Consider the following 72089-nt stretch of genomic DNA (forward strand, 5'->3'; position numbering starts at 1 on the left):
AGGGGAAGGGTGTGTAGGAAAAAGGCTGGACGTTAGGCTGGGGCCAGGAATGTGCTCACTGAATATACTTTAAACTTTGTGCAGTTACTCAGTGAATAACCACCCAGTTTTATCTACTAAATGTTACCAATATGCTATGCTTACAACAGCTAGCAGTAGGATCAGTATGTTCCAGTTACTGGTGCTACTTAAATAACCGGCCAGACTATAACCATTTTATCATGCTCGTGTTTCCCCGTCAGAAAGCAGGGGAATTGTATGATTAGGTATATTATTCAGTCTTATCTGTCATGAGGATAGTAGGGTATGGATTAAGTTGTCATTGTTTTTTTAAATTGTCACATTAAGAGGAATTTGGACAGGGTACAAGAGGGGGTACTATTTTTCTAGTCTGCAACATTTGGGAAAAGTAAGGTCTAGGGATGGATGGCTGGAACAGCTGGCTGCTGTAATCTTTTAGAGTTGTCTTCATGCACATGGCTGATGACTGGGCTGAGGCCATCCTTGACGTGAAGCACCTACACCTGGCCTGTCCACGTGGCTTAGACTTCTCACAACATGGCAGCTGGTTAAGAGGGGGCATTACAAAGACCCAGGAAGAAGCTGCATTCAGAAGCTGCAAGCAGCACTGCTTCTGCTACAGTCTCTCTGGGTTCTGAATAGCTCGCTAAAAAGCCATATCAGATAGGAGGCCTTCAAGGAACGTGTGGACATGTTTTAAATACTGAAAGGAAGAGGTGGCCTTTAGGATTGCCACGTCTTCCACAGAACTACAGATCCGTACATCTTTTGTAACAGGGATTATTAGTACAAATCTTGAATGAACAAGGACACAAAGGTGCTAGTGAATGTTAGTCTTGTAACAAAGTGCAAATAGTCCTGGAAGTCGTGTCATTAACTCAGACCCTCTGTCTGTATTGTCAGTGCCCTGCAGCCAGAGACTACCAGGGCCACACCTGTACCTGAATATGTTGAGTTTAGTACTTGTCGAGAGGCAGAATATCCACCATGGGGAACTGTTGCCAAGTCACTTCCGTTGTGTACGACTCTGTGCAACCCCATAGACAGCAGACCACCAGGCTCCCCGTCCCTGGGATTCTCCAGGCAAGAACACTGGAGTTGGTTGCCATTATGTCAATAAGAGTGTTCAAAAGAACCTATATAGGATTGGTGCTTTGATTGGATAATTTGGGAGAGGGCCTAAGAAACTGGAGATTTGCTCTAGCCTGGATGCCGTCAGAAAGCAGGGGAATTGTATGATTAGGTATATTATTCACTCTTATCTGTCATGAGGATAGTAGGGTATGGATTAAGTTGTCATTGTTTTTTTAAATTGTCATATTGGTGTAAAGAGTAAAAAACTGTGGGGCTGAAGGACTGAAAATTGGCTTAAACTGAAAAAGCAGCAGCCCTGCCTGTTAATCAAGCTGGGAAGTGAGACACAGATAAAGCCAGCTGCAGCTTAATAGACAACGTTTTTCCCAAGGTCATAACCCCCAGTGTGTGTGTGAGACCAGGGCTTTGTTATCACTGATGCTTTCAGACCTGCTTTGCAGTTCTCATCCATCTTTTTGGGGATACCCAGTTGCTAAACTGTCCTCACCTCAGGATAGCAGCCAGTCCCTTAGCTAAACCCTGTTGCTAATCCTGCTACAGAAAGAGCATCCAACCAGGAACTGGTCTCTCTCCCCTTAGAGCTTCCTCAGAATTCCTCAGCAGGAACCCAGACCTTAAAACGAAGATGCCCTCCTCCCCTTGTGGAGAGTCTCATTTGAAGTATACTTTCTTGCTTACACATCGAATATTCTGTCAGACTACAGGCTTGAGCCCAGTGGTCTTTAGCTGACTAGACCTTAGCAGATAGAAATCATTTAAGGGCATATACACTACTGCTGTATCGTGTCAGCCTAGCAAAATGCCGGCCCGGGATGGACTGGACACTGCTCTGCATCCAGGCTGTGGGAGGCCATTTTCTGTTAGGTTTGTACTACTGTAAATCCAGTCACCTTCATTTAGGCTGCCAGTAATCTGTGTTTCTTCATTCTCTTGCTCAATTCAAACCCTGTCTACTCTGTCTGCCTATTTATTCCCTGATGATTTGCTTCACAGAAAGAAAAAAGGTCACGAGAGATGTTCACAAATGCATCTAAATACACGTCATCCCTCCTCTTCCTCTATAGGAAGTATCCCTCCTATTATTAAAGAACAGTTTTTCAACATGTGCTTGAACTCCATGCCCTCTCACTCTCACAAACTCTGTTGTTACTTGGTCTGTATTTTTTTTAAAAAATATTTCTCCATTGGACCTTTGCATGAGTTTAAATATGCCATTCCTCTCATCAAAAGAAATCTGGTCCTCACATTTCTCCCCAATAACAGTCCTGTCTCTGCTTCCTCATTAGACTTCCCAAGTATTCTTTTTTTTTTTTCCATTTTCTTACCTATTTGCTCTTCAAACCCACTGTATATTCTGCCACTAGTATATACAACAGCCCTTATTACAGTCAATGATGACATCCATGCCATTTAATTGAATAAACACTTAATTGTTTAGCTTATTCTCTAGGCAATATCTGACACTGTCAACACCAAAATTGAAAACATCCCAAGTGGCGTTAGTGGTAAAGAACCTGCCTGCCAATGCAGGAGGCCCAGGAGATGCGAGTTCAATCCCTGGGTTGGGAAGATCCCCTGGAGGAGGGCACGGGTAACTCACTCCAGTATTCTTCCCTGGAGAATTCCATGGACAGACAGCGTGATGGGCTCTGGTCTGTGTGGGCTGCAAAGACAACTGAGCAACTAATACACACACGCAGGCATCTAGAATACAACGGCTTGCTTCCTCCATAGCTTTGTGCTGTTTCTCAGGGTTTGGTACCGGTGTTCCTCAAAGCTCAGTCCTAAGCATTCTTTTCTCATGTCAGCCCAAAGCTTCAATTAGCAGCTATCACTTTCAAATAAATATGGAGGTCAATATCACTGCTGACCTCCATATTTATTTCTAATATCCTGATTCTAGACCTTTACCAATTTGCTTCCACTGGGAGGTCTCACAAAATTTATGTCATACTATACCCTGAACTTATTCTAAACACCCACCTCTCATTGAGGGCACTGACACCTCTCTACTTTCCCCAGCCAGAAACCCCTGGAATTGTTTTAACTCTTACTGTTAAGTCATCTCCAAGATTTAAGAGTTGATCTAAATACTGGAACCGTGTTCTCCATTCTCACTGTCTAGTCTTGAGTCTGAACGTCGTCTCTGCTGTTGCTCTTTCAAAAGCATTTTGAAAGAGCCACACATTGTTCTCATATCCTTCAATTCACTCTCCATTCAGCACTTGCAGGAATTTTTCTAAAGTACTGGATTGGCAAAAAAAAAAAAAAATCCAATGCAAAAAGCACCACAAAACCCCTCTGTAGTAGACAAAATTTATATATAGGAGGTTCTTACACAGTGGAAGGGGAAAAGATGAGGGTTTGATAGGACCTAAGTTGGCAGTGTGTAATAAAACAGGTTATAGATCATGGTTATCTGAGGTTATTACACCTGACAAAAGACTGAAGTCAATTTGCATATCAGACTTTTTAAAATGGAGATGAATTTAAGGCATTGTATTTTTCTCAGTCCCTTAGTGCTGCCACCTTTGTTTAAAGCCCTTGTAATAGTTTACCACTGCTTTTAAGATAAAGTCCATAATTCATAAACCTGTACTGCGTATCTCTGTAATCCAGTTTCAAGCTTCTCTCCACCAAGAAGAGCCTTTTTATCCTCTTTAAGCATACTTAGAACAAACTGGCTTTCTTTCAACACTTTTAAGGGAGGGGCCAGATTTTTCCTTTGGGCCTCAGGGCCTTAACATATGCCATAATCTCATCTTGAAACACTTTCCCTCTCTAGGGTATTTAGCTAACACCTACTTACTCTTTAGATTTCAGTGGAAATATTTCCTCAGCCTGGATTAAAGTGAAAGTTGCTCAGTGGTTTCCGACCCTGCGACCTCACAGACTATACATTCCACGGAATTCTCCAGACCAGAATACCTGAGTGGATAGCCATTCCCTTCTCCAGGGGATCTTCCCAACCCAGGAAGATTCTCGCATTGCAGGCAGATTCTTTACCAGCTGAGCCACCAGGGAACCGCGGTTTAGGTCGCCACTATAAACTCTCACCAGGGCTCCCTGGTGCCTCAGACGGTAAAGAATCCACCGGCAATACAAGAGACTCTGGGTCGATCCCTGGGTGGGGAAGATCCTCTGGTGAAGGCAATGGCAACCCACTCCAGTATTCTTGCCTGGAGAATTTCACTGACAGGAGCCTGGAGCCCTACAGTCCATGGGGTCGCAAAGAGTCGGACACGACTGAGCGACTCGCACACATAAAACTCTCACAGACCTCTGTACTTTATTTTAGGAACACTTACCAAACTTGTGATTAAATTATTGTCTAGTTGTTTCTTTCCAGTTGATCTCTAGCCCCCATCCTCGACCCTGGATCTCATTCCCTGCTTTATCCACGGAGCACGCTTAGTACATAGTAGACTCTCCACAAATGTTTGTTTCAGTGGCAATAAGATATAGCAGACGCGTCCATTTGCTGTTGTAAACAAAAATTTTAAAGGTGCAAACAGTTGAACGACAGTTTCTAACATCAAACTAGGAAAGCAGAGGTCTCTATCTTCGGTCAAGTTTTTTTTTTAACCGCGTTATTGACGTATAATTGTTTAGGTTATTTAAATAGTATCACTCCACTAAATTCCAAATCTGTAGCTATCTCGGCTAGAGCATCAAAATGCTCGTCCGCACCAGGCCGGCTCCTTGGGGGGTACCGGAAGTAAAAACCTGAGAGTAGACGACTAACTTCCGGACTCAGAGCCCCTACTTCTCCTACTTCCGGTCCCGCCCTTCTTTGCGAGAGGAGGGCTCAGTTAGGGCAGGACTTCCGGTCTTCCTTTGTAAAACGGGCGGGTTTCCTAGGGTACGGGAAGGGTTGAGTTTCCACTCTTTGCGTTCGGTTCGTCTTCGCGATTGCAGCTGCCGCTGTCCCTGGCTACTCGGACTTGAGAGACCGCCAAACCTCCTCCCTGTAGCCTTAATTCCTCTCGGTTATGACTTTTCTTTCATCGAGAAACATCACTTGCTGGTAACTTGTCAAATTCAATAAATACTCCTCGAGAAGCGTCGTAGGCAGGAACACAAGCTGCTACTCCGAGTATTTTGGCAAACTAAAGCACAAGGGCCATTGACTGGCCTCGTTTCCACGGCTTTAAAGCTCAGAACTGCTTGCTGTGTGAGTCGAAGATGTTGATTGTTTGTATGAGGCCTTTCCTGTAGATATGCGTTTGATGAGGTTCCCGTTAATGTCGAGAACAAAATTTTTGATCAAAGTAGACATGACGCTGGAAATGTAGGTTGGAGGCAGATTATTATTATTATTAATGATGGCAAGAACTTAAGATATTCTCACTGTTTCTTGTGTCTGCTTGATTATTTAAATAATCTAAGTAACAATTATACCAGAATAAGCTGTTGGAAAAAAAATCTTGGCTTAAGATAGAGGCCTTTTTCCAGTTGGTATGAGAAAATATATTTTTCGACTGTGTGTCTGCACCTGTTTTTTCTGAAATAGCAAGTGGACCTCGTACGTATATAGGATACATATAGCCGCAATATAAATATATTTAATGCTATGAGTATTTATTGCCAGTTAACAAGTACGTAAAAAAGTGATGTAAAGTGGTTGGTATGGTCTGGGTTGTAGAAAATTACCAATAAGGGAAATACTGGAAATGGATTGGAGAGGCGGAAAACTGGGAAAAGGTCCCAGACGGTTTACAGGAGTGGAGGGAAAAGCTGACCAGAAATAGAAAAGGAAGAGCCAGATTTATGGGAGAGACATACAGAATCAACAGGACTTGTCACAAGGGTGTGAAGGGAAACACTAAGAAGTCAAATTGAGATGCCATTGACTCAAATTGCAAATTCAGGAGAAGCAAGAATTTTAAAATTCACTCATATATTCTTATATATTACTTATATATTTATGATTAAATAGTTATTGCACCCTTATTATTATTGGCCAAGTATTGTTTTAGATGCCAGGGATACAGTGAGTAAGAAAGATGAAGTCCCTGCTCTCGTTGAGTTTCTGTCCATGACCCTGGGATCGAACGCGGTTCTCCTTTATCAGATTCTTTATCATCTGAGCCACCAGGGAAGCCCCATGAAAAAAGACAAGAAGCAAGTACATAAATAGAACCCATTTTGATAGTAATAGATGTTATGAAGAAAAACGATGAAATGGATAAAAAGTCATGGTTGGGAACAACTTTTAACTGGTCAGGTTAGGCCTTTGAGGAAGTTAGATATTTGTGCTGAGATATTAATGGTGCCAAAGAGCCAGTCATGTGATGAGTTGGGGAAAGTGCTAGGCAAAAAGAACAGTGCAAAGGTTCTGAGATGCGTTGCTGCTGCTGCTGCTAAGTCGCTTCAGTCGTGTCCAACTCTGTGCGACCCCATAGACGACAGCCCACCAGGCTCCCCCGTCCCTGGGATTCTCCAGGCAAGAACACTGGAGTGGGTTGCCATTTCCTTCTCCAATGCATGAAAGTGAAAAGTGAAAGAGAAGTCGCTCAGTCGTGTCTGACTCTTAGTGATCCCATGGACTGCAGCCCACCAGGCTCCTCCGTCCATGGGATTTTTCCAGGCAAGAGTACTGGAGTAGGGTGCCATTGCCTTCTCCGATGTGTTACAGCTTCTTAAAAAAACATTTAAAAAGCCAATGTAGCTAAAGTGTCCTGAACAAGGAGAGAGTTAGGAGAAGACATTGAAGAAGTAGATAGGTGCAGATTGTATGGCTTTTATAGGCTGTGGTTAAGAATCCGGATTTTATTCTAAGTGCAAATACTGGGTTTAAGTCAGAAGGGGTTAAATCTCATTTTTATGTTACAAGGTCCTTCTAGCTACTGTTTGTAGGTTGGCATTGAGGGAGTTAAGAATAAAAGTGAATTTGAGGGTATTAACAGAAGTCTTCCTTGAGTGGAAGTGATGTTGAGTTTGATTTATCTGTGGAACCAGGACATGGAGAGAGCTCCTGGAGGCAGCTGGATGCTCAGGAGAGAGGTCAGGTAGATTTGGACGTTCTCTAGAGAAAGAGAATGATTAAAGTTGTGTGAATTTCCTCAGGAGAGATCATGTGGTTTAATATTTATATATTGACATACTCTGCCAAAGATTGTAGGCTATATCATATGTAGCTCATTACATACAGTGAAATGGGTAAGATTTTTTTAAAAGGCATAAAAACCTTTTAAGGGTGGGCATAAAAGCAACATAAGTGTATCTAGAAAGAAGAGATAAAATGAGGACTAACTAAGGTCAGGTGTTGATGAATCCCTTGATTTAAGAAATGGTGAAGAAGAGCAATGGTTAAGCTATTAAGAAGAACAGATATAGAGGCAAGGTAGGGGGGACCATGGCACCCCCACCCCTTTTACATAAAAGGCAGAAGAGAGTTTGGTGCAAAGAAAGACAGAAAACACTGTCACATATTGGCTAGTTTAGTAGGATGAAGACTGAAGTCATTGGGTGTAAGAAGATAGGGGTGACCATTGTGAAACAATTTCAGTAGTGAGGTGACAGAGAAAGCTGGATTGCAATGCACTGAAGATTGTTGGGAGAGAAAGTGGACGCTGGGACTTGCCTGGCAGTCCAGTGATTAAGACTGATGTTCCCAATGCAGGGGGCTTAGGTTGGATCTCTTGTCAGTGAACTGAGATCTTGCATGCCTCGAAGCTCGGCCAAAAAAAAGACCAAAGAAAGTTGACACTGAGTGAATACTACACCTGAGAAGTTTATTGGTAGGAAACAGAGGTAAGCTGGGGAAAGTGGTATCTATGAAAAGTTACTATTCTTTTTTTTTTTTTGGTCAGGTGAAACTTGATCACCTGGGTAACAGATGGAGATAATGTCCTAGTAGGGGATGCAGTTAGTTTTAGAAAGAATTATAAAATTTATTGATCTCCTGCAAAGCAGCATTCACACTACTGGCACTGTTACATATGTTGTCTCATTTAATCCTCACAGCAATCCTGTTACTACCCCCATTTTACAAATAAGGAAACAACCAACCTGAAGTTTATAGCTAGGAACTGGTAGAGTGTGTATGGAACCCAACCCCTTCATTCCCCTTCCATCATACCTATGTGGAAAGCGTAGGTGAAAATACAGAGACATTTTAGAGGTAAAGAAGAGGAAATTGAATTCAGTGAATAAGATGAATCTAATTCACTAGGTGATTAGTTAGCTTTCTGAGTTGTGACATGGAGCTACTTCCATAATGCCAGGTTAGTGGCAGGAATCCAGGTATTATTTTCAAGTGGGCCAAATAGTTACTTTTGGCCTGCCTTTTACATGTACTACAAATGATTTGCTACATTTTTCTTTTTTAAAAATATTTATTTATGTATTTGACTGCCGTAGATCTTATTTGTAGCATGTGGGATCTAGTTTCCTGACCAGAGATCAAACCCAGGACCCCTGCATTGAGAACATGGGGTCTTAGCCACTGGAGCACCAGGGAAGCCTCTGATTTGCTGTATTCTTTTTGCAAAGATGGAATTTGCTTGTTATTTGAAGTGAGATCCTGAGCATCCAATTTTCAGAAGTTAAACTTCAGAAGTAAAGCTACTAAAATAAGGGCAGTTATAACTTGGTGGGCTGTCTTCCCCCTCCCAATTATCTTCCCACACTACTGAGGTAAAGCCCTCGGGATTAATCAAGGCATTCAGGTCAGGTCAGGGTAAGATCATCACTTTTCATCCAAAAAAGTAAGCTCAGTGGCAGTGTGTTGTGCTTATGTTCATCCATTTATTTTTATAGAACTTTTGTACGTGAAGAGAACTGTTGGTGCTACCGTATTTGCTGTTTCCTTCAGCCTTTTGCCTTGGAAGGACATTTTACCCACAGTCACAGTAATGGCGGCTGAAGTGCAAATGGTACTTTATGAAGATGATTCCGTGCAAGTGCAATATATTGATGGTTCCAGATTGCAGCTTTCTCCCTGCGGCTCTGAATTTTTATTTGAAAAGGCACCTCCTGTTTCAGCACATCCTTTACAACAGCCAGAAAGAATTCGCCAAAGGACACACTTTGTTATTAGCGCTTATCGAGTAAGTAAAGATGACACAAAAACTACTCTTTTTCATACTAAAATATTGTTGAGGTGTCCAGAATATAGAAAGTGGCTAGTATTCTGGATTACTGTCATTCTAAATGGATTTTCAAATCATTTTTTTAAATTACTTGGTGTTTTTTTTTTGTAGGAGCAGTTACAAGGAGCCCTCGATTTTCGTAACTCTTTTGCTACCTGTCCTTTTTTATCTGAAAGCATCATACCTTCTGAAATGAAAACGGTAATATTTTTTAAACAAATATTCAAGGACAAGTGATTGCAAACTGGTAGTTTAATATTTAGGTTTTTCCTTCATGTCCCTGAGCATGGACATGTTGCTGTGCAATGCGTAGGCCTGTACATTTCAACAGACTGATATTTTCAACTGATATTTTGTCCCTTGAGATACAGAAGTTACATAGTGTATCTCTGTGCCTTTTTTCCTTTTTATCTTTTTTGTATCAGAGGATTATACTCAGAACTTTATAGATTGGCGATTTCCTGATTCTCGAAGGTATCAAAATTAAGAAATTATGTGGCCATTTTCAGTAGCTTATGTGTAATTAATATGTAGGAGAGATGTGTAATTACTTATAGGTATACACGTTTTATTCTATTTTCAACTTTTAGGAGTAATAATTACCATCATTTCTTGAGGGGTTACTATGAGCCAAGTTCTAGGAATGATATAGAAAAATTTTAATAGTTTCAGTATGGCATGGGTATCTGCTAATCAAAATGGATGTTCAAACAATCAGAACAGGTATATTGACTATATCAGCCCCTTTTTACAGATGAGAGAACTAAATCTCAGACTGTTTACCTAATTTGTCCATGCAGTTTTTCTAAATGGCAAAGTCAGGATCTGAACCCAGTCTATCTGACTCTGAAGACTGTGGCCCTTAACCACTTTCTGCTGTAGACATGATGCTTGCCTGCCTGCTGAGTAATTTTCTATTACATTGTCTCATGGCAAAGGAGTCAAAAATTGTAAGCCAGTAACTTTGTTTACAGGGCCATTTTTCCACTGTATCTTTTGAGTAACAGTTCACTGAAACTATATAGCTTGCTGCTGATGCTGCATTAGATAGTCTAATTCTAGAAAACAATTGTCTTAACTGATCATCCTTATAAAGCACCTTTGCCATCAATGAATACTGGCCTTACTTTTTTTGTATTTCTTTTAATTGAAGTATAGTTGATTTACAATATTGTGTTAGTCTTTGCTGTCTCTGCTGTACAGCAAAATAACTCAGTTTACATATATATACATTTTTTAAAAAATATTCTATTCCATTATGGTTTATCTCAGCAGATTGGCTGTGGTTCCCTGTGCTATGCAGTATCCATTGCTTATCCATTCTAATGTAATAGTTTGCATCTACCAACCTCAAATTCCCAGTCAGTCCATCCCTCCCCCACTCCCTCACCAAGTCTGATCTCTGTGTTTGTGAGTCTGTTTCTGTTTTGTAAAGAGGTTCATTTGTGCCATAGTTTAGATTCCACGTGTAAGTGCTGTCATATGGTATTTGTCTTTCTGTGTCTGGCTTACTTCACTTAGTGTGACTATCTCTAGCTGCATCCATGTTGCTGCAAATGACGTGACTACTACCCTTAATTTTAGCACACTAACATCTGTACACACAGACACCATTGTAAATTTACAAGGCTTTTGTAAGTTTTAAGGTTTTATGTAAATGGAAGATGAAATATGTGATTTGGCAAGCTTAACTGGTTAAAAGACCATTATATGACACTCACTGTTCTTGTCTTGTATGAAAAGATGCAGCAGGCTCTGTTACCTGTTACAAATCTGTTTGCTGTTGGTTCAGAACAGTTTACCTTTGAGCAATTTGATTTTTTTTTAATGTTACCTTTTAAGGCACCTGGAATTTATTTTAGTGTGTGATGTAGCTCTGTAGGACAAGTACCTTAATACATGTTATCCTATTTAGTCCATGTGATAATCCTTTGAGATAGCATTTCCCAATGCTATTGAATAATTTCAGTACCATTTGTTAAATACTTAATTCTCCCTTTACCCCCTTGTTCTGAAAACCTTATGTTACCATATGTAACATTTTATGATATGGTTGAGTCTGATTCTGTATTCTCTCAATTGTTCTGTTGATGGTTTTTATGCTAGTTCCATACCATTTATGGTATGGTTGCTTTTTCATACAGTTGTGCTGGTCTTCTCCCATTTATATTCTCTTTTCAGAATAGACTTTTGGGGAAGGGCTGCAAATCTGTTTATCTCTGATGCATTGTACACTTTAAATCAGAATATGTTTGCCATTAAAAATCATCAAGATGATTTTTCTTTTTCTTTTCTGTCCTGTTTGTCAGTGTGTGTGTGTGTTTTGTCTCTACTTTTCTGAGAGAGATAATAATATCAAATGTTCTCTGGAAAACCATATATAGACTGACATTTTTCATTCTTTCTAAATGGTAAAGGATAAAACTTTTAAGAGCTTTCTTCCATAATATGTTAAGTATCAAATGATGGAAAACGTGTACTGTTAACAAAAAATACCATTCCTTTTTTTCCTCTCGTCTCAGCGTATCTTGACTGATGTCTCAGAAGTGAGATGGCCCAGTCTTGACACTGGTGATGGCATGACATGTATGCAGAGTGGCACTGTGAGGGTATCATCTTTAGATGGTCACGCATACCTTTGCCTGCCCAAATCTCAGCATGAATTTACAGTACATTTTTTGTGTAAAGTAAGCCAGAAGCCAGACTCATCTATAGAAGTGTCCGAAATAAATAATAAAGGCAAAAAGGACAAACAAGTTGAAAAAGCTGGAAAAATCTGTACACATAGAAGTTTATCAGGACAGAGACTGAAGAATAAAGAAAATGAACTTTATCATCAGATCATGAAATCCGAAGAACCTTCAGGGAAGAGTTGTGTGAATGGAGCCAAAGGGAGGGAGGTGCTGTCTTCACCTCATACGAAAGACACATGTGTATACACATGGGTAAAGCAGTGCTGGTCTGTGGCCTCCTGTCCGGAGGAATGGAAATACCCTTTGTCTTTAGCACTTCATTTTCATAATAAAATCAGCAGTATGTCTGGAATTGATGCAGATATCACCCAGAAGAGAATGTTAACTTCTGATGTTTCTGAGGAACGAGTAAAAGAAGTTTCTGTTCTTCCCAGGGCCCTGTTACTGAGCTGTCCTGCCCCACACTTGCACAGGTAATGGAAGAATGATTTATTTGTCCTAACACTTTTGTCAAAACCAGACCTCACCTAAGGATCATTTATCTATCTGAATCATCGGATACCATGCATAAGGAAAGTTCAGTTGATCTTAAACTTTGCTTGTAACAGATAGGAAATAATGTCCCTAGCTAATGTGTTACTTATATTTCTTCCTTTATATACTACACTAGGTACTTTGTTAAGCACGGAGACTGTAGAGATGACTAAGACAGAGTCTGTGCTCTCTAGGAGCTTAGAGTCTAGTAGGGATCCCTGTCACCGAAAATTTTGATAAAGTGCAGTAAGTGATGGCACAGAATTCTGTGGGAACCAGCTCTAAGACATGTCAGCTGCTGCTCAGTGGACCCTGTTACTTCTGTTGCTAGAGCATGGACCTGACAAGTTTGTGATCATGATCCTTGTGTCCATGATCCTTATTCATATATAGCCTCAGAGAATACCCTTGTCTTTGGTTAACTCAGTATAAATATGTCTGGGTTTCCTGGGCGGCTTCCTAGGTTTCCTGCCTACCAGTGAAGGTGACATAAGAGATGTGGGTTCAATCCCTGGGTTGGGGAGATCCCCTGGAGGAGAGCATGGCAGCCTACTCCAGTATACTTGCCTGGAGAATCCTATGGACAGAGGAGCCTGGCAGGCTATGGTCCATAGGGTTACACAGAGTCAGACACACTGACATGACTTAGCACGTGTGCAGCATACATGAATATGTCCATTTCAAAAGGGATAAACATGGAGAGACTTCTGGATGGCTAGGTACAAACCTTTTACCATCACTAAGAGATGAATAACCTAATGGTTACAGATTTTTAACATGAACTCTGTATAGTAGTATAGTAATAATGATAATAGCACAAACCACTACTTTGTGTGATGTGCAGTCATACTTTAGCTGTTTCATCCTCATAGTCAACCCTTGAGGTAAGTACTGTTATCACCCCCCACACTGTAGAGGAACTTGAGACATGGAAATGTTAACCCGACCAAAGTCTCACAGCTGGTGCTTGTAGAATTGGGATATGATCTCAGGTCCTTTTCTGAGTACTTATTTGTTACTGAAAAACAAAATGCAGGACTTATTTTTAGGCTTGTCATGATTTTCTAGTTAGAATTGGGAATTCCAGTATTGTTAGTATACATGAAAAGAGATTAACGCTTCTAAATGAATAATTTCTCAATAACTTGATTATCCTTAAACACGACTTAACAGGCCTTCCATTATCTGGTCCATTCCTGGATCTGTAATCCTCACCCCTCCTGCCCTTGCTCTCTCTATACTAAATTGGACTTTAATGTGTGTGTGTTTGGCTCTGCTGGGTCTTAGTTGTGGCTTGCTGAATCTTTTTAGCTGCAGCATATGGGATCTAGTTCCCTTACCAGGGATTGAACCCAGGTCCCTGAATTGGCAGCATGATGTCCTAGCCACTGAACCACCAGGGAAATCCCTAAACTGAACTTCTCGCCATCCCTCAAATGCTTGCCCAAGCTTTCTTTTACCCCTTTCTTTTACCACCTGTTCTTTCCTATGCCTGGAACACTCCCTTTCTCACTCTAAGCTCACTAACTTATGCTCATTTCCAGGTCTTAGCATAAGCCTTATTTCTTAGATAGGACTAGACTGTATACAGTACATGGTGGTGGTTTAGTTGCTAGGTTGTGTCTGACTCTTGTGACCCCATGGACTGTAGCCCGCCAGGCTCCTCTCTCCATGGGATTTCCCAGACAGGAATACTGGAGTGGGTTTCCATTTCCTTCTCCAGGGGATCTTCCTGACCCAGGGACTGAACCCACATCTCCTGTGTAGCAGGCAGATTCTTTACCACTGAGCCACCAGAGAAGCCCGAAGTGCGTGTGTGTGCTCAGTTGTGTCTGACTCTTGTGACCATTTGGTGGATAGCCCACCAGGCTCCTTTGTCCGTGGGATTTCCCAGGCGAGAATGCTGGAGTGGGTTGCCATTTCCTCCTTCAGAGGATCTTCCCAACCCAGGGATCAAACCCACATCTCCTGGGTCTCTTGCATTGTAGGTAGATTCTTTACCGCTGAGCCATCAGGGAAGCCCATACAATCCACAGCATCCAGTAGTTCTCCTTTCTTTATGTTCAGTATCTTCTGTTTAATATCTGAGCTAGATAAAATTCTCCACTGAGGGCAGGGCCCATGTCTGCTTTCTTGAGTGTAATATCCACAGTGTGTGTAGCACAGTATCTAGCCCACCATAAGTATTTCAGTAAATATTTACTGTTTGAATCCTAAATTTTTAAGGTTAGTAAAACTTAACATATGTTTATGCTGAGATTCAACAATGAGATTATTAAAAATACTAAGAAAATATGTGGAAAAATAAGATTACAGTTGACTCTTGGACAACACAGATTTGAACTATGTGAGTCCACTTATATGCAGATTTTTTTCAATAAATATAGTACCTGCATTTTTATTTTTTACATATTTAAGTTACTAAATGTGGGGGAGAGTTTGTGTTTGACTAGAGATCACAGTTTGTGGAATCAGCAGAACTAGGGTTTGAGTCCTGATTTTAGCCAAAGTGTTTCAGCTTTTCCTGCCCGTGGGTGAGTCATTTATCAGCTCCTTTGTTTTTGAAACAGAGATAATAGTACTTGGTTTCCTACTGCACTGGTGTATTGCTGATCCTGTTCACAGCACAGGATCTTGCTGTTCACACTGTTTGCTGAACCCAGGGTAGGCAAGGCGTGAGCTAAGAGGCTGGAAGAAGACTTAAGGAGCTGTAGGAACGAACTGCAGACACGTTATTCTCTCCTGGCTGGCATAACACAGCGTCTCTCCTGGCTGATGCAGCAGCCGGAGTAGCAGCCATAACATAACCATAGTGTAGCCATAACACAGGCATAACATTACCTCATATAACATGACCATGATGCCACTCCAGTGTAACCCTGATTCAGCAGAAGCCAGGGCTTTCATGGTGGAGCTCACACAGGCATACGGCACAGAGTAACCTGTGACTGAGCAAGTACCTCCTGATGCGCAGCATTATAAATGATCTCAGCTGTTACATAATCATTATTTATTTACAAAACGGCACAAGAGCAAGAGGCCATGGGGCGAGAGAGCCTGACCACGCCATCTTGGCTAATTTGCTCTTTCCCTACAACTGGCGTCAGTGCCCCACCCCCATGTTATTCAAGGGTCAACTGTAGTTTTAAATTTTATTAATGTAATTTTGTATTTTTACTTTTTTTAAAATCTAATATAAGCAAGAAATAAGTCTTACTACAGCAGCACTGTTTTGTTGAATTCTAAAGGTAATTCTGTCAAGCAGCCAGAGTTAATAGTTTGGATTTTTGTCCTTCACAGGTGGAACTTTTCTGATTCACTTTCACAGAAACAGTTTGGTGAAGAGGAATATTCCTACCATGAACTAGTCAAAGTGGTTTGGTACAAGGGTGTTACCTATAGGTAAGGCTCTTCTGTTACATTTGGAACTATTTAGCGATATCACAGAGGGTATAGAACTGGCCTCGGAGATGGACTCCCCCAAGAGGATACAGTTTTGCCAGGACCACCATTGTCCTGTGTTGGCCCTGTGTTTTTCAGGTCTCATAGTGCACCTAGGGGCTTTGTGACTGACTCACATTAACCACAATCACAGGATTTTTGTGACAACACCAAAACCAGTGAGGGATTCGTTTTGCTTGAGAATGAAATGTTTTGCCAGTTATTTAGGATACCCCTTCTAAGAAAAGGGGACCTTGCCATCTTAGACATATCAGAGGGTTGCCTGTTGAGCATGGAATTAGGGAAGAAGTTCACTAGCCCAGGAGAGATTTTGGACATCATTCATGCAGCAAATATTCACTGACCATCTCCTCTGTATCTAAACTATTCTATAGAATTATCCCTATTCTACCACAAAGTATACCTCTAGTGACTGGAGTACGTAGTGTTGGCTAGATTCAGAGTTTCACTTCTGTAAATAATGCTAGAAGAAATTTGTGAAGTTTTTTTCTTTTGGGTTCTCCTTTTCCTGCATGAAAACCCACCCCCTTCTCTCTCTTTTTTAAAAAAAAATTTATTAAAATAATTTTATTGAAGTACAGTTGGTTTACAATGTTACGTTAGTTTCAGGTGTACTGTAAAGTGATTCAGTATACTTTAGTATGTATATATTTTTTCTTTTTCAGAGTCTTTGCCCTTATAGTTTATTGTAAAATATTCGGTGTAGTTCCCTGTGCTATACAATAGGTCCCTGTTGGTTATCTATTTTATTATAGTAGTTTGTATCTATTAGTCCTAAACTCCTAATTTATCCACCCCCTTGATTCTTTCCCCTTTGGTAACCATAAATTTGTTTTCTATGTCTGTGTCTATGTCTATTTCTGTTTCATAAATAAGTCCCTTTTTATCTTTTTTTCTTTTTCAGATTTCACATACAGGTGAAAAAAATATGGCATTTGTCTTTCTCTGTCTGACTTATGTCACTTAGTATGATAATCTCTAGGTCCATCCATGTTGCTGCAAATGGCAGTATTTCATTCTTTTTAATGACTGATTAACCCCATGGACTACAGCCTACCAGGCTCCTCCGTCCGTGGGATTTTCCAGGCAAGAGTACTGGAGTGGGTGGCCATTGCCTTCTCCAAGAACATTCCACTGTATATACATAGACAGGTAGATCGCATCTTTATCCATTCATCTGTAGATGGACTTTTAGGTTGCTTCCATGTTTTGGCTATTGTAATAGTGTTGCATGGAACATTGGGGTGTGTTTATCTTTTTTCCTGGGACATGTGCCCAGGAGTGGGATTGTTGTATCATATGGTAAGTCTACTTTTAGTTTTTGAAGGAACCACTGCACGGTTCTGCATAATGGCTGTACCAATTTACATTTCCACCAACATTGTATAAGGGTTCCTTTGCTCCACATCCTTGCCAACATTTGTTATTTGTGGTCATTTTTTAAATAATGACCATTCTGACTGCTGTGAGGTAATATCTCATTATAGTTTTGCATTTCTTTAATAATTAGCAATCTTGAGCATTTTCTCATGTGCCTCTTGGCCATCTGTATGTCTTCTTTGGAGAAATGTCTACTTAGATCTGCCCATTTTTGATTGTTTATTTTTTTGATATTGAGCTGCATGAACTGTTAGTATATTTTGGAAATTAATCTCTTGTCAGTAGCATCATTTTCAAATATTTTCTCCCAGTCCATAGGTTGTCTTTTCATTTTGGTTATGATTTCCTTTGCTCTGCAAACCTTTTATGTTTAATTAGGCTTAGAGAAATTTCATTTAGAGAAGTTAAGGAAACAATCCCATTTATCATCACATCAAAAAGAATAAACCTAGGAATAAACCTACCTAAGTCCCATCACTTCATGGGAAATAGATGGGGAAACAGTAGAAACAGTGTCAGACTTTATTTCGGGGGCTCCAAAATCACTGCAGATGGTGATTGCAGCCATGAAATTAAAAGACACTTACTCCTTGGAAGGAAAGTTATAACCAACCTAGATAGCATATTCAAAAGCAGAGACATTACTTTGCCAACAAAAGTCTGTCTAGTCAAGGCTATGGTTTTTTTATGGATGTGAGAGTTGGACTGTGAAGAAGGCTGAGTGCCGAAGAATTGATGCTTTTGAACTGTGGTGTTGGAGAAGACTCTTGAGAGTCCCTTGGACTGCAAGGAGATCCAACCAGTCCATTCTGAAGGAGATTAGTACTGGGTGTTCGTTGGAAGGCCTGATGCTGAGGCTGAAACTCCACTTCATGCTAAGAGTTGACTCATTGGAAAAGACCCTAATGCTGGGAGGAATTGGGGACAGAAGGAGAAGGGGACGACAGAGGATGAGATGGCTGGATGGCATTACCAACTTGATGGACATCAGTTTGGGTGAACTCTGGGAGTTGGTGATGGACAGGGAGGCCTGGCGTGCTGTGATTCATGGGGTCTCAAAGAGTCAGACACAACTGAGTGCTGAACTGAACTGAAGGAGACAGAAGACCTGTGCTCTGAAAACTATAAGACACTGAATGAAAGAATTTGAAGATGACACAAACATGTTCTTGGATTTAAAAAATCAACATTGTTAAAATGTCTATATTACCCAAGACAATCTACAGATTCAGTGTAATCCCTATCAAATTAACAATGGCATTTTTCACAACTAGAACAAATAATTTTAAAATTTGTATGGAAACACAAAAGACACCAAATAGCCAAAACAATCTTGAGAAAGAAAAACAGAACTGGAGGAATCAGGCTTCCTGGCTTCAGACTATACCACAAAGCTACAATAATCAAAGCAGTATGGTACTGACAAAAACAGACACATAGATCACTAGAACACATAGAAAGCCCAGAAATGAACTTAAGCATCTATGGTGAATTAATCTATGACAAAGAAGGCAAGACTATGCAATGGAAGAGACACTTCTTCAAGAAGTGGTGCTAGAAAACATGTAGAAGAATGAACTTAGAACATTCTCTAACACCGTATACAAAATAACTCAAAATGGATTGAGAGACCTAAATGTAAGACCATATACTATAAAACTCCTAGAGGAAAATATAGGCAGAACACTCTTGATGTAAATCACAGCAATATCTTTTTGGATCCACCTTCTAGCGTAATGGAAATAAAAATAAACAAATGGGACCTAAATCCACCCACTTCTGATAATATATTCTTTATACATGTTTCAATAAATTGACTTGGCTTGAGTTTTTATACATTACATACCCAATACCTTTATTGTACCTGGCTGCTCCAGGTACAGTCAGTCACCTTCTTTTAGGGTGGCTCCATTTACACATAGCTAATCTGATTAATCAGGTATTGATTCTACTAGTTTCATTATTACAGAATAATATTATTTTTAGGTTCTAGAGTTGTCATATTTAACTCCTATGCAGTAGGCATTGCTTTGGTGACTTTACTGTGCCAGCCACTGTGACTGTCAGTGGAATACCAGGATGATAAGGTGCCTGACTTCTATAAATTGCCTTCATGTATGTTTTAATCTCAATAAGAAAAAAATTTTTTAATGATTATTTCTTTTCCCTAGACTTACCCATAAACATATGAACTCAATAGAGATTTATCCTGGAGATGGATCTGTTTTCAAATCAGAAGGAGCTTATTTGGGGAACTATTTTACATATTATTCCATTCGAGAAGAATCAGAAGAGGTATGTTGTCAATAAGATCAAGAAGATTTTTTTTCTCTTTTTGGCCACAGTGTGTGCATGGGAAACTTCCCCAAACAGGGATTGAACCTATGCCCCCTGCAGTGGAAACAAGGGGTCTTAATCACTGGACCACCAGGGAGGTCCAAGAAGATTTTTGATAGATAGCTGTTTCCAAATAATGCTGAATATATATATGGGAGCTTTGATCTCTTATAGCATTTCTTGCTACTACTTCTTAGTCTAGAGAATTAATATAATTTTACTACCAGTCATTCTTTTGCCATAGACCTCATCAAATGGAAACACTGAAACGAGTGATATTTGAAAAAAACATAAATAATTGAAGGGCGATATTTTGGGTGCCTACCATGTGACTTAGCACACTGTGCTAATAGATGCTGAGGTTGGGAAGGTCCCTTGGAGGAGGGCGTGGAAACCCCCTCCAGTATTCTTGCCTGGAGAATCCCCACGGACAGAGGAGCCTGGCGGGCTGCAATCCAGGGGGTCACAAAAAGTCAGACATGGCTGAGCGACTAAGCACAGCACACACTGAAGTCAGCAAAAAGATAAAGCCCCTGCCTTCACGGAGCTCCATTCTAGCCGGGCAGACCAACATTAAGTATAAAACTATTGAGATTATAATGAAAACCAAGAAGCAGGGGAATAAATGCAGATTTTGAAGTGAAGGTAATTTCATTTTTGATATGTTGAAGCTGAAATGTCTTTGTGATATCCAGTAGAGACTTAGATACTCAAGTCTATAGTCCAGGATAAACGAGGAGACTGTTTTTTGACTACCTACTGTAGACTAAATTCTGTCCCAGATGCTTTGTAAATGCATTATTTCATTAATCCTTGGGACAGTCTGGATTGCAGGTAGTATTCCTGTCTCGTAGGTTGTGGGCACTGAGGCTTAACAAAAGTTTGTCTAACCTGCCCATCACTGTAGTTTAGTGAGTGGCACACCTGTGAAATGAATCCAGCTCTGACTTCAAAGCCCATCTTCTCTCACTGATAGTAAAGTATGAGCTACATTCTCTTGTGGTTTAGTTCAGGTCTCTACTGCTACTTCGCCCTCCAGCATTAGGTTCATATCTCTCATGCTTTTTTTGAGGAGTAAATGAGATGATCCTTTACAAACTACATAGCATAGCACCCAGCACATAGTATCTGTTTAATAAATGTTACTTGTTGCTGTTGTGATATTTATTTATTCAGAGAAATAACAAAAAACATTTTTTTTCTAATTCAAGAAATTGAGCCTGTAAATAATATTCTCTTACACAAGCTAGCAGTTCTTCCATTAATAAAATACAACAAAAGGGGAACGTCTCTGGTGGTCCAGTAGCTAAGACTCCTGTGCTCCCAGTGCAGTTTGATCCCTGGTCAGGGAACTAGATCACACTGCTGCAACTAAAGGCCCTGCCTGCAGTGACAAAGACCTGGTTCAACCGAATAAATAAAAAAAATTTTAATGACAAAATGATATAGTCATTCAATTAAAATAGTTCTGTAAGCTTATACAATAGCCTTTTGGGTATATCTAAAGAGAAAAGGGCACTTATATAGTAGGTTTCCTATTAATGTACAGGGAAATTAATTTGTTAATTTGAGTATAGCCAAGATTTAAATTGAGCAGTAAGTTATAGGCTATTAGACTATACTTTTTATATAAGATGACTTTTGATAGGAGGAATTTTAGACTTTAAAAAAATTGGGAAAGTAGAAAAGCATCATAAAATACCTTTAAAATTTACCTTTTATGGGCTTTTGATTAAGTTAAAATAATTGCTTGCCTTGTCACTATGTAGATAAATATTTCAAGAAAAAAATAGCTAAGTAATAATGGCCAAATTTCATTATTGAGGTTTTTTTTTTTTTTTAATTTTAAACTAATTTTCAGAAAGAAGAGAAAACTTACTCAGTAAATAACCTTCCTCCGGATAGGCCAGGAAGTCCATTTTCTGTGTGTTCTCTAATTACACAGGCAACCAGGTAAGTGCTTCCTGTTCAGCTGAATTTGGTGTTGTATGTCTGAGAAACATGATGCATTTTCTAGTGCTTAGGATAAGGTTAAGAATTGATAGGTATAGCGGAAATGTCTTTAGTAAAATCTGTCAGCTTTTCTGGTCTCATCATTTATAAAATAAAGTGTTCACGATGTCATTGTAAGAGTACTTCTGGCTTTGAAGTTAAATATGGAAAATATCCATATGTGGTGAGCAACCGCTAGTAGAAAACATGTGCCTTTTCTCTGGGTGCTTGAGGCATCGTTGTTGTCCCTTGGGATCAAGCTGACGGTGTGATGATACTTCTAAATCGTCATACTTCTTCATTGTCCTAGAAGCGATCTTGATTTCTGAGAGTGAACAGAAGACGAACTGTAGCTTGGTTCTCTGGCTCATGTGTTTTTTAATTAATTAATCAGTCTGTGGTGCCTAGAGGGATGAAAGTGGATTGTTCAACTAAATTGTTTTTATAGACTTATGTCTACGCAACTTCCAAAGTAGATCTGAAGGAGTGGAATTGGTCATTTGATTTTCCAGGGAAGTTGATTCACATCCCCGCCACCCTTGGTCTATACCATACCTTTCACGTGCTGTGCGTCTGTCACTTCTTAAAAAGAGCAAATTCTGAAAATTCTCTCCATTTGGATTCTTTTCATTGCCAAAAATTAGAGGAATAACCTTAACTGTGTAAGATTAGCACAAAGAGAAGCAACAATAAGTAGATCCCTTTTAGGAGCTTAAGGAAGAAAAGAGGTCCAAACATATTTTTGTGGAAATGAGTTACTTGCCTCAAGTTCTATAGCAGTGAGAATGGGTTGCTAGAATTGGAAAACGACAATATTTGCAAATGTCTAAGTATTTTTCTTGTTCACAGAATTCTTCAGCATTGTGCCAAGATGAGGCTCTCTTTAAGCCATAACTACCGTGTATGCTGCTGGAAAATGGTATCTTATTTTAAAAGCAAGATATTTTTAATCGTTTTGTTATTTGTGTACATACTTATAAGTTCAAATTACTTTCATCCAAGTCATGTGAGAAATTCTTTGTCACATTAGTACTGGTTTATTAAAAAATCCACTTAATAAACACTACAAAATGTCTGTTGTATTATGCTTTTACTTTATATAGTTTGTTTTTGTTTCTTCTTTCTTAGGAGAGGGGGAAGGGCAGGGGAGTTGATTGAATTTGAAGTAGGTAAAAACAGTTCTTTTAAAACATATTACACTACTCTATGTTCATAACTGTAAAAGTAAGTTTTTTTTTAAATGTTGACTTGGAGGAAGTGATTCTCAGACTTTGATTTCTGTATTTATACTACTTTGATTATAAATCTCTGTGTTGCTGTAGTTCCTATTCTTTGTCTATTTTCTATATAAAGTTTAGCAGAATGGTGACTTTCCAAAGATACTAGAACTTAATCTGCTTATAATGGACTCTTGGATAGCCACTTCCGGAAAAGTCAGAACATGTCTAAGGATTCTGCAATATTCAACTTCTGAATGAGAATCTGAAGTTGCCTCAGAGTTCATTTATCATTTCAGTCTTGTTAGTGCATAACTCTGTTTCCTGCTGTTTTTATTTTCTGGTTTTAGGTGCCTGGAATAAATGACGGCAGTGTGCTGCCTTTGCTTTTGAGAGAATCGTTCGTGCCCGGCGTGGGAAGGTTTCTTGCGTACTCAGATGACAAAGTACATGCTGTCTTTTTAGATGGCATTACTTTAACTCTGAATTGGAATTTTGGCTCTTTTATTGAAAAGAGACAGGTAATTATACTTCAGGCTGAAATCTCTCTTTTATCAGTTTTTTTTTTTAATCTGTTGAAATAGTACAAAGAAAACATGATGTTCTCTACACTATCTCAGTTTATTTTTTGAAGTATAAAATCTGTCAAGAGGCTTTACTAAGCTCATTGGATTTCCCATCAAAAATCAGAAAGGTATGACAAATCCTCATTTTTATAAAGATAACTTCATTATAGAGAAAAGGATTAGTATTTTTGTTCTTTTGATAATTACCTATATGAGTGGTGATTAAATAATATCCATATCCCTTGTAAAATATAACTTTTAAGTTAGTCAAAATAAAGTTTTAATGATTCATCTACTTATTTTAATTGAAAATTAAGTAAGAAGGAGGTTTTGTTTTGTTTTTCAATTCTAGAATAATAAAACTTACCTTTCCTGCTTGTTTCCTCAGGTAAATCGAGGTCTCACCTTAGGTTGGTGTAAGTTAACTTTTCCTGATGGACAAAATCAGTTAATTCAAATTCAACATCCCAGACCATATGAAAGGTATTGAAAAACAATTAAAAAAAATAACTTCATGTTAGTAAATAACTTCCTTTTAGATGGAGGAAGCATTTATATTATTTAACTTAGTTTTAGACCAAGAGGAAGCCTATAAACATTTAAATATTATATATATACTTTTAGTTTTTCCATGTGGCTTGAAGTCATTTCAGCAGGTTTCAGAATTTACAATTATATTGTCCTCTAGCATAACTAAATAGATCAGATCAGCTTTAATCATTTCCATTTGTATTCTAGTGATTTTTCAAAATAAATATGTTATAACTGGCTTGCTATGGAGGTTGGACTGTGGTCAGCCGTGTTAACGAATTAACTAATTAATCCCATAGCGTGTGCATGCTCAGTTGTGTCTGACCCTTTGCAACCCCATGGACTGTAACCCTCCAGACTCCTCTGTCCATGGAATTTTCCAGACAAGAATACTGACGTGTGTTGCTATATCCTACGCCTGAGGATCTTCCCGACCCAGGGATCGAACCCATGTCTCCTGCATCTCCTGCATTGGCAGGTGGATTCTTAACCGCTCTGCCACCTGGGAAGCCCATTAATCCACTAACCAATTTGAAATAAAGTTTACAGCCACAAATAGCTAAACTTACGTATATTTCTATAAAGAGAAATAAACTAGCTGATGATTATTCTTAAATGGAAAAGATTAGGGGTTCCATGGTGGGCCAGTGGCTAAGGCTCTGTGCTTCCAACGCAGGGGACCTGGGTTTGATACCTGGTCAGGGAACTAGAACCCACATGCTGCAAATGCAAACTAAGAGCAGATAAATAAATAAATTAATTTTTTTTAATGGAGAAGATTATTGAAATCAGCTTTTTCATGAGTGTGCTTTTTCTTTTTTGGCTTATGGAATTTGTTATAATAATCATTCTTCTTGTGATGTTCTTGACATGTCAGCAGTTTTACTTGAGGATCCTCACAAAGCAACTGCTGTTTTACCTCTTAATTTATTTTCCTGTTGGGGTTTATTGCATTTTAATTTAAATGCTCCAACATTTATTGGTAGTTTGAATAATTTGCCTAAAAAGATAAGCAAATTTGTATTTAGCAAGCATACTGTTTATTTCAGCCAGTCATTCCAGATCATTCATTTTATTGAACTTGATACTTACTTTGTATATCCAGTGAGTTATATATAATTATGAATGTGTGTGTGTTAATAGGTGTGTTCTGGTTTAAATTTTAGAAAGTAAATACTCACTTAGTCATATATGTAGAGATATTTTCGTGATAAAATTTAATGAAACTCATTTTACTTTAGAAACTAAAAGGAGAATTTAGGCATTTGAACTTTGAATTAAATCTAAGTGTTACCTTTGTTCTGATTCTTAAATCTCATTTTTATTAATCATGAATGTAAATCATTTCTGATGAATGAGAAAAACTGGCCTTTTTCTATTCTACGTTTTCATTTTTCAAACATCTCTCTTAATGTGTTCAATCTAGATATGTGACAACAGTAATATCATGGTGCAGAAGGCTGACCCAGATTAGTCAGCAAGAAATACCCATACATCCTTCATCTTCTGTTCCTGAAGAAAGCTGGTATTTATATTTATTTTAAACTTAATCTGTGTATAAGAGCCAACTAATCCTCTCCCCAAGAAAACTTTCTCTTAAATATATTTAACCAGTATGATTTTTTTTGATAGCTTAAATCTTGACAATAATTTATCTTTAATTGGATATCTCATTTATTACATTTCATCATAGTATGTTTCATCTAAAGATCAGAAAACTGCATTGAAAACTTCATATCAAAATGGGTGACTCTTAGTGTAAAAAATTCATCCTGGATACTTTATAGAAAACTTGAGTTTTTTTTTTTTTAATATTTTAGTAATATTAAAGGAAATAAAATGTTGACTAACAAGCTTTCAGAAAAACTTGATTTTTAAATAATTTCTATTGTATTAATTGTCTCCCTCAAATTAATTGACAAATCAACAAATAAAGCAAGATTTCAGTCCCTCCTGTGTACCTTTCTGTGTGCAGAGGACTGGAACTGGGCTTTGAAGGAGTTAAGACATTTAGAGAGGAAGCAAGTATAGAAATGAAAAAGGATATTTTGGCTTGTGGAGACAGTAAGACGTTTTTGTGGAGCAGACACTTGTTTCTTGGGTGTAGTGTGACTTTGATGGATAGGAATAGATCTTATAAGGGGAATTCAGACTTCAGAGAATTGTAAGTTCCTATATGGGGAAAAAATGACAAAGATCCTTGGGAAAGTCAGTGTCACTGTGGGTATATTACAAAAGGAGGATACCAGGAAAAATTTAGGAAGCTTTAAATTTAAGTAAGTTGTGGACTTGCCTGGCCATCCAGTAGTGGAAGACACCATGCTTCCCACTGCAGGGTGTATGGGTTCAGTCCCTGGTTGAAGAGGATCCCACATGCCATGTGGTGTGGCCAAAAAATAAACTTAAGTTGTAAGGTACTTAGCATAGTGTGGTGAAGAATATAAACATTAAGGTGATAACGTTTTCCTGAGTTACTTAGAGAAAGAGGTACAATCAAATCAGTTATTTGAATACCCAGATATCTTAAGGATTCAGCTTTGGTCCATCTCTTCAGCTATGTAGGAACAGAAAAGTTGCCTGAGTAGCTAGCAAAAAATATGGTTGGGAAGAAAGGGAAATTGTGCATGGCTATAAAATTGGTTACTTCATTATTGCTTAGCTGTCAAAATTTATAAAACGTTAGCCTTTTTGTATGAAAGCTTAGAAGAGGGTAGCTGTCAAGACAAACTGAGAATTGAGCTGTTGAGAGAAGTACAGATTGGTGAAAGCAGTTATGGGTGGAAGCAATGCGGAGCAGAGGGGAGACAAGAAATTGAGGAGTGGGGAAGGGAAATACAGTGCATGCAACAGCTCCATTCCCCTCGCAAAGCCTAAGACGTCTGCACTGTGATTCTTGTTTTCTTATAAAAGTGAACGGGTTGAAGGAAGAGAAGAGGTCACATAATAAACAACTACCTAAATTGTATTTCAGTATTTTTTTTCCAACTCAACTTCTATTATTAGCTTACTGGTTCGACTTTTTAATAAGGATACTTGTCAAAAAATAGGAAATATTTCATAAGAGATTGACTTATCGTATGAGCAACAGCATTAAAGGTAGTTTGTGTTGTTGCTTACACCCAGAAAATGCTTCTCATGTGTGAAAGGGTGGAGGGAGTGTGTGTTTTGCAATGATGAAGAGTCAGCAGGTTTTAGAGTAAGTCACATCCAAGTCTTTACTACAGATGCTTAAAATGATGATATATTTCTCTTATTCTCCATCCATAGGCTGGAGTACAAGGGAAGAGTGCAGGCTGACAAGGTCCATTGTATATAATAAAGTCAGTAAAGCAGACAAGTCTTTTACCCTTTTGTGAACTGTGAAAAGACTTTTCTAGTGACTTGAATAGAGAGATGTTTTAGACGTGAATGTCCTCATTAATTTTGCAGAGAGCTAGTACAGTTACACTATTTTCTAGTTGTGTGCCAGTGCTCACGTTTCATCTAGTGATGAGGGAAAAGGCAACATACACATAAAAGGTTCTCCTGGATTTGTACACATTCAGCCCTCTACCCAATACTGGTTGCCAGTGCCTGTTTCTATGGAACATGGTGAGAGTCAGTGTTCATGTTAACCCTTCAAGCCAAAGAGAAAAGAATGATTAGTATGCTTCGTTTAAGAAAACAATGAAATGATTAGTCTATTCCAGAAGAAATTTAATAGAAAATAGTTATGTTTGGACACCGAATTCAGTTGTATAAAAAGTTAGCTCTAGAGACCACCCATTCCCTAAAAGTTCCATATAAATGAGGTCTTACTGTATGTGTAAGATCCCTTCTCCTCCAAAGAAACTATCTAGGTGTGAAGATTAAAAAGTTAAATTGATCAAGAAAAGGCATTACAAAGAAGTTTATGATTAATTAACATAATGGTATAGGAATTCAAAGGAGAGAGCATTTCTTTCATAGCAGTGATGAGATTTTAGTAGTTTTTTAAAGTTTGAGTAAACCTTGTAGAGGAAAGTAGAAGGTATGCCAGATCAGTACTGAGTTATACCAGAAAGGCTCATTACCTTCCAACCTCTATACTGAATTCAGAAGTCCTTGGGATGGAGGATTTCTATTCACTTGCCTCACTCATGCTTGAGTGCATCCTCAGTTGTGTCTGACTCATTGCAACCCCATGGACTATAGCCCGCCAGGCTCCTCTGTCCATGGAATTTTCCAGGCAAGAATACTGGAGTGGGTTGCCATTTCCTCCTCCAGCGGATCTTCATGACCCAGGGATTGAATCCGCAGCTTCTGCATTGGCAACCAGATTCTTTACCACTGTACTATCGGGGAAGCCCACTAACTCGTGAAAGACTATCAGTTGAGTCAAGGTGATCTGTGGCTAAATAAAGTCAATATAAAGAGAATTCTTAATTTCTAGGTTCTTCTCTGTTAAAAATTCTAATCTTTATGAAAAAAATTAATTATGCTTATTTGAAATATTGTGGATATAAGAGAATCAGACAACTGGCATTAACCTTTTTTTTTTTTTTTTTGGCACAGGTCTGTGGCTTCTGAACTTGAAAAGATACAGAAGTTTAATTGTATCCTTTAAGCATAATGTAATGTCCTGCACAATTTCTCTCTTTCCCTTGTAGGCTTAAGCTAGCATATGGAGACTTTCACACTTATATAATTATGTCCTAACATTATAACTGAGAACTGTCTCTGACTTCTTTTTTTTGTAAAATCTGTATGATTTTTATTTACTATTATTTTTTTAAAAATTTCAGCTTCATTGAGGTATAATTGAAAAAACTGTAAGGTATTTAAATAGTACCTCACAGTGACCTGACCCACATACGCATTGTGAAAGGATTACCCTATCTTGTTAATTAACCCAAGCATCACTTCACATATATTCCACCTCTCTTTTTCTTGGGGACAAGAGGGATGAGAACATCTGATTTCCACCCTCTCAGCAAACTTCAGTCATACAGCACAATATTATCAACTACAGTCATCATGGTATACATTAGATCCTCAGACTTTATTCATCTTATAGCTGAAAGTTTATATGCTTTTACTAACTTCTCCCTCTTTCCCCACCACCCAGCCCCTGGCAACTACTACTCTGCATTCTGTTTCTCTGAGTTTGACTTTTTAAAAAAATTCTACATATGAGTGACACCATATAGTATTGATATTTGTCTTTCTCTACTTATTTCACTTAGCAAAATGCCTTCTAGGTCCATGTTGTTGCAAATAGCAGGATTTCCTTCTTTCTGATGGCTGAATAGTATTCTATTGTGTGTATATATGTGGAAATCATCTTTATCCATTCATCCAACAATGGACAATAGGTTATTTCCATATTTAACTACTATGAACATAGGAGTGCAGATCTCTCTTCAGTAGACTGTTTTCATTTCTTTTGGATATATATACCCAGAAGTGGGATTGCTGGATCATATGGTAGTTCTGTCTATAATTTTTTGAGGAAACTTCCATACTGTTTTCCATAGTGGCTGTACCAATTTATATTTCTCCCAGAGTACACAATGGTTCTCTTTTCTCCACATCCTTACCAACACTAGTTATATCTTTATATATATATATATATATATATATATATATATATATACACATACATACACACATATATATATATATAAACTTTATTTTTCTTTTTAAAAAATGTCTGTATTTGGCTGCATCTGGTCTTAGTTGCAGCATGTGGGATCTTCATTGTATCATGAGGATCTTTTGTTGTGGTATACTTTTCACTGTTGACTATATTAGCTATGGGCTAATCATATATGATCTTTATTATGTTGAAGTATATTGTCTCTATATCCAGTTTGTTGAGTGTTTTTCTACATCTATTGAGATTATATGACTTCAGTCCTTCATTTTTCATGTGGTGTATCATATTTTCATATGTTGAACCATCCCTGTATCCCTGGAATAAATCCTACTTGATCATGTATATGACCATTTTAATATATTATTGTATTCAATTTGCTAATATTTTGTTGAGGACTTTTGCATGTGTGTTCATCAGGGATATTGGCCTGTAATTTTCTTTTCTTGTAGTGTCTTTATCTGGTTCTGGTTATCAGGGTAATCCTGGCCTCGTAAAATCAGTTTTTAAAGTATTTTCTCCTCTTCTGTTTTTTAGAAATGATTGGTTTAAATATTTAGTAGAATTCACCAGTGAAACCATCTGTGTCGGGAGGTGTTTGATTACTGATTCAATTTCCTTACTAGCAGTTGGTCTGGATTCATCCTTGGTGGGTTGTATGTTTCTAGGAATCCATCCATTTAAGTTGTCCAATATGTTGGTCTATAATTGTTCATAGTATATTATGATCCTTTGTATTATATGGTATTGGTTGTAATTTCCCCTCTTTCACTAATTTGAGCTCTCTTTTTTTCTTGATAAGTCTAGCTAAAGTTTTGTTCATTTTATTTTTGCAAAAAAAAAAAAAAAAGCCAGCCTTTTTTCATTGATCTTTTCTATTGTGTATAAGCTCCTTCCAGGGAGACAGAAACAACCTAGAGCAGGCCAGAGAAGGAATATGGAGATATCACCTGCCAGCCTTCCTCTGCGGGGGATCATACTCTGCCCCTAGGTGTGTGCTAAATTAGAAACTTTTTAAAAATTTGTCTGCGCTGGGTCTTAGTTGCAGCGTGCAGGATCTTTGATCTTTTTTGCAGCATGTAGGATATTTAGTTGCAGCATGTGGGATCTAGTTCCCTGAGTAGAACTAGGGATGGAGCCCAGGCCCTCTGCATTGGGAGAGTGGCCAATGGACCACCAGGGAAGTCCTAGAAGCTTTTAAAGTAGCAGACAGGCCGCTTTTAGGGAAAGATTGGGAGATGAGTGTTTGTCTGCTCAGAGCTAGGAGTTTTAGGGGCCTGTCCCACACTTGGAAGTCTTAAAAAATGGAAGCATTAGATCTTGGGTCTAAACCCTTTACTCCTCAGAGTGAAGCTGGGAATTGTGAATTCCCCACTATTGTGCTGAGAGTGGGGTTTATAGTGAAAGCCTGTCTCATTCTTACCCATTTCTTTCATTGCGGATGTTTTCTTATTCATTCAGTGTATAGCAGTCACTTGGGTAGTTCCTACATTTCTGACAGTGAGAATTGCTCTGTATGTAACGTAGATTCAGTGTGTTTGTGGGAGGAGGTGAGTTCAGGAACTTCCTCTGTTACCAGCTTAGACTGGACTCCTACTTCTTTTTCTTGTTAAACCTTTTGTTCTGTACATTCCTACCCCACTCATCTAAATTTCTTTTATCCTCTTATTTTTCCGTAATCCTATTCAAATAAAGTAGCTCTGAAATTGCTGCTGCTGCTGCTGCTAAGTCACTTCAGTCGTGTCCGGCTCTATGTGACCCCATAGACAGCAGCCCACCAGGCTCGCCCGTCCCTGGGATTCTCCAGGCAAGAACACTGGAGTGGGTTGCCATTTCTTTCTCCAATGCATGAAAGTGAAAAGTGAAAGGGAAGTCGTTCAGTCATGTCCGACTCTTCATGACCCCATGGACTGCAGCCTACCAGGCTCCTCTGTCCATGGGATTTTCCAGGCAAGAGTACTGGAGTGGGGTGCCATTGTCTGAAATAGCGGACACATTTATTTTCATTCTAGATGTTTTAAGTTATTTAAAAATACCCTGCACAGATTGTTCATATTCCTCTCACCCCTACTTTGTTCCCTTTCATTCCCAAATCACTTCATCACTTAAAGAAATGTTGTTGTTTAGTCACTAAGTCACGTTCAACTCTTTTGCGACCCCATGGACTGTAGACCCCTAGGCTCCTCTGTCCATGGGATTTCCCAGGCAAGAATACTGGAGTGGGTTGCCATTTCCTTCAGGGGATCTGCCCTACCCAGGGATCGAACCTCGGTCTCCTGCATTGCAGGCAGATTCTTAGCTACCTGGAAGCCCTTAAAGAAATGTTACTAAGATTTTAATTCTTTTATTTCCTCCCTGTCACCAAACTTCCATCCAAATACAGACATACATACTGTCTTTTCCTTTCCCCTTCTTATATTCTAACTAGTTTCTTCATTTATATAAGGGATAGACTTGATAAATTCTGACATCCCAACTCTATTATGAATCCAAGAGATCTTCCTCCCAATAGAAAAATAATATTTTAATATGAAGGCTAGGTTTTCTGTATAGGGGGAAAGCTCCTTAACTAAGCAACTTAGTGTTATTGGAGAATAGTGGTGTCCTAAACCAGACTTCTAACAAGAAAAACAAAAAGTCTTTGGATCGTTGTAAACCAAAATCTTCAGAAACCTTGCTAAAAGAAGTTAATGAAAAGAGTGTATCAGTGGCATTGAAAAAAACCTCTGAAATCCTTCAGGATATTGACAATCTTCTATCAAACTCTAAATGGTGAAAAATGGAATTAGTACAATATATTATTAAACCCTGAGGATATTATTTCAAGTGATTGGTAGAATATTACTAGAAAGCCGAGAAATTATATATATACATGACTTGTGTACAATGATTATATGAGAAATGATATCTAACTTTGGAGGTGTTTTATCTAACTTGTAAATTTTAAAATATATATTTGTATATTATTAATAAAGAACCATTTAAGAAACTTGAACAATGTATCTCAGATTTGAGAAGAAAATTTTATAAAACTTTAGAGTTGTTGCTGTTTTGTCTTGTGGAGCATTCACTATTAATCAAGATTTTTTTTTATTTTTAATATGCAGAATTGTGTGCATTGGTCATTTGCTATTTAGTCTCTCCAAGTATTTTTCAGCAGATCTATGAAAAGAGAATCAGCTCTTTCAAAAAAAAAAACCTTAATGTGGGCAATATCACTGCAAGCTAAGAATGGAGCACTTCAGCTAAGACTAAATTTTATCTGAATTTGTCTCATGTTACCAGATATTTTCATTTGTTTTGAATATCTCAAAAGATCTATGCTACAAAATACATGAAACCAAAAGAGAAATAAGCTCACCAAAAGTACTATTTATTGCACCTGTCTATTGGGGAAAAAAAAAAAACCATACTTCCAAAAAGACTTCAGGATTATACCAAATATAACAAGAAATAAAATTAACTTATGATTTCTTGAGAAGACCAGCCTCTTCACATAAAAGGGAAGAAGCAACAGAGGAAACAAGAAAAACACAACGAAAAAAGCAAGAGTGTAACAGGTTAGGAGATACAATGTAAGAAATTTGAGCACAATGCTTTCTTCAGTTTCTCTCCCACTGGGCTCCCTGCCACCTTCAAGTATCAGCACAAATATCCCTCAGAGGGTCTTCCCCCTACTCTTACATCACCATTTTTATTCTTTGTGGTCTATATCTTCCACTAGAATTTGAGCCCCATAAAGTTATAGTCTTATTAACAAGCATAGTGTCTGGCATGTTGTGAACACTCAGTGTGTGTAAATGAATAGCCCCTTTGGGCAGTAGACTGACCACAGAAATAACTAAGTTCCGTTTTGGTCACAGGAAACCATCTATGTCGTCCCTAAATAACTCCAGAAAGCCTCGACTATAGTAAGACATGTACCCATGCTGCCATAAGGGTAATGCCAAATTGTTACTGCATTCAGACAGAAAAAAAACCTGTCTGTAACACGACTAAAAGCACTGTGGTTAATGTATTCAGCATAACTATGTTTAATAAGCTTTTAAGTTGTGCAGGTAAAATATGTATAATTTCCTCCTTGAGTCATTCCCATTAGCTCAGAGCCAAGGTATTACTTTGCCAACAAAGGTCTGTCTAGTCAAGGCTATGGTTTTTCCAGTAGTCATGTATGGATGTGAGAGTTGGACTGTGAAGAAAGCTGAGCGCCGAAGAATTGATGCTTTTGCTGTGGTGTTGGAGAAGACTCTTGAGAGTCCCTTGGACTGCAAGGAGATCCAACCAGTCCATTGTAAAGGAGATCAGCCCTGGGTGTTCTTTGGAAGGAATGATGCTAAAGCTGTAACTCCAATACTTTGGCCACCCCATGCGAAGAGTTGACTCATTGGAAAAGACTCTGATGCTGGGAGGGATTGGGGGCAGGAGGAAAAGGGGACGACAGAGGATGAGATGGCTGCATAGCATCACCGGCTCAATGGACGTGAGTTTGAGTGCACTCCAGGAGTTGGTGATGGACAGGGAGGCCTGGCGTGCTGCGATTCACGGGGTCGCAAAGAGTCGGACACGACTGAGCGACTGAACTGAAGAGTGTGTCAAGCAATGTAAACTTCTATAGCAAAAGCTGAGCCACACCTTAAGGTTCCGTGAGAGACCTAGAAGTTTGCTTGAGATGGAAGATTCCTATTTTCTACCGTCTCCTTCAACTATATATTAGTATTGATACAATCCCACTGCTGCCCCTGCACTACATCCAACACTTGTTTTGAGAAAGTAGGTAAGAAGGAGTAAGAAATTTTCCTCTTTGAGTCCCATCTTTTGGGCCAGTACTTCCTAGGGTCAAATGTCAAGCTAGATGTCTCCTTGGTGCTTGGAGAGCACCCACCACTCTCAAAGCAGGGAGTCGGGTTGGAACTGGTCAGACCTACTAAACACCTGCACCTTGTCAGCCCAGTTAATCAAGGTCAAGCTACCCTTTATGTTGTCTCTTTTTCGACTCGAGGGAATTAATAGTCACGATTAAGCCTTCTAGCCTCGTCACTGCCGACCACAAGGAGCGGCCCCTTAAGTCCACTGCACAAACGCAGAGTATCAAGAACTCCCCAAGGGGGCGGTGGAGCGCCACAAAAGAGCTTCAGGCCTGCAAAGTCGTGCGGTCTCGCGGAGTGAAAAATTACGCCCGCCGTAAAGGATCCCTTGCAGGAAGTCGGAAACATCTCAATACATTCCGGACAGCCGGTGTCTCCGAGCTCAAGCGTCTAAGACCACGCTTCCCACATTTGGTGAGGTTAACTATGTGTCGCCGCTTCCCGCCGCCGCTTGGGTGGGCTGTGGACAGCTCCGGCTAAGCCGAAAACGAATCCTCATGTTGAAGATGGAAACCAATAAGGCACTTTTCACTTCCCACCCCACTGTCCTAAATGTCTCCTTTTAGGGAGCACGACTTTCGAGGTAACACTAGATACCCACCCTCGCGCCTAATGAACACTCAAGTAGCGTTCCGGTCGGTGGGGAATGGAACCAGTATCCCGGCGTCCTCTCGGCTTCCGTAACGGCGTAGCGAGGAGTGGGGCGATGATGTAGCCGCTCTGGCCTGCGGCGGGCATCTCTATGGTACCGACAAGAGGGTGGAGAGGGCATGGGGGGGCGGGGCCGCCGTTCGCGTCACAAGCTTGCTTCAGCAGGCGGAGCAGATAGTGGTTGCCTTTGGTCCTCAGCGAGGAGAGGCCTGTATGGACGCCGCGAAACTGCGTCCTGAGGTGGGAGGCCGGAAGCGGGGACCACTTGAATCTGAAAGTCTAGAACATCCAGGTTCCCGGTGGGGAAGGCGTGCCAGGGAGGCAGGCGCATGGGACCGGGGAGCAGGTGGAGTGTGCTCGACCGGCAGTGGCCCGGAGCCCTTCGGCTTTGTCGCGCCTTCTAGGTCCCATAGGCGTCCAGCCTTCACCTAAGCTCCGCGCCCCTTGCGTTTCCTTGGGTCTGGGCGGGGTGCCGGCGCTCTTGCCTGAGTTGCCCCTTGCCATCCTTACCGGGCTCGTGGGCCCTTAATGCGCTCCCGGCTCAAGTGCTTAGTCGCTCAGTCGTGTCCGGCTCTGTGCGACCCCATGGACTGTAGCCTGCCAGGCTCCTCTGTCCACTGGATTCTCCAGGCAGGAATGCTGGAGTGGGTTGCCGTGTCCTTAAGAGGATCTTTCTGACCCAGAGACTGAACCTGTGTCTCGTTTGTCTCCTGGTTTAGCAGGCGAGTTCTTTACCACTAGCGCCACCTGGGAAGCCCTGAAGGCCCCATAGTTGGTGGCATTATACTGTAATGGAGATGATGTGTGGTCGAGTTTGGCTGTTGCAGAAAGTGTCTCCTGCAAGTCATGGAAATTGATGATCTGGGTAACTGGCTGTTATGGCAGATATCATTACAAATATCTTTAGTTCACAGGCTGAGGATTGCTAACTTGCTTTCCCCTTGTATTAGTATCATGACATATTAAACACCTTGAGCACATTAGCTTCATGCATGACAAGTTTAAAAGAAAATTACAATTCTCGTAATGAACTTGCCCAACAAAAGTGAATATGTAAAATAAACATTAAGCTATTTTACAGTTTAAGAGGTTCTAGAGCCCATTCTATTTATGGAGGAGGAGCAGAAAGTGGGGAAACTGGAAGGGAAATGAAAAATGGGACACTTGGGTGTTCTCAGTTCAGTCGCTTAGTCGTTATCAGACTCTGCGACCCTGTGGACTGAGTGTTCTAATCAGAGATAGTAAGAGGAAGTACACCTATTAAATTTCTCATACCCAGAATCTATTCTATACATCTGCACCAAGAGTTGCAGTGGAATAGATGTTCAAGTTGTGTGTTTCTGGGGCCATAATTATACCTTTCTTGAAAAGAGAAACTACTGTTTTGACTATCCATGCTGCAAAACAAATTACCCTGAAGCTTAGAGGCTTAAAAGAGTAAACAGTTGCTACCTCAGTGTATCTTTGGGCCAGGACTTTTGGAAGCGACTTAGCTGGGTGGTTCTGCTCAGGGTCTCAAAGTTGTAGTTCTAGATGTTGGCAGGGCTGCAGACTGAAGGCTTGACTGGGGCTGAAGGATCTGCTTCGGAGTTTACCCAAGTGTGCTTTTTATTCCTCTCTCATCGAGCAAGTTGCTTACACCTTCCATTTAAAATGTGATTTGTGCTACCCTATTATGTGTATCCGTTCCTATTCATAAACTACTATATAGTTATTTTGTAAACAATTTTTTCTTTTTCAGATCACTTTAAATTTGGATCATCATTTAAATACTTTAAGTGATCTTTTCTTGTTTCATTTTGCTCATGACACTTCATTAGCTACCTGATCATTTTTGTATCTGAACTCATCAAGTAAAATATACGGTGAGTAACATTTAAATATTTATTGATGGTTGAAAATTGTTCAGTGAGTAAAAAAAGATGGACGTAATGAAATGGCTTTACAGAGACCTCATGCAACTTGCAGTTAGGTGGATGATGACCTTTTATTTCTGTGTGCTTTCTGGGATGAGATTTGTCAGTGAATCTGTAATTAAATGCATATGGAAGCAAAGTTTGAGTGGCAGAAGAGCTGTTCTATTAGGCCTTTGTGTATACTGTGCCCAGCCTACGTTCTCCTCGCACTCATCCACCTGACTGGCCGCCTTTCTCCTTAGGGCTAATTTACAGGCCACAGCTTACTGAAGGAGGGGGATATTGTTTGATGCTGTGACACCTCTCTGGCTTGGTCACTAATTCAAGCTTTGTGTGTCCCAGTTTCCATCCAGCTAAGTGGATAATGACGTTATCTTTGGTTTAAGGAATATTTTATAAACTTTATATATACTGAGCCTTTAAACACATTGACTTCTTTATCCATTCAGGTGTCAAATGCTTACTTTGCAAAGTAGAAACAAATGATTCATGATTTATGGAGCTATAAATCTTAAGGTATATAGAAAGGATTCATGACCTTGGAGGTCTCTTTTGCATTTTGGTTGTATCTCTTGGTTGAGAATACCTTGAAATCATTATTTCCTAATCCTGGAAGAATCTGTAGACTATAACTCAATATTTGTGCTTTAGAGAACAATTTTCATTTTTTCATTTTTGCAAATGACTAAGAATTTGAGGGGGTTTCCCTGGTGACTCAGTGGTAAAGAATCTGCTTGCCAATGCAGGAGACAAGAGTTCAATCCCTGGATTGGGAAGACCCCTTGAAGAAGGAAATGGCAACCTACTCCAGTATTCTTGCCCAGGAAATCCCATGGATAGAGGAGCCTGGTGGGCGATAGTTCATGAGGGGGTCACAAAAGAGTTAGACACGACTAAGGGACTAAACAACAAAAGAATTTGAGGATTGTTTTAGGGTCCAATATCATTAACAAAATAGCTGTTCTCTACAAAGCAAGTATTCTTCACACTATTAATTAAATTAATTAATAATTAATTAAATACTTTAAATTAATTAAAATATTAATGGAACCTTCATAAATTTATTTCATCTAGAGATATAGAAATCTTTAATATAGACTTTTCATGTGCCAACCAATACATAAATGTGAATACATTATTTTTATATTATACTATCAATTGGACTTATGAGATTTACATTCAACTTTACAGCTTCCCAGGTTGCACTAGTGGTAAAGAACCTGCCTGCCATTGCAGGAGATGTAAAAGACACAGGTTCAGTCCGTGGGTTGGGAAGATACCCTGGAGGGGATGGCAGTCCACTCCAGTATTCTTACCTGGAGAATCCTGTGGACAGAGAAGCCTGGCAGGCTACAGTCCATAGGGTTGCACAGAGTCGGACACAACTGAAGTGACAGCATGCATGCACACATACAACTTTATTAATGTTTATTAATGTATAGTCTAATATTTTTATTAACATTTATAATGCTATATATATATTTCTACATTTTAAAAAATTACACTTTTATGAAGCTGAGTTTAGCATCGTGGTCTGAGTTTAATTAATTCTAACTAACTTTTCAAAGGAGTTTTATTGGTTTTGTGTTCATCATGCTGCTGCTGCTGCTGCTAAGTCACTTCAGTCGTGTCCGACTCCATGTGACTCCATAGACGGCAGCCCACCAGGCTCCCCCATCCCAGGGATTCTCCAGGCAAGACCACTGGAGTGGGTTGCCATTTCCTTCTCCAATGCATGAAAGTGAAAAGTGAAAGTGAAGTCGCTTAGTCGTGCCCAACTCTTAGCGACCCCATGGACTGCAACCTACCAGGCTCCTCCGTCCATGAGATTTTCCAGGCAAGAGTACTGGAGTGGGTTGCTATTGCCTTCTCCATGTGTTCATGATAGATATTGAAAATTTGGGGGAAATCAAAGAAAGGAAAAAAATAATGATCACATGTAAGCCAAATGAACAGTCTCCCAGATTTTTTACATGTATGTACATATTTTTAACAAAAATGTAATACTTTATGTATTATTTTATAGGATACCTTTAAAATTTTAATATTTAATATGTCAATAAATTGGGAATAAGTATTTTTTAATGACTGCATAATAATATGGAATTCATTTCAGTAGTCCTGTATTTTGGACACATAGTTTCTAACTTTTCCTTATAAACAATGCCATGCTGAACATTCACGTGTAACTCTTTGTATATATCTAATTAGTTTCTTAGGGTAATTTTGTAGAAATGGAAATGCTGAGTCAAAAGTATTTGCTCATTTATTAATCATTTTTGGTACATATTGTCAAATTGTTTGAGAAAAGTTATGCCAATTTATACAACTGCTAATACTCTATTGTAATAAAGTGATCATTTCCCCACCACTAACAGATCATTAGCGATCTTTTGTCAGTCTTAGGTTGAAATCTCATTGTTTTAAATTAAATTCAGTTGATTACCAATAAAGTTGAAATATTTTAATACTTTTCTTGATCTTTGTATTTCTTCCTTTTCCAAATTGCCTTTTCTTAGACATAGCCACGTTATTATTGAGATACTTATTTTTTCTTTGTGTTAATCTTTTTTTCTTTTTTATTTGGCTACATCAGGTCTTAGTTGCAGCACTCAGGGTCTTCATTGTGTTACATGGGGTCTTGCGTTGTGGCTCACAAACACTAGCTGTGTGTGGTGTGTGGGCTCCAAAGCACGTGGGCTCAGTAGCTGTGGCACGTGAGCTGGGTTTTTCTGTGGCATATGGGGTCTTAGTTCCCCCTGACCAGGGACTGCACCTGCATCCTGTGCATTGCAAGGCGGATTCTTAACCACTGGACCGTCCCATCTTCTCATTAATCTTAAAAACTCTTTGTAAAGTAAGGCTTCTTATCTTTCTCCATCATAAATTTTCAAAATTGCCTTCATGTATTAGTCTTTAACTTTGCCATGCAGTTTACATTTTTATACAATCGTGTCTATCAGTATTTTTAAAATATTTTTGAGCTCCTCTAAAAGTCTAGCCAGCTGGACTATGTAGAAGTCTGTTTACAAATTCATGTAAATATCCCAAATTTGGTACCAAAGTGATTACAAAAGCTCTCTTGACCATGGAAAATTTCCAGGCAGCTAGTCAGTCAAACTGATTCCCTCTCTTAATTTAACCAGAGAAATGGTCTGTATTATTAATATAACACTCTAATCCATGTGAATGTGACATTTTGAAATCTAAAGTTGTTTAAACAACTCCGCCATATAAAACCGAGCATTGTACGGATGATCCAATCTCAGGTTTCACCTGATGATTGACTTTTCAGTACTACTTAGCAATTAAAACCTTTTGTAATGGAACCCGTTACCATTGCAGACTGGTCATTATCCTGCTCAGTACAGTATATATTTGAGATTCCTCTTCCAACGCATGTAGAAGGAGAAAAGAACCACTTTCTACTAGTTATGCTGAAAAGGCCAAATACTATCTTTTCCAACCTCCCTTGCAGCTCAGGAATGGGCATGTGATCTAGGCCCAGCCAGTGCCCAACTCTGAATTTTGTATTGAGAGCAAAGAAACAGAACTCCAAGAATTTTTTTATAACAGCAGCAGATGAGGCAGAACTAGCAGCAGTGCCAGTGATAATATCTGGTGATGGGTTAAGCAATGTAAGCTGGATTCAGGGGCAGGGGGGTCTTCACTGCACGTGTCTGGTGTCATGTGCTCTGAGGTGCTTGAGGCATAGTTTGCAACTTGTCTCTTGAAACCTGGCAAGTCTGTGATTTCCCAATATCCTTTTAATAAATGCTTTTTGCTTTTATTGCCAGAGTGCTTTCTGTTCCATGTACTTAAGAAACCTAACTGACACAGGATCTGAGTGCAATAATAATTGTTCCTTCCCAATTTGGAATGGTACATACATTTCCCTCTTCTGCAAACACACACTTGATCTGTCTCAGATTCTGTGTTCACCTTTCAGTGTTCACATCACTCTTCTTTTGCAAGTTTGCTTGCTAAGTCTATTCAGTTGTGTCCTTGCAACCCAATGGACTGTAGCCTGCCAGGCTCCTCAGTCCATGGAATTCTCCAGGCAAGAATACTAGAGTGGGTTGCCATTTCCTTCTCCAGGGGCACTTCCCAACCTAGGGATCAAACCTGCTTCTCCTATGTCTCCTGCATTGGCAGGTAGGTTCTTACCACTAGTGCCACCTGAGATTGAATGCCAGTCTGAAAACAGTCTGTGAAGCTGCTAAAAGAAAATTCCTGTTATGATTTTGACTAGAAGTGGATTAAATTTATAGATTAATTTGAGGACAGTAATACCATCCATGTTGTCTTCTACAAACCACTCAGTAAAATGGTCTGGCTCTTGTTATCAGTGAAGTTCCATCAAAGAAGCAAAACTACTTTGCATGCAAACGAATGAGAAAGACCTTCTGTAACTGTAGGGGCTGGGAGAGCAGGCAGTTGCCTTTGAGTCTGTTTTTGGGCCTGAAGCATGTCAGCTAGACAGTTGGGAAGGGAAGGTGGATGTGGGTGAGAACAAGGACATTGCAATCTGCATTGGCCTCTCACCAGCTTTAGTTTCGATGCTGTGGGCGAGCTGCAGGAGAGGCCCAGGACTTGGAGAGGGTGAAGGAAGATATTGTGGGAGTTGAAGGAACTGCAGGCCTAGCCTGCCCACGCCAGCAAGGTGAGCTGACAGGTCAGCAACAACACGTGCAACCTCCACAGTGTCTAGCACCAACCTTCAGAATTTAAAAATATGGCTGCTGTTTCACTTCTGCTTTCCAAGTTCCATGTACAGAGTCTCCTATAGCTGGCACTACACATACAAGGAAGGGGACTCTGGGAAGTGTATTTCCAGCTTAGCTGGAACATAGCACAAAGCCACAGAGCTCTACATAGCTGATTGACGTAATACAGTTCTGTCATTTTCTTCACGTGTGGTACAGTATCTGTTTAGTTTATCCTTGATATTTGAGTTTTTATTGCTGTTATGAATGTTCATTTTCCTGTACTTTCCCCTTACAATTATTGCTGGTATATTCATAATTTATCTTGAATTAGCCACCTTTTGCAACTTAAATTCTAGGCTTGGCTAAGCCACCTTTTGCAACTTAAATTCTAGGATAGGCTACGTTGCTTCAGTTGTGTCCGACTCTGTGCAACCCCATAGACTGTAGCTTGCCAGGCTCCTCTGTCCATGGGATTCTCCAGGCAAGAATACTGGAGTGGGTTGCCATGCCCTCCTCCAAGGGATCTTCCCAACCCAGGGATCGAACCCACACACATCTCTTATGTCTCCTGCGTTGACTGGCAGGTTCTTTACCACTAGCGAGACCTGAGAAGCTCTAAATTCTAAAAATTTTCAGTTTATTATCTTGAATAGGCAGTCATTTCACTTACAAATTAATGTAATTGTCTTTTCCTTCCTGAGGAGGGTAATGATACATTTTCACTCTCCCTCCCTCTATCTCTTCTGAGAAATGGAGTAAAAGTGTTAGTGGCTCAGTTGTGTCCGACCCTTTGTGACCCATGGACTGTAGCCCACCAGGCTCCCCTGTCCATGGAATTCTCCAGGTAAGTGTGACCCCATGGACTGTAGCCCACCAGGCTCCCCTGTCCGTGGAATTCTCCAGGTAAGCATACTGGAGTGGGTTGCCATTTCCTACTCCAGGGGATCTTGCTGAGCCAGGGATCAAACCCTGGTTGGTCTCCTGCATTGCAGGCAGATGGAAGCCCCAAGAAATGGAGTATTTTCTGCCAGTAAACAAGGATATCACAGTCATCATCCATTCCATTCTCCACTGTGAATTCCTGAGCCCTAAGGGAACTCAGGAAGGAGAAGAATACCTGCGACCTCGTAGCCATCAGATTGCAGCCTCTGCCTGGAGTCAGCTCAAGAGACCTCAGGATGTGAAAAACACAGGGTACTGGCCCCAGGATTGCTGCAATGCAAATGAATGATTTCAGTGAGCCCAGACTCTTGCATCTTCTCATACATAGAAAAGCACTAAATTCCTTAAATTGGAATATCTGGTTTCTCTAACAGTAATCTTTTAATGTTCAGACTACCTGCCGTTTGTTGTAAAACTTCTGTATAACCTGGCTCCTCCCCTCTCCTCCTCAAGCCTAGCTGTTCTCTCAGGATTACTTGAGATGCTCATCTCCTGGGCTTGAAGTCCTAAAAATTCCCACCAAATAAAGCGTAACTCTCAACTTTTAGGCTGTGACTGTTTTTTAAGTCAACACTTGCTTGCTTCATTGCATTGATTAGAAATGCCAGAACAGTATTATAACAGCTGCACTGTTTCTGACTTTAAAGGCAATGTTTCTTGGTTTTCATTCATTTTGGTTCTTATAACCTAGCAATTCTTAATGTTTAGTGAGCATAAGAATTACCTGGTAGTCACACTTGCTAAACATGGAGATTTCCAGGAAAAATGCTGCATTTTACTAAATGCCATTTAAGCATTTACTAGGCAATACCTGGTGGATAATAGATACACTGTATGATGAATTTTCATTAATTCATTCAACAAATACTTATTGAGCATCCACAACCAGAGCATACTTCTCAGATGTAATGGTTTTGCTGGGATTCAGAAAGCTATAGTGGATAAGACTGGCAGCAGACCACCAAACAATGACCATGACCCTTTTTTTTTTGGTGCAACTTTGGCTTTTGGAAGTGCTTTGGAGCTTCTTTTCTGTCCAACTGCTTAGCTGGTTGTCACCGGTTTTCATAAAAAATCCACTTTTCCTTGCAGGTCACAATCTGATTGAGAAATGGTTTGTTGTTGCGTAGAATAAGAGAAGACAACACTTTAAAATGATGGTGGTTTTTTTTTTTTTTTTTTTTCTGGTCAGCTCTTGAGGCCACGCACTTATCGGGCTTTTTTACCTTTTCAATTTGCTACAAATGCCAAACAACTGTAGAATGGTTGACGTTGAGTTCTTCAGCAGCTTCTCACGTAGTTGTAAGAGAATCAGCTTTGATGGTTGCTCTCAGTTGGTCATTGTCAACTTCTGATGACCGGTCACTATGCTCCGTGGCTTCAGGGCCCTAGTCTTATTTGCAAAACTTCTTGAACTACACTGTAATTCGTTAGCAGTTCCTGGGCCAAATGTGTTGTTGATGTTACTTGTTGTCTCTGCTGCTTTACGACCCATTTGGAACTCGATTTTAAAAATCACTCAAATTTGCTTTTTGTCTAACATCATTTCCATAGTCTAAAATAAATGTAAAATAAACAGCAAGTAATAAGTCATTGGTGAAAAACAAAGCGAGAAATGTACATTAAAATGGTATATAACATAACCACATTTAAGAGTGTATTCCAACATCAAATGGCAAAGTTCAACAATGCAAAACTACAGTTACTTTTGCACCAGCCTAATACCACTGCTGCTTAATTTTGTTTGTGTTTTCTAGATAGGTATTTTCTCAGCTTTTTATTTTCTATATTGCTGAGACTTTTTGTTTGAGATGTTTTCTTATGAACAGTAACTTCATAGATGTTTCTTTCTTTTCCAAGCTGTCTCTTTATAGAGAAATTTAATACATTCACATCTATTATAGTATTTGTGTTTGACATGTTTGTTTCCCTTTTTTTTTTTTGGTATGTGAGGGTGGGAGTAAAATTGTCTTCTTCATAGTTTACTTTTCTACTTTGCTATATTGAGCAAGTTTTCTGTATTTTTCTCTTATTCCCATAAAAATTTAAAAGACCTGCTCCTTGATTATTTTTTCCCAAAAAATTATATATAAGTGTTATAATTTCTAAGGAAAAATCTTAAAATTTACAGTTGTCACATTGATGCTGTAATTTAGTTATGTTTAGAGTCCCTGTTGTCATAGTCCTGTTCTCTCAGAGCTCTGTAATTGTCCCACAGTGTTCGGTGTTGGTGTTAATTACATTCTGTTTCTTTTGCAGATAACTGTTGTTGCTGGTTTAGGTCTTAAGGATTTTATCTTTATTTATTTTTAAATACTTATTATTTTTATTTATTTAGCTGCTCAGGATCTTAGTTGCAGCATGTGGGATCTAGTTCCCTGCTGCTGCTGCTGCTGCTAAGTCACTTCAGTCGTGCCTGACTCCGTGCGACCCCATAGACGGCAGCCCACCAGGCTCCTCCATCCCAGGGATTCTCCAGGCAAGAACACTGGAGTGGGTTGCCATTTCCTTCTCCAATGCATGAAAGTGAAAAGTGAAAGTGAAGTTGCTCAGTTGTGTCCGACTCTTCACGACCCCAGGGACTATAGCCTACCAGGCTCCTCCGTCCATGGGATTTTCCAGGCAAGAGTACTGGAGTGGGGTGCCATTGCCTTCTCCACTAGTTCCCTGACCAGGGATCAAACCTGGGCCCTCTACATTGGAAGCATGGGGTATTAGCCAATGGACCACCAGGGAAGTCCTCTCTTTATTTTTTGAATTTGTTTTTTCTTTCAATGTCCAACTCTTTGTCCTTTTTTTTTTTCTCCCTCAAGCTCTTAGAAAATTCTTTGAATGTATTTTTATTAATTGTGTTTTTTGAAGCATTCATCTTACTATGCGTTGCTTATTTTGAGTTTTTATTTGGGCAGTCAGGTTTTTTATTTCCATAAGCTTTTTCTTGTTTTCAGATTGCTCCTTACATGAAAGGCTGCTATTGTTATTGACAATAAAGTATATTTTCCTAACTTTTAAACATCTTTATTGGAGTATAAATGACATATGATAAACTGCATATATTTAAAATGTGCAGTTTGATACATTTTGGTGTGGGTTTGAAACTATGAACCATGAAACTGTTACCACAATCAAGGTAATGAAGTAATGAATCTGTCTCTCCAGTTTTGTTATGCTCCTTTTTAATCCTTCCTGCACCTCCTTTCTTGCATTTTCTAGAATTTTGTATAAGTGGGATCATACTAGGTACTTTTTAAAAAAACATTTCTAGATAAGAAATTCAAACATAAAAGTAGAGTATAATGAACTAAAGTATATTCATTACCTAAATTTAACAATTATAACATTTTCCTGTACTTTATTTGCTTCTTAAAAATACTTTGTTTTATAACAGTTTTAGGTTTATAGAAAAGTTGAGCAGAGTAGAAAGTATTCCCATATATCCATTCTTCCTCTACACATTTCTCCCTTTTATTAACTTTTTCCAAGAGTGTGGCATGTTTGTTTGGCTTCCCCAGTGGCCCAGCGGTAAAGCATCTGCCTGCAATGCAGGAGACGCAGATCTTCCTGGGTCCGTCCAGGAAGGTTACAGTCCACGGGGTTGCAAAGAATTGGACAAAACTGATCATGCACATACATTACATTACACACACACATTTGATACAATTAATGAATAAGTATTGATATGTTGTTATTGACTAACGTCCACAGTTCACATTAGGGTTTATTCTTTGTACAGTTCTATAAGTTTTTGTGCTAAGTCGCTTCAGTCATGTCCAACTCTTTGTGACCCCATGGACTATAGTATGCCAGGTTCCTCAGTCCAAGCGATTCTCTAGGCAAGAACACTGGAGTAGGTTGCCATGCCCTCCTCCAAGGGATCTTCCTGACCCAAGGACGGAACCTGCATCTCTTTAGGGCTCCTACATTAGCAGGTGAGCTCTTTACCACTAGTGCCACCGAGGAAGCACCCTATGGGCTTTTACTGTAGGCTTACCCCCCGCCCCCCCGATATTTTGTTTCTCCAGTTGGGTTTTTCCAGTTTGAAGCTAATGTAAAAAAAAAAAAAAAAGCTGCTATGAGCATTGATATGCAAGTCTTTGTGTGGATGTTTGCTCTCGTTTCTCTTAGGTAAATGCCTAGGAATGGAATGACTGAGTCATATGGTAGGAGTATGTTTAACTTTTTCAGAGACTGGAAAGTGGTTGTATCATTTTACATTTCCACCAATAATGTATGAGAGTTCTGATCGCTCCACATTTTGCCAACATTTGGAAATGGTCAGCCTTAAATTTTAGCCATTCTGATAGTTATGTTTGGAATCTCATTGTGGTTTTACTTTCATTTCCCTAATAATTAATGATGTTGAGCATATTTCATGTGCTTATTGACCATTTGTATATCATCTTTGTAAAGTACCTTTTCACATCTTTCGTACACCTTGGTATCAGCCTGTTTTTCTGTGATCATGTTTTGAGAATTCTTTATTCTGTATACATATCCTTTATCAAATATGAGATATGCAAATATTTTCTCCCAATCTATGTCTTGTGTTTTAATTCTGTTAACATTGTCTTTCAAAGAGCAGAAGTTCTTAAGTTTAATGAAGCTCAGTTTATTAACTTTTTTAAACAATGGAGCTTTGATACTGCTACCAAGAACTCTTTGTATAACCCGAGGACAAAGATATCCTCCTGTATTTTCTTCCCAAAGTTTTATAGATTTGTTTTACTTTTACTGTGATCCATTTTGAGTTAATTTTTATATAGGGAGGAAGGTATGGATTGAGGTTCATTATTTTTGCATATGGATATCCAGTTGTTATAGCACCGTTTGTTGAAAGGAGTGTCTTTTCTCCATTGACTTTCCTTTGCATATTTGTCAAAAATCAGTTGACCATGTGTGTGGATCTGTTTGAACCCACTCTCTATTCTGTTGCATTGATATCCATCTTCATAATGGCACCACATTCTTGGCTACGTAGCTTTATAGTAAGACTTGAAGATGGTAAAAGTCCTTCAACTTAGACCTTTTTAAAGGTGTTTTCCTATTCTAGGTGTTTTGCATTTCTCTATAAACTGTTAGAATATATACAGTGATCTATGTATAGTTTTTATTACAGAATGGAAGTTGAATCATTCTCAATAAATCATTTAGTTAGTCATTAATGCTCAGAACTAAGACACAACAATACAAATCAAAAACTTCAGGTATCACACAATATTAATAACTTTAACTGGATAAGTGATGTCAATATTGTATGCCAGGAGAACACTCAGAATTATGATTGCCTTTTTATGCCAGTTAAGGTCCTTTGGTTAGAGATAATAGTAAGGAAAAGGGGACTTATTGAGAAAATCCTGAAGTAGCTCATAGAAGTGAAAGGTGAGTTGCAGGAACCAGGGCAGCTGTGAGAACCTTAGAGATTGGTCCTGAGGACTTGATGTCCTTATGATTCTTTTTTCCTAGGCTCTTCCGTGTAGTAGAGCCCATGCTCTATAAGAAGTAAAGGAACTTTCTCCATCAGGTCCACTTGGAAAAATTCTGATAAGGAGTCCAGTTGGCCTAGCCAGGGTCACCTTCATCAGCAGAGTAATCACTGCTATTCACTACTATAAAATTATTACTAATTAGTCATTGCTATGTAATCACTACTATGAGTAAGGGACACAGAGAGTTCTAATTGGTCAGCTCCAGAGTCTGGGTATTGTGATGAGCACTGTTCCCAAAGGAAGGGGATGCTGTTATCAGAAAAAGTATGGAAAGCAGTTGCTGGAGTGGATGCCCACTGCTCTGTAGTACACATTGCCGAAAGAAAGATTTGATGACTTCAAAGTAATAGATTAGTCAGCAGGTTTTCTTAAATTTCCCTTGATGCATGCTACCATCTGAACAGTTGTTCCTACAAGGCTAATCTGTTCTCTTTGAGCCACGTGGCTTATTATATATAAACTTAAGAAATACTATTTCTTTCAATACTTGAAAGTTTCTAAGACAGTAAATCATAAAATGTTCTCACTGTACACACTGAAAGGTACCCATGTGAAGTGATGGATATGCTAACTGTATTATGATCATTTCACAATATATATGTATATTAAACCATCACATTCTGCAGCTTAAACTTACACAGTGCTGTGTATCAGTTATATCTCAATAAAGCTGGGGTGGGGGGGAATGAAATTACAGATAACAGTTAGAGAAAAAAGGACTTTCCTGGCGGTACAGTGGATAAGAATCCACCTGCCAGTGTAGGGGACTCGTTTGATCCCTGGTCCGGGAAGATTCTACATGCTGCAGAGCAACTAAGCCCAGGTGCCTGGAGCCTGAGTTTCACAACAAGAGTAGCCACCGCAATGAGAAACCCCTGCACCACAACAGAGAGCAGCCCCCGCTCTCCACAACTAGAGAAAAGCCTGAGCAGCAGTGAAGACCCAGCACAGCCAAAAATAAGCAAACAGTGAAAGAAACACCAATTTTTACAATTTGATTTTATACTTCTAGAATTATTGCTGGTATTTTTTATTTATATATCATATGGCATCCCACAGTCTTCATTAATATTTTTCTCTCCTTTCTATTTTAGGATGACTGGGAATGTAAACAAGAACAAGCTGTTTGTTTTGTGATGGCTTTTAGCATGTACTGACATACTGTTTGCAATGGCATCAGAGACTGAGAAGACTCATGCTTTGCTCCAGACGTGCAGCACTGAATCTCTTCTTTCCAGCCTTGGTCTGGGCTTATTCTGCACAGTAGCTGACAGACTTCTTCAGTTTCCCATAATTCAACAAAATGCCTGGCTTCGTGCACTTTCAGATAATTCAGTACACTGCGTGATTGGCATGTGGTCATGGGCAATAGTCATTGGAATCAGGAAGAAGACTGACTTTGGAGAAATCATTTTAGCTGGATTTTTAGCCTCTGTTATCGATATAGACCACTTTTTGCTATCTGGATCCCTGTCTTTAAAGGTAAGAAGCCTATATGTTTAATTTTTCTGGTCTTTGATTTCTTTGATACCATGATATTGATATTTATAGAATCAGTTTAGTTAGAGCTAGAGAAGATTAGCCTTATTTTAAAACAAGAAAGCCCATTCATCAAGTTTTTTTGAGCACCAAACACCTTCCTGAGGGTTCATATATGTTACTGACCACATTATATCACATCACAAAGTGCTGTGGATGTGCCCAGAGCAAAAGTTCAATAATTATAACTGAGGGGTTCCATTCTGGCTTTATAGGAGATGTTTTAGCCAAGTCTTTTATTTTTTTAATTGAGGTATAATTGATTTAGAATGTTGTGTTAATTTCTGCTGTACAACAAAGTGGTTCAGTTAAACATATATATACAATCTTTTTTAAAGCTATATTCTTTTCCATTATGGTTTATTGCAGAATACTGAATAGAGTTCCTTGTGCTATACAGTAGGACATTGTTGGTTATCCATTAGCCAAGTCTTGAAGGAAAGATTAAGTTCTATGCTGTGCTGTGCTTAGTTGCTGCAGTTGTGTCCGACTCTTTGCAACCCATGGACTGTAGCCCGCCAGGCTCCTCTGTCCATGGGATTCTCCAGGCAAGAATACTGGAGTGGGTTGCCGTGCCCTCCTCCAGGGGATATTCCCAATCCAGGAAGCAAACCCATGTCTCTGGCATCTTCTGCATTGCAAGCAATTTCTTTACCTGCTGAACCACCTGTTAAGTCCATTAGCACACTGCTGCTGCTGCTGCTAAGTTGCTTCAGTCATGTCCGACTCTGTGCGACCCCATAGACGGCAGCCCACCAGGCTCCCCGTCCCTGGGATTCTCCAGGCAAGAACACTGGAGTGGGTTACCATTTCCTTCTCCAATTCAGGAAAGTGAAAAGTGAAAGTGAAGTCGTTCAGTCGTGTCCTAAGACCCCCTAAACCTTGTTCCCATTAGCTCATGGTATCAGAATGTGGAGAAGCAAACCTATAGATTTGTCTCCTGACTACCTTCATAAGGCATGTATCTGGTGTTATCAACTGCACACAGGCCTCCTGAATGGATGGTTTCTCCAGCCCTGCAGAGCCTCTCAAACTGCTTCTGTAAGTGACATATGTAGTAAGCAAGGGCACCAGTATAAAGACAAATGCTAATTGAATAATATCGGAGCAGCATTTCACATACTTCTGACAAGCACAAGCACAGGATATGAAGTAAGTGAAGAACAGAACCAGGAAAAATCATGTCCTAGACCAGGACTGGTAAGAGTTTACCTATTTTTGTGGGCAAGCTGTCACTTCAGTCATATCCAACTTTGTGTGACCCTATGGACTGTAGCCCACCAGGTTCCTCTGTCCATGGGGTTCTCCAGATAAGAATACTGGAGTGGGTTGCCATGCCCTTCTCCAGGGAATCTCCCCCACCCAGGGATGGAACCTGGATCTCTTAAGTCTCCTGTATTATAGGTGGGTTCTTTACCACTGGTGCAACCTGGGAAGCCCTATCTATTTTTTATTTCTATGATTTTATAATATATCCTTCTTTTATTATTTATCTATGAATAAAGGTTCTGCATGAATATTTTAGAAATCAGGCAAGCAACAGAAATATCTTGTTTCCTCTTTGTGTGTGTGTGTTAGTCACCAAGTTGTGTCCAACTATTTGCTACCCCATGGACTGTAGCCCGCCAGGCTCCTCTGTCCATCGGATTTTCCAGGCAAGAATAATGGAGTGGGTTGCCATTTCCTTCTCCAGGGGATCTTCCTGACCCAGGGATAGAACCTGGGTCTCCCGCCTTGCAGGCAGACTGTTTACCGTCTGAACCACCAGGGAAGTTTCTTCCTTAGAAACTATTAATATAAATAGTCAATATCTGTCCATACATCCAGAGCATAACTACTAATCATCTCAACAGGAGGCTGTTGCTCTCCTCCAAGCAGTGACTACCATAGGCGCCCCCATCCCACCCTGTTATTAGGGAGCATGTTATGCTGTGGGTATAGAACTTAAAACCCTGGTTTCATTCCTGGGTCAGGAACATCCGCTGGAGAAGGGATAGGCTACTCACTCCAGTAGCTCCCCGATAGCTCAGATGGTAAAGAATCCATCTGCATTGCAGGAGACCTGGGTTCAATCCCTGGGTTGGGAAGATTCCCCTGGAGGAGGGCATGGCAACCCACTCCAATATTCTTGCCTGGAGAATCCCCATGGACAGAGGAGCCTGGCAGGCTGCAGTCCATGGTGTCACAGAGTTGGACATGACTGAGCTGCTAAGCACAGCGCAGCACAGAACTTAAAAACAAAGGTGGAGACTAAAACGGCATAATGCAGAAATGTTTTATGTTTTGACAAAATAGAAATAGACAACTAAAAGTATGGAGAAGGGAGAAGGAATAAGAATGTAGAATAAATAAACTCTTTGATTGATGTTTAGCCAAGTTGTTGTTGTTCAGTCGCTAAGTCATGTCTGACTCTGGGACACCATGGACTGCAGCACGGTAGGCCTCTCTGTCCTTCATCATCTCCAAGAGTTTCCCATGGATCATTCACAAATTAAGCCTGGAAAACTTGCATTTGTTTAGATATTGGTTACATTTTTACAATGGTTTAGAAATTCTATTGGTTTATTTAGCTCAACTTTCAAATCATGTTTAAAATAATACACTCTTTCTAATGCTTTTGTAAATAAATTTAAAAGTATTCAGGGCTAATATAAAATAGTTACAACAAAAATACTCCCCTTTTATGCATTTATTAATTGAAGAATGGAGTGGGGAGAGGCAGGATAGGAGAAAGGGATTAAGAGATACAAACTACTAAGTATAGAATAATTAAAATACAAAGATGTAATGTACAGAGCAGGAAATATAATCAATATTTTATAACAATGTTAAATGGAATATAACCAATAAAAATATTGTATAGCTATGTTGTATACCTAAAATTAATATAACATTGTAAATCAACTATACCTCACAGTTTTTTATGTTTAATTGAAGTGTATTTTATTCAATTGTGAGACTTTTTCATTGCTCTTAGAGGCCCCAAACAATTCTTTAAAACTCCAAATTTACTCTAACCATACATTTAGGATATAAATTGTATTGTGACTTTTCTGAGCACATAGTAGGAAACTTTAAAAAGTTAGTCACATGTTCTTGAGATCTTGATTTCATTTTTAGTGCAAAGTGTATTTGGAGGTGACATAGAAAATGTTCCCTTTGCATTTCCAGTAGACTGCAGGAAAACATACTTACGATGTTAGGCAGTATCTATAAAGTGTTGTTTGCCAAGGAGGAGATGATACTAGCTACCGCTTTCTCCCTGCAGGCTGCTCTGAGTCTTCCACGACGCCCTTTCCTTCACTGTTCTACTGTGATACCCACTGTGGTTCTGACCCTAAAGTTTACAATGCACTTCTTCAAGCTCAAAGACTCATGGTGCTTTCTTCCCTGGATGCTATTTATATCCTGGACCTCACACCACATCCGAGATGGAATTCGCCATGGCTTGTGGATATGTCCATTTGGAAAAACTTCTCCTTTGCCATTTTGGCTTTATGTAATAATCACATCATCTCTACCTCACATCTGTTCATTCGTCATGTATTTCACAGGGACCAGACAAATGATGTCTTCAAAACATGGAATTCATATTGATGTGTGAGATAACCACGTGGCAGTCTTTGAGGACCACTGATTGAGACAATGACAACCAACATTAAAGTGAATTTAAAACACATATAAGGCACTTATAGTAATTCTTATAATTCCTAAATCCTCCTGCTCAGGAGGCATGTACATTTCTTAAAAAATTATCTGTATTTGTTGTATTCCTTTCTTCTATAACACTGTAGTGCAATATCAGAGTTTCACTCCGTGGTTTATTTTATTATTTCTTTTCTTTATCTGGCTTTACTAATATTATTAGATTAACATCCAATTAAGTTTTCTGGAAATATACCTTTAAGGTAATTCATTTCCTGATGAAAAACAGCTCAAATTTTAGGATGATTAATTTGTGGAACGTTAGCATTTTATTTGGATCCAAGTTTTCCTGAGATACTGAAACAAAAAAATGGGCAAAGTAAATGAGATTATGAACAAGATGTATAATGAATGCTAACATTTCTTCATTTCATATATTTTGATCCTGACTCATTTGCCAAGTGCTTTAGTGAGTTGCGACTACTGGCAGAAACTGCTTTAGTGCACTTATAATATTCTTAAAAGACAATAGCATTAGACCTAGATTATTGTTTCAGAAATAACTTTGGGAAATTATTATAATGTGTTGGCTGTAGTAACATTCTACCGAAGTATTACTTTTCAGTATCTTTGCCCTCAAATCTCATGTGTTGGAGTTTTAACTGTTTTGAAAAACATAACTAAATTTAACAAAATATTTGTTTAAAGTTAACATTAACAAAATATTGATACTTGACCCATCACCATAGAATTCACAAAAAAGGACCTAACCAATAATGTCATTTCAAATGTAAGCTCCTGAATGTGCCATTAAAATTGCTTTAGTTGCTATCAATTTGTTTATATGCTATTCTAAAATACTATACCAGCTAAATCATTTCTTAAAAATTTGCCTGATACTGACAATTTTTTTTTTTTCCAAAAAAGGTAGTATTAAGAGATTGGCTTTTTCCTCTGTTCTTTAAGTTGATCTTCTGTTTAAAAATGATTAACCTTCATTGGAGAAGGAAAATTGAGTTGCTGTAAGCTTTACATTTGCAGTTTAATGTTACTTTGATATAAGTCAGTGCCCCCAAAGCACCTGTTTTTGTTTTTGTAGCATTTGTACCAGCTGCTGTCTTCAGATTTTCTTACACGTTTGAGTTTGTAATGCTGGTGATTTTGTGCCTTAATCTCTGAGAAGTGATGAAGCGATGTCCAAAGCAGGTTCTTCTTAATAAGTTAACAGAGTTCTGTAAATTGTTATAAACGGTCAGGCTCTTCAGTTTTTCTTCTTCTTGTTAACTAATTGGTTGCAATCTGTTATATTTTATAAAATAATTCACCCTTACAATCCGTTCTTGTCTTTCCAGAGCAATTACTGTGTCAATTTGGTTGGTTTAATAGTATACATTATATAGTGGGGGTAAATTGATTAAGGTAGAGATTTTTTTAAAGCATTTGATTTTAGAAATCCATGGAAATAAAGTTATCCTGTGTCATTTTTCTGACTGAATTACACAACTCTCCCTTTTTTCCCTTCTCTGTATTGAACAAATTAATATCATAAAAATATAGGGCCTTAAATAAGAATGTCGCATGGGCATTTTGGAGGTTGTCCTAACCTTATTAGAATGGGAACTCACTTTGACCATGTCTCCTTGCTTAAACAGTCACTTCAAATTTTAAGTGTGGCTTTATCTTTGTTCCTACCTCCACCATGAGAAACGTTTATTGTCCTCTAAGTGGTCTCTGAAAGCAGTGGTTGTAACCTGTAGAGATACAGTGACCAGGTTCCCATGCCACCATTGTGTTCCTTCTCTTAGTGGAAGAGCTTGTGTCAATACAACTTATGTTGTATCGTCCTTGTACATGTGTGTTTTCTCTATTCTCTAGACATTCTCCTTTCTTGTAATGTTTCTCTCTTGGCTGTATCACTGATCTGACCTCCCAGCCTACTGTTCTCGTGAGCCACTTCTGTTATACTGGCTACTCGGGAGAACTTCTACCAATAAACTGTTTTCTACTCATCCCAAGCCTACTTTCTTTTAGCAGTAGACTAAGAACCCCTGCCACCTCTTCTTAATATCGTCTGCTTCTGTTAGGTCCATACCATTTCTGTCCTTTATCGAGCCCATCTTTGCATGAAATGTTCCCTTGGTATCTCTAATTTTCTTGAAGAGATCTCTAGTCTTTCCCATTCTGTTGTTTTCCTCTATTTCTTTGCCTTGATCGCTGAGGAAGGCTTTCTTATCTCTTCTTGCTATTCTTTGGAACTCTGCATTCAGATGCTTATCTCTTTCCTTTTCTCCTTTGCTTTTCACTTCTCTTCTTTTCACAGCTATTTGTAAGGCCTCCCCAGACAGCCATTTTGCTTTTTTGCATTTCTTTTCCATGGGGATGGTCTTGATCCCTGTCTCCTATACAATGTCACGAACCTCCGTCCATAGTTCATCAGGAACTCTATCTATCAGATCTAGTCCGAGAAATATCAATAACCTCAGATATGCAGATGACACCACCCTTATGGCAGAAAGTGAAGAGGAACTGAAAAGCCTCTTGATTAAAGTGAAAGAAGAGAGTGAAAATGTTGGCTTAAAGCTCAACATTCAGAAAACGAAGATCATGGCATCCGGTCCCATCACTTCATGGGAAATAGATGGGGAAACAGTGGAAACAGTGTCAGACTTTATTTTTCTGGGCTCCAAAATCACTGCAGATGGTGATTGCAGCCATGAAATTAAAAGACGCTTACTCCTTGAAAGGAAAGTTATGACCAACCTAGATAGCATATTGAAAAGCAGAGACATTACTTTGCCAATAAAAGTCCGTCTAGTCAAGGCTATGGTTTTTCCAGTAGTCGTGTATGGATGTGAGAGTTGGACTGTGAAGAAAGCTGAGCACCGAAGAATTGATGCTTTTGAACTGTGGTGTTGGAGAAGGCTCTTGAGAGTCCCTTGGACTGCAAAGAGATCCAACCAGTCCATTCTGGAGGAGATCAGCCCTGGGTGTTCTTTGGAAGGACTGATGCTAAATCTGAAACTCCAATACTTTGGCCACCTCATGCAAAGGCTTGACTCATTGGAAAAGACTCTGATGCTGGGAGGGATTGGGGGCAGGAGGAGAAGGGGACGACAGAGGATGAGATGGCTGGATGGCATCACCGACTCGATGGACATGAGTTTGAGTGAACTCCGGGAGTTGGTGATGGACAGGCAGGCCTGGTGTGCTGCAATTCATGGGGTTGCAAAGAGTCTGATACAACTGAGCGACTGAACTGAACTGAAGAACCCCTGTAGTGTATGGGTTAAAACTCCCATTTATCATCACTTCCCTTCTTTAACTTAGACCTCTCTTCTCCCAGGCAGCCTCTTCCTCCCAATCAGGCACATACTTCTTGGCTCCTTTCCCAACTGAAAGGGAGAGGAATAGGGGCTGTTCTGATATATGCTCACTACTGTTACAGCTAAACTTTATATCCATCACAATTCTCAGTCTGCTTCATTTGATATCTCATTATATTATTTGCTCCAAATCCTCACCCACTCAACTACCTTAAGACTCAGCTTCACCTTCTTTGATGATATGAGCCACTGGATCACTTTTTATCTCTTCTGTGCCACTGACTCTCATCACCACATCACATCAGCCATCCGCCAGGACAACAGGCCTCCATACCTCTTTTTCAGGTGACACTGCGCATCTCTGAGATCTCCAACTTTGTTTCCTTTTTCTAGACCAGTTGTTCTCTAACATACAACAGGCTCACCTATGATGCTTATTAAAACAGGGACTGCTTGAGACCCACCCCAGAATTTGCCTTTCCAGAAAGTTCCCAGCAGCTCTTGCTGCTGTTCAGGAGCCATCCTTTAAGAGCCACTACTCCAGACCCAGCCTGTTTCTTTAACTTCATTTTCCTCCCCTCCCTTCTCTTCAGTGATACCTTTAATTTTTTCTTAACTTTCCTTTATCAGCAGGTCCACTAGCCTGCTGCTGAAAGTGAAGTGAAAGTCACTCAGTTGTGTCCAACTCTTTGTGACCCCATAAACACTACAGTCCATGAATTCTCCAGGCCAGAACATTCTGGAGTGGGTAGCTGCTGGGTACATTTAATTCTGTCCTGGCCCCTACCTGTGCAATGCTGTAAGTTACTATTTCAACACCCTAATACTCCAGACTTCCTTGTGTATTATCCAGTTAGTCAACCCAGAATAATCCTTAGTCTGCTTTCCCCAGTTTTTTCTCCTTAAGATCACATGTCTTTCAAGTAGTTATGGAGCCATGCTGACTTGGTCTACTACAGCTCATGTCAGCTAACTTCACCTGGGTACTTAGAACTTTGCTCACTGCCAATTTTTTTCCTAAAATATTGTACGGGACAAGCCAAGGCTCAGAATATCTGTCCATGTTAGATGCAGCCACAAGCCAGTAGGCTCAAAACATTCCGCTGATCTGAGAAACTCTTGTTAATAATCAATCTCCACAGTTAACTTTGCACTTTGCATAAATCTAAGGTATTGCCACATGTCTCCCTTGGCATTTTTTTACTTCCCAGGAATCATGATAATAACCAAAGGATTTCTGAAGCATTTAACCCTTTTGAGTGACCTTGCAAGGAGTTACTTAGCTTACATACCAGCAGCACCAATAATTGCTGCTTCAAGATCTGGGCAGCATTCAAATCCCATCAGCCCCAAGGCTGAACAGGAGGGGAATGTCAGATAAGGGCTCTAACACTCCAGTCTTCTTCAGCCATCTGTGTGAGATGCTCACCAAGAAAGCACCCATCTGAATTCACACATCCTTACTCATTCAGTATTCATTTGACTTAATTTAAGCACTGTTCAGGTTCTCAGATCAGCAGTATTGATACCATGCTCATGAAGTGGAAGTCAGAGGAAATTTCCATAAATATCTAGGTGATGATAAAGTATAAAGTGTGGTATTTATTAAAGGTTATATAACAGACCATATATAGGGGTAATATAAAGCATTCATAAGAAATCCTATCAGGACCACAATGCATGCTGCAGAGGCCCTGCTCTTGGACGTTCAGTTCAGTTCAGTCTCTCAGTCATGTCCGACTCTTTGCAACCCCATGAATTGCAGCACACCAGGCCTAAGCCATGTGCAAATACCATAGTTCCCTCTTCCTGGACCTTCATGGCTGTTTGCCCAGTCCATAACAATAGTCTCTCAGTGTTAGGCCTGTCCCATGGCCAGCAAAGACTATGTTGTTTCTCTAGATTCTAAATTGATTGGTACAGGGCTGCTCTTGGCCAATCTGGCCTCACAAAGTGTTGCACAAGCCCCAGGCCAATCCTTCTGGGAAGGGTTCTGCCACATTTCTTTTTTTTAATGTATTTTAATTAATTAATTCAGCTATGCCGTGTCTTTTTTTTTTTAAGTTGTGGCATGCAAACTCTTAGTTGTAGCATGCGGAATCTAGTTCTCTCACCAGGGATTGAACCCAGGCCCCTTCCATTGGGAGCTCGGAGTCTTAACCATTTACTGGATCCCCAGGTAAGTGGCTTTGCCATTTCTAGCGTGTGAAACAGAGCAAACCACTCTGCAAACCGTATGTTCCTATCTTGACAGATCAACCCAAGTGAGATGGGATTAAATAACCCCCAAAGATCTCTGAAAGGATAATAATATTATAGAAGACTGAGAAGAAAGTAGAGATGGGAAGCCTGCCTATCTGGCCTGCTTATGATATGTGTAGCCTGTATTACTTTTCTCTTGCTGCTATAACAAATTACCGTTAACTCAGTGGCTTAAAACAGACAAATGTATTACTTTACAATTGTGTATGTCAGAAACCCCATATGGTCTCACTGGGCTGCAACCCAGACATTGGCTTGGATGCCTTCACCTGGAGGCTCCAGGGGAGGAGCAGCTCGCTTGCCTCCTTCAGCGTCTAGACGCCACCTGCACTCCTTGGCTCATGGCGCCACCCGTCTTCAAAGCCAGCAATGCCAGGTCAGGTTCCTTTTCACTTGGCTCCTCTCTGCTCCTCCACCCATAGTCATGGCTCCCTCTGACCACAGCTGGGGAAGATTCTCTGATCTAAGGGCCCAAGGGATTAGATTGCATCCATCTAAATAATCCAGGCTAAGCTCCTCATCAAGGTTCTTCATCACATTATGAAGTCTCTTTTGCTGTGTAAGTAACACTCCCAGGTTCCAGGGATTAGGACGTAGAGATCTTCGGGGCCATTATTCTGCTTGCCCTTTGAATCGAGCCCTGGTGTCTTTGAACAAGTCATTTGTCCTTTTTAAAAATCAGCGACAGGCCAGGTGTTTTCCAAGGCCCCCTTTCTGTTCTTTCTTTTTTTTTTTTTAATTCCTGATCTCATTATTTATTATGTTTTGGCTGTGCTGGGTCTTCCTTGCTGTGTGGGCTTTTCTCTGGTTGCAGCGATCAGGGGGCTACTCCAGGGGCAGTATGCAGGCTTCTCGTTGCAGTGGCTTTCTTGTTGTGGAGCACAGGTTCTAGGCTCTAAGGCTTTAGTAGTTGTGGCTCCTGGGCTCTAGAGCACAGGCTTGAGCGTTGTGGCACATAAGCTTAGCTGCTCCATGGCTTCTGGGATCTTCCTGGACCAGGGATCACACCTGTGTTTCCTGAACTAGCAGGTGGATTCTTTAACCCACCAGGGAAACCCTGCTCTTACTTTCCAGACTCCTCAGCTCCTGTCCTAGTCATGGGTATCCTCACTTTCTGGGGGAAATGACCTCCAACTTGCCTTGTCTGAGTTAAGTTTAACCTTGGGATAATAATGTCCTTTTTTCCCCCAGCTAGTAACACCTCTGATTGTTAATCTCTCTTTATTTTTTTCCATGTAGAACTACCGAATCTTCATACAAATGCTTTCTCTATTCCCCGTGAAAAAACTGTTTAATTCATAAATGTCTTGGCCAGTTAAACATTCATCATTCCTCTGGGTGGAAATGAACACTGTACCAGCCCTCACATAACACTGGTTCAGTCAGCCGTGGAACAAATGTTTAATGTGTCCCTGCTGTATTGCAGGCCTTGCATTAAAAACTAATCTTCTAATGGTGAAAATGACACTATCTCTATATTAAAAGAACAGCAAGGCTAGTAGTGGGGCATGCAGGAGATAGGACATTTCAGTGCAGCATGGTAAGTGCTGCTGTGAGAAAGCTCAGGGCCTCTGATGTCCCCCTAGGGAAGAAAGGGGAGTTCCCTGAAACTAAAAAAAAAAAAAAAAAGCAGGAGGGCCCCAGTGAAGGTGAGAGTGAAGTGATGAGAGAGGGGTGGAAGATCCCCAAAGCCCGAGGAAACAGTGTTCACAAAAGCCTAGAGAGACTGCGGATTGTAGATAATTTCAGCATTGCTGGAGCAATGCTGAAATTTTTACCTGTTAAGGAGCTGGAATTTATCCTGAGGGCAACGTGGAAGCATTGAAATGTTTCAGCCTGAAGTTGGCATAATTAGCTTTGCCTTTTTTTCTTGGAGACTCTTAACTGGGAGCTCGATCCAAGAGCACCTGTGTTTTAGCCGTGGTCACATAATCACGTGGCCTTTCCATGAAGAACTTGGGAGGTAGAGGCATAGCAGCATGAAGAAGCCTATGTACTCAGTGCCACTTGCCTCTGAATCTGGCTGCTGCTACTATTACTACTACTACTACTAAGTCGCTTCAGTCGTGTCCGACTCTGGGCGACCCCACAGACGGCAGCCCACCAGGCTCCCCCGTCCCTGGGATTCTCCAGGCAAGAACACTGGAGTGGGTTGCCATTTCCTTCTCCAGTGCAGGAAAGTGAAAAGTGAAAGGGAAGTCGCTCAGTCATGTCTGACTCTTCGCAACCCCATGGACTGCAGCCTACCAGGCTCCTCCATCCATGGGATTTTCCAGGCCAGAGTACTGGAATGGGGTGCCATTGCCTTCTCCCTGAATCTGGCTACTCATAATCTAAGAATAAAACACTAGAAATACTATGTAAAGCAAAATGACCCCTACCTTAAGCAGACCAGGGATGTGGTCCCTCTCCAGTGGACTGCAGCCCTTTGGTTCAGGTCTGAGCTCTCTGCATGGACCACTGGATTCTCTGCAGTGCCTAGAATGAACCGTGCTCCAGTCACCTTTGGGCACTGGACTAGAAGCCTTTTCCTTCCCCACTTAAGTGTCAGGGTAGCTCTTACTCTCCTTTTAAGACTCACCTCCATTGTGTCCTATAGGTGCGAGTAGGTGCCTGCATATGTATGCTCAGTCACGTCCAACTCTATGCCACCCCTTGGACTGTAGCCTGCCAGGCTCCTCTGTCCATGAGATTCTCCAAGCAAGAATACTGGAGTGGGTTGCCATGCCCTCCTCCAGGGGACCTTCCTGACCCAGGGATCAGAACCCACATTATCTTGCGTCATCCTGGATGGGCAAGTGAATTCTTTACCACTGTGTCACCTGGGAAGCCCTGTGTCCTGTCGGTAAATCATTTTAAATCCTCTCAATCCAGCCTCCAAGGTCGAGCAAGGGCTCCACTTCAGTGAAGTGTTCTGCATTCTTCTGTTTCGTGGTTATCACACTACGCTCTCCTATCCGTATTCAGGTGCTTCAGCCCTCCCCCACCCACCACCACTACAAAGGCTAGAGGAGAAACCTTGCAATTACACAGATCTGGGGACTTCCTGGTGGTGCAGTGGTTAAGACTCTGCCTTGCACACTCTGGCTTGCACACTTAGCCAACGCAGGGAATGCGGGTTCAATCCCTGGCTGGGGAACTAAGATCCCACATGCCACAGGGTGTGGCCAAAAAAAATAAAAAACAAACTAGATCTGGATATGCACCATTTATAACCAATGCAGGATACTGGGCAAGGCGAACACTACCCTAAAGTGAAAGTGAAAAGAAAGTGAATTCGCTCAGTCGTGTCCGACTCTGTGCGTCCCCATGGACTGTAGCCTACCAGGCTTCTCTGCCCATGGGATTCTCCAGGCAAGTATACTGGAGTGGGTTGCCATTTCCTTTTCCAGGGGATCTTCCTGACCCAAGGATCCAACCCGGCTCTCTCACAATGCAGGTGGCCACTTTACCGTCTGAGCCACCAGGGAAGCCTGGTATAGTAGTCCCCAGATATTAATTAACAAGAAACCAGTTCAAAGATATGTCGGTGAAAGGGACAGGACTTCCTCATCTCACCAGAGGTTTGCATGGGAATTAATGGTTCTGAACCTACCATAACCCTGCCCAGTTTCTCCCTCACACTTACCCTTTGCTGGGCAGCAGTAACTGGGCAGAGGAGGAAACGACAGGCATGCAAACTTTGCAAGTCGCAAAGCACTGGTGAGAGAGTTGATTATTTCCATCCAGAGGTGCCATCACCTGGGTGGAGGACACTGAAATGGCAGAGCACTGAAGGGAGAAGGCTGCCGGGCTGGGTGGTTCCAAGATGGGAAATGATGCCCACCTGAGGACGCCCTTCCAAGGTCCAGGGAAAAGTCCTGCTTGCCCCTGAAAAAGAATGGCTCAAAGGATATGTGTTCACTGTGCAGAAAAATATCAGGAAGTATCAGAAAAATTGACAGATGAGGTACTCAAGGTCCCCAAACTTTCTTGGCTTACAGTTGATGTTCTTAATGTTGCAGTAATTTTTTAAACATACCACTAGGCCAAAAGAAACACCAAACAGTTCCTGTTATTTGGTTAGCTCCAAATGACTTAATAGTAGTAGTTGTGTGATGTCCGAGAGTCGTCCGTGGGTGTCTCTTGATGATTCAGAATATTCCACACCATCCCATAGAGTTAGCTTCAGCATCTGGGTGGGCCTTGGCACACACTTTGGGGACTACATTATCAAGGCAACAGCAGCCTTCTTTTTGAGGACCTGGGTTCTCTGAAGCATCCGTTCCAGACAGGACAAAGATTCATGGAGCCCTGAAAGGCTGGGGGTTTTGATTTTCCCCACTTCAGAGTAACCAAGGGCTTGCCCCAGGAACGGAATAGGATGGAGCCTATCCTGGGAATAAACATTGAAATTGTTGCTTTTCTTTCTCTCTCCCTCTACCAGCAAGGACTCCTTGAGGGCAAAGACACAGTCTGCATCTCTTACTCTTTCCCTAGAGCCGTGACCAACGTAACGTGGGGACTCAGTACAGACACACCTGCCTTTCTCACACTTTGCAGATACATATTGTGTATTTTTACAAATGGAAGGTTCATGGCAGCCCTGGATTGAGCAAGTCACTTGGTGACATTTTCCCACCAGCATTTGCTCACTCTGTGTCCCCATGTCACATTTTGGTAATTCTTGTAATATTTCAAAACTTTTTCATCATTATATGTTATGGTGGCCTGTGATCGGTGGTCTTTGTTGTCACACAACTCCGTGAGTGCTCAGATGATGGTTAGCATTTTTTAGCAACAAAGTATTTTAAAATTAAGGTATGTACATTGTTTTTCTAGATATAATGCTATTGCACACTTAGCAGACTAGAGTATAGTTTAAACATAACTTTTATATGCATCAGGAAACCAAAGAATTAGCTTGACTCACTTTATTGTTGTATTTGCTCTATTATAGAGTCTGGAACCAAACCCTCAGTATCTCCAAGGTATGCCTGTACATTTTTGTTGATTGAATGGTTATATCTGTTTCACCTTCCACTATTTTCTTAGAAGATAAGCATTGACATGTCTTAGCTGTAACTCAAGGTTCTTTCCTGAAATGTCAACTAAAAAAAAAGGAAAATATAATTAAAAGTTTCAAAGCCAGCACCAAAGACCTGATGGGAGCTTAAAATTTCATCTGTTCTCCACTCTAAGGGGAAAGGTGATCGAGGAGTCCAAACACAGGAAAAAGAAAGATGGACATTACTTTGATGTTTTTATTATTTACAATTGTGGAGTCTTTTTTGATGCTTTTAAAGAATTGCTAAATTATTGGGGTGGTTTGGGTACAAGCTAGCTATGAGACAGAGGAATACATTAATCTCCTTTTAGAGGCAGCTGACAGCAGTATCTCAGGTTTTCATGCTCTTCCGGAACCTTCCCACTTTCCATTGAGAGGAACAGTTTGTTTATCCTTCTTTCATCCTGTGTAGAACTTCGTGGCTGCCCCAACTAATGGAATGCAGTGAAAACGAACCTGCATGCATTTCCAAGACAAGTCGTAAAAGGCTGTACAGCTTCCATCTGGTTCAGTCTCTCACTCGTGGGATACTTGCCTTGGAAGCCAGCCCCAGGCTGTGGGAAAGACAAGACAGTCACGTGGAGAGGCCCATGCAGACAGCAACCGGGTCCCCAGCTGACAGCCAGCCTCAACTGCCACATGACAGGAGTGAGCCCTCGGGAGCATTCAGGCTCCCAGCCTCCAAATTTCTCCAGATGATGCTGAGTGGAGATGTCAGTCATCCTCTTCCTCAAATGCAGATTCAGGAGCAAACAAAATGCTGGGGTGGGCTTTTGTTTGTTTTGCAGCTCCATACCACCTATTGGATCTTAGTTCCCCAACCAGGAATCCGACCCGTGCCCCTTGCAGCTGGAAGCACGAATTCCACCAGGGAATTCCCCAATACCGTGGTTGTTTAAGCCACCAGTATTGGCATATTTATTATGCAGCCTCAACCCAAAAATATTTTTTACCACTGTATTTGAAAAATGTGGGACTTCTCGGGTGGCTCAGCGGTAAAGAATCTGTCTGCCAATGACAGAGACTCAGGTTTGGTCCCTGAGTTGAAAATGGCAGCTCACTCCAGTATTCTTGCCTGGAAAATCCCATGGACAGAAGAGCCTGGTGGGCTATAGTTGATGGGGCTGCAAAGAGTTGGACACGATTGAGTGACTAAATAACGACATTTGAAAAGTGTATACATAGTGTAGTAAGGAACATAGAACTCTAAACATAGAATGCCTGGGTTCCAATGCTGCTGCTGCTGCTGCTAAGTCGCTTCAGTCATGTCCTACTCTTAGCAACCCCATGGACTGCTGCCTACCAGGCTCCTCTGTCCATGGGATTTTCCAGGCAAGAGTACTGGAGTGGGGTGCCATTGCCTTCTCCGGGTTCCAATGCTAGCTCCAATATTTACTACTCTCAACCTTGGGTAAATTACTTAACCTCATGCCTGTTTCCTTATCTGTAAAATGGAGGTAATAAGAGTCCCTGCTTCATAGGAATGACACTATTTAGGGGACTTAAGATGTGCAAAGTGTTTGGAACTGTGCCCACTGGGAAATAAGCTCTAAACAAGGATTAGATTAGCAGTGGCCACAGGACTAGAAAAGGTCAGTTTTCATTCCAATCCCAAAGAAAGGCAATGCCAAAGAATGTTCAAACTACTGCACAGTTTCACTCATTTCACATGGTAGCAAAATAAGGCTCCAAATTTTGTAAGCTAAGCTTCAGCAGTACATGAAGTGAGAACTTCCAGATATACAAGCTGGATTTAGAAAAGGCAGAGGAACCAGAGAGCAAATTGCCAACACCTGTTCCATCACAGGACAGGCAAGGGAATTCCAAAAAAACATCTATTTCTGCGTCACTGACTATGCTAAAGCCTTCGACTGTGTGGATCACAACAAACTATAGAAAATTCTTAAACAGATGGAAATACTAGACTACCTTACCTGCTTCCTGAGAAACCTGTATTCAGGTCAAGAAACAATAATTAGAACTGGACATGGAAGAACAGACTGGTTCAAAATTGGTAAAGGAATAGGTCAAGTTTGTATATTGTCATCCTGCTTATTCAACATATATGCAGAGTACATCATGCAAAATGCCAGACTGCGTGAATCCCAAGCTGGTATCGTAATTGTCAGGAGAAATATCAACAACCTCAGATACACAGATGATACCACTCTAACGGTAGAAAGTGAAGAGAAAATAAAGAGCCTCATGATGAAAGTGAAAGAGGAGAGTACAAAAGCTGGCTTAAAACTCAACATTCATAAAACTAAGATCATGGCATCCAGTCCCATCACTTCATGGCAAATAGATGGGCAAAAAGTGGAAACAGTGGCAGATTTTATTTTCTTGGGCTCCAAAATCACTCCAAACAGTGACCTCAGCCATGAAATTAAAAGACACTTGCTCCTTGGAAGGAAAGCTATGACAAACTTAGACAGCATAATAAAAAGCAGAGATACCACTTTGCCAACAAAGATTCGTATAGTCAAAGCTATGGTTTTTTTCCAGTCGTTATGTACAAATGTGCGAGTTGGACCATAAAGAAGGCTGAGCACCGAAAAATTGATGCTTCGATTTGTGGTCCTGGAGAAGACTCCTCAGAGTCCCTTGGACAGCAAAGAGATCCAACCAGTCATCTTAAAGGAAATCAACCCTGAATGTTCATTGAAAGGACTTGATGCTGAAGCTGAAGCTGAAGCTCCAATCCTTTGACCACCTGACGCAAAGAGCCAACTCATTGGAAAAGACCCTGATTCTGGGAAAGATTGAAGGCAAAAGGAGAAGAATGACAGAGGATAAGATGGTTGGATGGCATCACTGACTTGATGGACATGAGTCTGAGCAAGCTCTGGGAGATGGTGAAGGACTGGGAAGCCTGGAGTGCTGCAGTCCATGGGGTTGCAAAGAGACAGACATGACTTAGCAACTGAACAAGGATTAGATATTGCTGCGGTGGTGATAATGGTTTTATAGTTGGTAATCTTGGTGTGTTCGACAGAATTCTAAGACCCCAGTGACTCTGGCTTCCTGGAATCCTGTCATTTGCTTCCAGTCAACTATGGCAAAGACAAAGAAATTTTGCAGATGTGCAGTCCCTAAAACTAACTTTAAGTGAATCAAAAGGGAGATTCTTCTAGATGGACCTCACCTAATGAGGTGATCTCTTTAAAAGAGAATCTAGAGATCAGACCCTCTTGCTGGCCTTGAAGAAGCCAGCCACAAGGAGTGCAACAACCGTGAGGAAATGAGTCAACTACCACGTGAGCGTAGAAAGAAAGTGCAGCCCCAGGAGAAAGTGCAGCCCCTGCTGACATATTGATGGGAGTCAGAAGCTGAGCAGAAGATCCAGGCAGGAAGTCATGCCTGACTCCTGACCCATGGAAACTGTGAGCCAATGAACAGATGTTGTCTTAAGCAAACTAAATTTGTGCTAATGTTGCTCAGCAATTAAAAAAAAAAAAAAAAAAAAATATATATATATATATATATATATATATATATATATATAATTAAGGACCTCCATGCCGGTCCAGTGGTTAAGACTCTATGCTTCAACTACAAAGGGTATGGGTTCGACCCCTGGTTGGAAAGCTAAGATCCCACATGCTGTGCAGCACAGCCAAAAATAAGTATTTAAAATAAGATTTAAAATAAATTTAAAAATATATATATAATTAGTAAAAATTCAAACCATAAAAAAGTACACACAATGAAACGTAGATTTTTCTACCATTGTAGACATTCACCTTCCTCAGAGGCAGCCACTAGGAAGAACTTGGCCCTCCTCATTCCAGAAATTTTCTATGCATATGAAAATGTCTGCATGCATCTGTATTTCATTCATACACATACAAGATATTATAGATGTAGATATATAATATTCTTAAAGCCTAGGCCAAGGGCACTGAGTGAATATATGTTATCTCAGAAATCTGCATTCTTTAGAATCAGTATAAAACATCTTGCAGCTGAAATGGCTTTTAGGAGAGCCAAGCTAAGTCCTCTTAAGTGCTTAGGTGGCTTCGTGATTTACACCCTGTAATTAAATGTGCGATGGGGTTGAGCATCAGTTTGCCAAAGCAAACAGAGAGGAAAGACTATTTTCCACTGCTTTGCAGTCTTTTTCCCTTTCCCGTACAGACCTGAAGTCTTTTCTTACAATACATTATCTTAACTGTTGCAGCAGTCCGTTGTGTGGTGTGCCATAATTTATTTTTCTAATACCCTATTGATATGACTGATAGGCGTGCGAGTTCTATTTAATATTTTGCTATTAAAAATGCTACAATGAGATTCTTATGCATCCATCTTTGCGTACTTGTAGTCTGTATCGTAGAATAAACTCTAATAGTGAAAATCTTATGTCAAAGAATATCTTCATATTAAATTGATAAGTATTACTAAATTAATGTCCTAAGACTTTGCACCAAATTACACTCCTAACTGGTTAATAACCTAACTGGTTAATAACCCACTGGTGATAAATACTAGCTAACACACTTTGATCTTTGCCACTTTCGTAGGTGAAAAAATGTATCTCACTTTACTTTCTTTTTGCTCAAGGAGTTTTGAATGTTGAATAATGCTGAGTAATGTTTATAAGCCTTATATCTATGAACTACCTGTTCATATCCATAGCCAAATTTTCCATTAAGTCACCGGCCTCTTCCTTATTGATACTCAAGATCTTTTTACATAATAGCCCTTTGTCTGTTGTCTTACAAATGTCGCACCCCCCACCCCCACCACATGTACCTTTATGCCACTTGTCTTTTACAGAGTTTTATTTTTCGGTGAAAGAATTTCACTTTTTATACAGTAAAATTTTTCATTCTTCTTATTTTTGAGTCTAATTTTATGAGTCTTATTTTATGCTTAGAAAGTCATTTGCTGCTCCATTTTTTTAAAGTTCATATTTCCATTGGATACCTTTATGTTTTAACTATTTACATTATATACATAGTACATCTGGAATCTAAAGCTTCGGCTTTATCTTTTCCACATGGTTAACCAGTTGCTGCAAACATTTCATTGAATAATTCAGTTTTTCCTGAAGTGAAATGCTAACTTTACTATGTATTAAATTCATACATTATATTTTCTGGATTTATACACTGGTGTCTTGTGTCTACTATGACTCTTTACAATCTCTTTTGTTTTCTTTATTTACTTTTGGCTGTGCTGGGCCTTCGTTGCTGCATGGACTTTTGTCTATGCAGAAAAGAGAGCGGGGGCTACTCTCTATTGTGGTGCAGGGGCTTCTCATCGTGGTGCCTTCTCCTGTGGAGCACAGGCCCTAGGCAGGTGTGTTTCAGTAGCTGCGGCACACGCGCTCAGGAGTTTTGGCTCCAGGGCTCTAGAGCACAGGCCCCGTAGTTGTGGTACATGGGCTTAATTGACCCATAGCATGTGGAATTGTCCTGGACGAGGGATGGAACCTGTGTCTTCTGCGTTGGCAGGCAGATTCTTTACTGCTGAGCCATAAGGGAAGCCCCTACTATAACTCTTTTAATAATAGTCGATTTGTGGTATATTTCAACACCCAGAAAGACTAGTCATCACTCACAGTTCTTCTTTTTCAGGTTTTCTGGAGGACATTCTGTTTTTATTAGAGTTACTATTCTGCTCTGATTCCCAATTTATTGACTGATCTTAGGCAAGTGACTATATTTCTATATGTCAACATCATAAAAAACTGATGATATTGGACTGAATCTGGATTATTTATATATATGGAAAACATGAAGGCTAAAAAATAAAAGTTATAAGTTTAAGTCTGGAACAGAAACTACAGTGTTAACCAGGAATAAGAATTCAGTGAGAGGGAAATTCCCTACTGAGGTTCTGCCCGGTCATACTGTTTCCACTTAGTCCCTCATTCACATTGTCTGCTCTGTTTACTTTGGCATACCTGATGCCCAACCCCAGCACACTTTTAGTTAGAGCACAAGTCAGAAACTGCAGCACTGAAAGAGACCCAGCATGGCACTCCTAAAAGCCATCTCAGCTGAAAGATGTTCTATCTGATTTCTAAAGAATACAGATTTCTGAAATATCACATACTCACTCTCTCACTCAGTCACCCATCCTTGACCCTTGTTTCAAGTCTACAAATTCCCTGGTGGGTGAAATATATATATACATATATATATATTTATACAGGCTTTCCTTGTGGCTCAGTCAGTAAAGAATCTGTCTGCAGTGTGGGAGACACATTCAATCCCTAGGTCGGGAAGATCCCCTGGAGAAGGGAAAGGCTACCCACTCCAGTGTTCTTGCCTGGACAATCCCATGGACAGAGGAGCCTGGTGGGCTACAGTCCACGGGGTTGCAAAGAGACAGATACAACTGAGTGACTAACATACACACACACACACACACACACACACACACACATATATAGATTTATTTATTTATTTTTGACTAAGTGTTTGTTCCTGTGTGGGGGCTTTCTCCAGTCGCAGTGCATGGCGTCACATTGCGGGGGCTTCTCATGCTGGGGACATGTCTCTAGGGCATGCGGGCTTCTGTAGTTGTGGCACATGGGCTCGGTAGTTGTGGTGCATTAGGCTGAGTTGCCCCGAGGCACGTGGGAACTTCTTGGACCAGGGATTGATCCCATGTCCCCTTGATTGGCAGCTGGATTCCTAAACCACTGGACCACCAGAGAAGTCCTCAAATATATTTTAATAACTAACCATCCTCCATGCTTTAAGGAAAACTCAATGCATAATTTTTCTTTTCTGTATGGTATAGAAAAACAATTCCTTCTGAGAAATGACCATTTTAAATATTATTACTAGTTGGACTATAGATATTCAGAAGAAGCCACCAGTACTAACAGTGGACTTCTGTGACCACCATTGGCAAGATTTTGCCCATGTAATGAAGGCTTATTCAAATAATCCAATTTCTTATTCATTCAACACAAACCCTCTAGTATTCACTGCACACTGAGTGAGGCACTAGGGGTATAACGATGAATAGGATACAGGCCCGGTCCTCACTGAGTCCCAGTCTACTGGAGGACAGAGACACACACATATTTACAATAGTGTGAGATTCAGTTCAGTTCAGTTCAGTCGCTCAGTCGTGTCTGACTCTTTGTGACCCCATGAATCGCAGCATGCCAGCCCTCCCTGTCCATCACCAACTCCCGGAGTTCACTCAGACTCATGTCCATCAAGTCAGTGATGCCATCCAACCATCTCATCCTCTGTCGTCCCCTTCTCCTCTTGCCCCCAATCCCTCCCAGCATCAGAGTCTTTTCCAATGAGTCAACTCTTCACATGAGGTGGCCAAAGTATTGGAGTTTCAGCTTCAGCATCAGTCCTTCCAAAGAACACCCAGGGCTGATCTCCTTCAGAATGGACTGGTTGGATCTCCTTGTAGTCCAAGGGACTCTCAAGAGTCTTCTCCAACACCACACTTCAAAAGCATCAATTCTTCGACGCTCAGCCTTCTTCACAGTCCAACTCTCACATCCATACATGACCACAGGAAAAACCATAGCCTTGACTAGATGGACCTTTGTTGGCAAAGTAATGTCTCTGCTTTTGAATATGCTGTCTAGGTTTGTCATAACTTTCCTTCCAAGGAGTAAGCATCTTTTAATTTCATGGCTGCTGTCACCATCTGCAGTGATTTTGGAGCCCCCAAAATAAAGTCTGACACTGTCTCCACTGTTTCCCCATATATTTCAAGCTGGCAATATATATTAAAAATGTGCATACTCTTTGAGAAGTTCCGTTTCTAAGAATGTAAGAAAATTTTGAGATGAGTGAGCAAAGAACATAAAACTGATTACCACGGTATTTCCATAACAGAAATAAACACCAGAAAATGACAACAACCATAAGTTTGTTTCTTACATGTGTGTCTGAACCCGCTCTTGAAGCTCCTTCCCAGTGAGTTCTGGCCCATGTCTGCCTGGTAAATACCCTTTGACACAGAGACACAGGCACCCAATAATCACACCATGTTCTCTCCAGACAGAAATGCCATCAGTTTTGCCCTCACTCCAGTCAAACTGATCTGCTGGTAGATGTCAGGTTTGCTTTATAACACCAGGCTCAATATATCCAAATACCATTTTGGCATATAATCAACACAAAGTTTTTGACAACATATTTTATATTTCTTTGTTCCAAATCTTTGAAATCTAGTGTG

At 40.1% G+C, this 72089-nt stretch overlaps 2 protein-coding genes across 15 annotated transcripts; both read left to right on the forward strand.

Moving 5' to 3' along the window:
• The first annotated feature begins 4923 nt into the window (after window positions 1–4923).
• C18H5orf34 (chromosome 18 C5orf34 homolog) lies at window positions 4924–32537 on the forward strand. 7 transcript variants are annotated; one of them, XM_055555342.1, is made up of 14 exons: window positions 4929–5143; window positions 7742–7872; window positions 8881–9170; window positions 9324–9413; window positions 11735–12378; window positions 15740–15841; window positions 19453–19576; window positions 21480–21571; window positions 22460–22529; window positions 23178–23348; window positions 23782–23876; window positions 25351–25449; window positions 28458–28498; window positions 32121–32537. In XM_055555342.1, exons 3-14 carry the CDS (start codon window positions 8976–8978, stop codon window positions 32312–32314), a joined length of 1917 nt encoding a protein of 638 aa, XP_055411317.1. In that variant the 5' UTR covers window positions 4929–5143; window positions 7742–7872; window positions 8881–8975; the 3' UTR covers window positions 32315–32537. The 7 variants fall into 7 exon arrangements, with proteins under 7 accessions (XP_055411321.1, XP_055411317.1, XP_055411320.1 ...); XM_055555345.1 differs by having other exon boundaries at window positions 8936–9170; XM_055555343.1 differs by lacking the exon at window positions 4929–5143 and adding an exon at window positions 5152–5290.
• A 2142-nt stretch (window positions 32538–34679) lies between these two features.
• TMEM267 (transmembrane protein 267) lies at window positions 34680–54786 on the forward strand. Of its 8 annotated transcripts, none has more exons than XM_055555353.1 (5): window positions 34680–34817; window positions 36796–36919; window positions 44960–45100; window positions 49202–49589; window positions 52915–54786. In XM_055555353.1, exons 4-5 carry the CDS (start codon window positions 49278–49280, stop codon window positions 53248–53250), a joined length of 648 nt encoding a protein of 215 aa, XP_055411328.1. In that variant the 5' UTR covers window positions 34680–34817; window positions 36796–36919; window positions 44960–45100; window positions 49202–49277; the 3' UTR covers window positions 53251–54786. The 8 variants fall into 8 exon arrangements, with proteins under 8 accessions (XP_055411328.1, XP_055411323.1, XP_055411330.1 ...); XM_055555354.1 differs by lacking the exon at window positions 34680–34817 and adding an exon at window positions 34971–34986; XM_055555352.1 differs by lacking the exon at window positions 34680–34817 and adding an exon at window positions 35156–35294.
• Window positions 54787–72089: the final 17303 nt, after the last annotated feature.

Source organism: Bubalus kerabau, chromosome 18 (assembly GCF_029407905.1).
Source record: "Bubalus kerabau isolate K-KA32 ecotype Philippines breed swamp buffalo chromosome 18, PCC_UOA_SB_1v2, whole genome shotgun sequence".
Lineage (NCBI taxonomy): Eukaryota > Metazoa > Chordata > Mammalia > Artiodactyla > Bovidae > Bubalus > Bubalus kerabau.

Bases quoted from the DNA above. Each gene is read 5' to 3' on its own strand.
- C18H5orf34 (XM_055555339.1), top strand. From the start codon at position 5,109: ATGACTTTTCTTTCATCGAGAAACATCACTTGCTG. The intron at 9,414-11,734 runs GTAATATTTTTT...CTCTCGTCTCAG, and splicing joins TACCTTCTGAAATGAAAACG to CGTATCTTGACTGATGTCTC. The intron at 21,572-22,459 runs GTAAGTGCTTCC...TCTTGTTCACAG, and splicing joins CTAATTACACAGGCAACCAG to AATTCTTCAGCATTGTGCCA.
- TMEM267 (XM_055555353.1), top strand. From the start codon at position 49,278: ATGGCATCAGAGACTGAGAAGACTCATGCTTTGCTCCAGACGTGCAGC. The intron at 49,590-52,914 runs GTAAGAAGCCTA...TTCTCCCTGCAG, and splicing joins CTGGATCCCTGTCTTTAAAG to GCTGCTCTGAGTCTTCCACG.